The 72089-nt window shown below is 36.4% G+C and overlaps 1 long non-coding RNA gene across 1 annotated transcript; it reads right to left on the bottom strand.

The window, feature by feature from the left end:
- Positions 1-8950: 8950 nt before the first annotated feature.
- LOC309608229 lies at positions 8951-49302 on the bottom strand. The gene is made up of 4 exons (XR_014232753.1): positions 40481-49302; positions 38189-38371; positions 23833-29684; positions 8951-11940 (listed from the first exon to the last, which is right to left on the bottom strand). It is a non-coding gene; the product is annotated as an uncharacterized lncRNA (long non-coding RNA).
- Positions 49303-72089: the final 22787 nt, after the last annotated feature.

Genomic DNA, 72089 nt, shown 5'->3' on the forward strand with positions numbered 1-72089 from the left:
ATCTATTCTGCTCGATATATCAACTTATGTGTTACAATACCATCATGGAAGGATCCATTTCTGTCTGTTTTGCAGTAATCTTAGAAAGGAAGGGACATCTAACTTTCCTTTGTGTCTTCCTCCATATCAAACTCCATATGAGATTGTTTTCTGTCTTTTTCTCAGATACAAGTCTTTATTTTTTATTCTTAGACAGTTCTGCCCATCTTGAAACAGTATTTAGTGTAGATACTGAAAAGCAGGACATGGGTCCTTCCCAGATGTTTTAATATGGAGGTCCCTCCGATATGCCTTTGACATTGATGAACTGCTAGAACTCTATGAAGGAGGAGTAAAAAGTTTAGAAACTACCCCTTGGCAGGCGCTACTTCATCTTCTGCCATGAAGAAAGTATTGAAAGATTGAAAGAAACCTACTTTTCCCACTCAGCTTCCCCTGAGATCTTTCCCCAATGCCATTACGTATGTAATAAATTTTAAACAGAAATTAACTTTTAAATAGAAATTTCAATAGTGAAATTTTTACAAAGTGAAACAAACAAGGTTTGAGGCATTAATCACTTAGAAGAATGAATATGAGACACACAGAGAAAATGCATATTTCTCTAGAACATTGACCACTAGCTAGAATTTCCAAGAGCTCTGTTTTGAATCAAGTGAACCTGAATTGTTCTTCTTTAACAGCAAAGTGAGAGGATTGAAAGAACAAAAGGATGGCAGGAAGGAAGAAAGAAGGAAAGAGGCCTCTATGTGAAAATGCATCATGTTAATACAATCCCAGCAGACTCTTAATAGTTTTATAACTACAGCAATAGCTGCTGATAAAATATTTTAGCAAAATCTGAACATTTCTTTTTTTTTTAATTGAAGTACAGTTGATTTATAATGTGTTAGTTTCTGGTATACAGCAAAGTGATTCAGTTATATATATATATATTTTTTATTTTTCATAATCTTTTCTATTATAGTTTATTACAAGATATTGAATATAGTTCCATGTGCTATACAGTAGGACCTTGTTGTTTATCTATTTTATATATAGTAGTTTTTGTCTGCTAATCCCAAATTCCCAATCCATCCCTCCTCCACACCCCTCCCCCTTGGCAACCACAAGTCTGTTCTCTATGTCTGTGAGTCTGTTTCTGTTTCATGGATAAGTTCATTTATGTCATATTTTAGATTCCGCGTGTGAGTGATATTATATTTGTCTTTCTCTTTCTGATTACTTCACTTAGTATGGTAATGTCTAGGTCCATCCATGTTCCTGCAAATAGCGTGATTTCATTCTTTTTATGGCTGAGTTGTATTCCATTGTGTGTGTGTGTGTGTATATATACACCACATCTTCTTTATCCAGTCACCTGTCAATGGACATTTGGGTTGCTTCCATGCCTTGGCTATTGTAAATAGTGCTGCTATGAACATTGGGGTGCATGAATCTTTTCAAATTAGCGTTTTCTCCAGATGTATGCCCAGGAGTAGGATTGTAGGATCATGTGGTATCTCTATTTTTAGTTTTTTAAGGAAACTTCATACTGTTTTCCATAGTGGCTGTACCAGTTTATATTCCTACCAATAGTGTAGGAGGGTTCCCTTTTCTTCACACCCTCTCTAGCATTTATTATTATTTGTAGACTTTTTAATGATGGTCATTCTGACTACTGTGAGGTGATACCTCATTGTAGTTTTGATTTTCATTTCTCTAACAATTAGCGATGTTGAGCATCTTTTCCTATGCCTGTTGGCCATCTGTATGTCTTCTTTGGAGAAATGACTATTTAGGTCTTCAGCCCCTTTTTGATTGGGTTGTTTGTTTGTTTTTTTATTGAGTTGTATGAGCTATTTGTATATTTTGGAAATTAAGCCCTTGTCGGTTGCATCATTTGCAAATATTTTCTCCCAGTCCATAGGTTGCCTTTTCATTTAGTTGATGGTTTCCTTTGCTGTGCAAAAACTTACAAGTTTGATTAGGTCCCATTTATTTTTGCTTTTACTTCTATTGCTTTGGGAGACAGGGCTGAAAATCATTGGTGCGATTTATGTCAGAGAATTTTTTGCCTGTGTTTTCTTCTAGGAGTTTTATGGTGTCATGTCTTATATTTAAGTCTTTAAGCCATTTTGAGTTTATTTTTGTGTTTGGTGTGAGGGTGTGTTCTACCTTCATTAACTTACATGCGGCTGTCCAGCTTGGCCAACACCACTTGCTGAAGAGACTGTCTTTTCTCCGTTGTATATTCTTGCCTCCTTTGTTGAAGATTAATTGACTGTAGGTATGTGGGTTTATTTCTGGGCTCTGAACATTTCTTATACATCCACTTCTTCCCCTACAAACCACCCCAAAGTTTCTCAATATATTAAAATTAATAATTCTTAAGGGATCCAAATAAATAGCACCTCAACTTTAAATGTACGTTAAACTATTTAATGCAAAAGTCCGTCTTTTAAAAGGAAAGTGTCCAAAAGCTAGCCCCCAAACCAAGGCACCTTCCTCAATATCTTCAGTAGTTCTTGCCATCCTGCATCTTGGAAGTAGCACCTTTTTTTTTTTTTTTAAGTGAGAAAACGGCAACATAACTTGGGATCTCTTCTCTTTCTCTTTTTATTTCTTCTCTTCCCATTCCAGTATATGATCCCACTGTAACATTCATATTTTACCATTTGCCAACATTTACAAATGAATGTGGAAGGTAATTTGCTGAGATTATTTAAGATGACAAGAACTGCTTCTAAATTATGGATTCAAGAATAAGGTTCTTTGAACAGGTAGAAGGAAGAACTTTAGTCTTTCATATAGCAAAGTAAAGGAAGCTTTTATATAACTACATATAAAAAGAATAAATCTGTATGGATTTATTCATTCAACAAATATGTGTAAAACTTTATTATATACCAGGTGCTAGGGCATAATAGCACTCTTAATAAGCAATGAGTATAGAAGTAAACACTCAGCTATAGATTTTTTCAGGCTTTCAAAGGAAAAATGAGCAAGGTTCAGTGGCTCAGGGAAAGACCAAGAATTATCTTATGAACGACCACATCATATTCTTACATGCTACTTTTATGTACAATAATGCTGTATTTAAGCTACTTCTGGGAGGTGTATTAATCACAGTCAAAATTTATCACATGGCAATGCCATGCCAGATATCAGGGTAAATGCTTCCATTTACAGTATTTTACTTATCCAGACTACAACCAGTGAAATTGATAGTATTACCCCTGCTTATGGGCTGGTGTGATTGAAATTCAGGGAGTGACATCAGCTTGCTGAAGTTCACCTAGGTAATAAAGGATAAAGCTAAAATTCAAACCTAGACCTCTAGATCCAAATCACTGGACTTACCTAATTCTGCCCTTTTGTTGCTTCTTCAGCTAATGGATCATTTATTTCTCAGGCCAATTCCAGTCAATTAAAATAAACCAAAAAATGAACCATCAAACAAAAATCCAAGGCATCACTGAAAGGGGCTAACCAGTGCCAGGTGAGTGAGGCAAAGCTTTGCTTCCCTCTACAGCTGTCTGATTATTTTACCCCTGCTTAAAAATCATCTTGGGAGGATGTATCAGCAGAGCTTCACTCTGTTTCAGTTTACTCATTTGCTAAGTGAAACTAAATTCTCAACTGCTCTGTTGGTAGAAGCTGTGGTCTTTGTTTTTGTGACTTGACATTCACTCTTTGGAACCAAGATTAATCAACAGGAAGTTTCCTGGAAAGAAGAGTTACCTGGGAACCCAAAAATACACCTGAACACGTTGCAGGAAGTGGCAAAGGAGATGATCACGTTCAACGTTTTATAGGAGGAAGATAAAAGATATATTATTTTTTGAAATTTTAAAAAGCACAAATTTAAAAAACTAGCCAAGGACTCTGACTAATAGTCAAAAATAATAGTGCTTAATAGAGAGCACCCTGTTAATAATAGTCAAAAATAATAGTGCTTAATAGAGAGCCCTCTGTTAATGTGACATGGAGAGGCTCCTGGGCTGGGAGGAGGGAATTCAGAGCCAGCACAATAGTGATGAGCACATCATTCAACCTCTCTTTGCCTCATATTCTTTTCTTTCCATTTTTATGGAAATATAGTTCACTTACAATGTTAGTTTCAGGTGCACAGCAAAGTGATTCAGTTATACACATATATACAAATATATACATTCTTTTTTTGTATTCTCCTCCATTATCAGTTACTACAGATATTGAGTATAGTTCCCTGTACTATACAGTAGGTCCTTGTTGGTTATCTATTTTATAAATAGTTATTTTAATCCCAGACTCCTAATGCATCCTCCCCACTTTTGGTAAGCCTAAATTTCTTTTCTATGTCTGTGAGTCTATTTCTATTTTGTAAATAAGTTCATTTGTATCATTTTTTTTTAGATTTCACATGTAAGCCAAATCATATGATATTTGTCTTTCTCTGGCTTACTTCACTTAGTATGATAATCTCTAGGTCCATCTATGTTGCTTCAAATGACATTCTTTCATTCTTTTTATGGCTGAGTAGTATTCCATTGTATATATGTACCACATCTTCTTTCTCCATTGCTCTGTCTATGGACACTTAGGTTGCTTCCATGTCTTGGCTATTGTAAACAGTGCTGCTATGAACATTGGGGTGCATGTATCTTTTTGAATTATGTTTTTCTCCGAATATATGCCCAGGAGTGGGATTGCAGGATCATATGGTAGCTCTATTTTTACTTTTTTTAAGGAAACTTCATATTGTTCTCCATAGTGGCTGTACCAATTTACGTTCCCACCAACAGTGCAGGAGGGTTCCCTTTTCTCCACACCCTCTCCAGCATTTATTATTTGTAGACTTTTTGATGTTCGCCATTCTGACTGGTGTGAGGTGATACCTCACTGTAGTTTTGATTTATATTTCTTTAATAATTAGTGATGTTGAGCATCTTTCCATGTGCTTTTTGGCCATGTGTATGTCTTCTTTGGAGAAATGTCTTTTTAGATATTCTGCTCTGTTTTTGATTGGGTTGTTTGTTTTCTTGATTTTTTATGGGAACAAAATGATTGGTGTGGGGGAATGAGATCATCTCTAATTTCATTCAGTGCCAATATTCTCTCTGAAAGTATCAAGAAGAAAACCCCCCCACAAAAAAATAAAAATAAAAACAAACCAGCCCTTCAGTACAGTTAAGCTGCTATAATTTGGAAAACTCAAAGTGATTCCTGAAAGCTGTGTTACGCAGGATGTTCCATAAAAACCACATTGGATGCTGAAACAAACAAGCAAAAGAATGTGCAAATGGCCAAAACAGAAAGGTGAGAACACATTACATAATTGTGTAAAAATGCTTTTAAAAAAGATAAGGCAATTATGCATAAAGCAAGAAATTTTTTGAATTGCTCTGTGTTAGCTTAAATTGGAAAAGGAGGGAACTTTGCTTCTTGATAGAAAAGAAAACTGTTTCAAGGTTCAAGAAATGATCAGACCCAACAATTGTCTAGAGTAACTCTGGAGAGCAATAGAAAGATTGGAAGAGATATTTGAACAGATAGAACCATGATGACAGAGTTTACAGATAAAATATAAACATTTATATCAGTCTGCTACGCAGGGCATTTAGCCAATTGTTTGGGGTTTAAAAAAGCAAAAAAACATGGAGTTACGTACGTAGCAAAACATGACTGGGGTTGAAATCTACCTTTCAGAGGGATGAACAGGAAATACAAAGCATGGCCTCTAATCACATACTTTTCAGTTTACTAAAGAGTTTTATGGAAGAGCTTTATAAGAAACTAAGTAATAAATTAACAACTATTTAGAATAATAGATATGCTTAAAATATTAGGGAGCCTCTGATGAAGCTTTGTTAGGTGAAAAGGAGAAAACCAGGAAGTTATTTTTCAGACAAAGGTTCCCTTGTATCATCTTTGTTTCCATAGTGTCTATAACTGTGAATAAAGAAAACATACAATAATTTTTAATTTTGGATATATATTTATTTTGTATATTTGAAACAAATTAATATTGAATTAAATTTAATAAGGAGAGGTACAGCAGATAGTAGAAAATATATATACCTTTGAGTCAGGTTGACCTAGGTTCAAATTCTAATCCAGATATTTACCAGCTAAATGACCTTGTACAAGGAACAATCTCTCTGAGCCTCAGTTTCTTCTTCTGTAAAATGATGGAGATCATTGTTATTCGTACCTAAGGAAGCTTTGATGAAAATAGTGATCATCTTTACCAACAAGATAAAGAAAAATATTAGTCTTGTACCCAGGGGACTACAACATTTCTGATCATTTTCTAAGTCAATAGTTGCTTTGTCAATAATTTTTTGGGAATTTTTTTTTTTTAACTTTTACTAACCCTGTACTTTTCCAGCCAATGAACAACAGAGCCTGAGAAATAGTTTACTTTTTTGGGAAAAAAAAAGTTGTACAAAATGTATGTACTGTTATATGTGGCGTATTTTATAGTTCTCGTAACTCCTTAATTACCTTTTAGCTAGAGAATCACAGTGGAAAAAAGCTGAATTGAAATTAGACATTCATGACCCGTTTTATAATTTGAATGATAATGGCCTGTAGCTGGAGCAACACAACACTATTCATTGGCAGTTGGTAACAGCGAAACTTCGTAAGTGTGTCTCTGGCTTCAGTACTTGGAATTGTTAGACCGTTTTATGCATGACCATTTTATAAACAAAACAAATATTTTTCCTCCGTATTTAAAGTAATTTTTTTCCTAGGGTGTGTGATTCCACTGGTAGAATGAACTCAATGGCGATACTGAATGAGTTGGTTTTCCTTCAGTATATGAAGGCAACACTTCAGCACAGAGACTTATTTATAAGTACACAAACAAGGATTTTGTGTTACAGAAACATTTTATAGATTTCCGCATCAGAGGCCCTTGATGAGATGGAATAAACATTGGTAAAGTAGTTGGACAGCCTGGGATGCAGCCTTGAATCAGCCCCTGCTGGCCATGACACCCTACATTAGCCATGTAACCACTTTTGGCGTTAGACTCTTCTTTCCTGGCAAGGTCATGTGGACTCTGTGACCTCTAAGGGTTTCATCAGGCCTCATGTAATCTATGATTCATGATAGGCCCCCACTGGCTGGAAAGAGTTAGTTTTTCTCTTTAAACCCTGCCTCTAGTATTTCAATCACAAATGTCCATGCCTTAACCAGTTTGGTGGTTACATGAGTGTTTGTTTTGTAATTATTCACTACAACCTACATTTATGTTTAATGTACTTTCTGTGTATATATGTTATAAATCAATCTTTACATGTTTATAAAGGCAAAATAAGTGCAGGAATGTGACAATTAAAATACATATTTTTTCCTATAGGGTGATGCAAAATACATATTTTTTAAATTGTTTGTTTTTTAATCTGGTATCCCTTGGAAAGTCTTGTGATGTTCTTTATTGTTTTCCTAAACTATTCTCCCCAAACCTAATAACAAATGCATCATTGGTTTACTATAAACTATTTAGACACAGAGATTTGGAAAGAAGTTCCATCTTCTTGAAAATCATTGTTATCACCAATATATGTTGTCTAAAGGGCAGAATCTTACAGCTTATCAAGCTCTTCTGCTCATTCATACTTGTTGTGATTGAGATGTGTTTATTCTTATGCCTTTCCCTGTGCATAGCAACGCCCTTTCTCTTTGTGTTGGAAATAAGATGACCAAAAAGCCTTTTGTCATCCCCCTTAATGTAGGAGCAGTTTAGATTATTTTCGTCTGGGTGTCTTCTCTTTGGTTGTTCCTTTGTTCCATTTGGCTATGGTCACAAATCTATTTGGATGCATATAATATTGAACCAAATCTTCCGAACACTCGAAAATCACCCAAATGCTCGTGAACTTTGACCACTTTTGTCTTCACCACATGGTTTCCCAGCAAATGTAGGTGTAGCCTCAGTTACAGAGACTTTTGTCCTTATTGAGAAGACTGGAGGCCATTGGGGAAAAGTAGGGTCTAAGAAATTTTATGATTTGTGGAAAACAAGCAGAACTGGAAAGGGTTATGTGAGGTATCAAATAATGATATTTGAGGGTTTTTTTTACATTTTGCTAGCAAATTATATGCCTGTGACTTAGAAGTGGGGGATTTCTCTGTTCTTACTACCATTTCCCTTTCCTCTTCCACCTCCAACCTCCTTTCCTTATATCTTTTTTTTTTTTTTTTTTTCACTAAACATTAAGCTCATTGATTACCAGGATGGCACAAAGTGACCTAATGATGGGTCAGTCTTAATGAGAAAAGCAAGCGGCTGCCTGTGATGTGGCCTGGCTTGGCCACCCCCCACTGCGTCCCGGCATGTCAGACTTAGTCCTTTTTAAGAGAGGAGAGCATGGAAAATCAACAGAGACCCGCCCGGTGCCTCTTCACAGAATGGACATGGGCATGGCTATTTAGCCTGTAAAAGAGGGTGCATTTGCACAAATGGGAGTGAACATAAGGAGTCCTTCAGAAAAGAATGGGACCTTGGCAAATTTATAGACTCCCCTGAAAGAAAGTGATTGCAGATCATTATCCAATTGAGGCAGATTGATGGGCTGGGGTCAAAGTAATATTGCAGATCTCACCGAGGGGACAATGGCTGCTTGTCACAGTGAAAGAAAAAGAGAGGGCGAACAGCCACACAGAGAGGCGAGGCTTAAGCTTTACCAACTGCTATGAAAGGGCCTGGATGTATATGTCGTTACTTTTCTTGAGCACCATGTTTTATTTTATATTACAAAGGACATGCCATTGAGATCAAATTGGGCATTCAAACGTACCCCAATAAAGAACATACTCATGGCCTTAAATATAGACCGCAGCGCTCACTTTTTTTTTCTTCCAAAAGGCGATAAAGCAACATAGATGACGAAGAGGATGGACCACATAAAAAAGATTAGTTCCTTCTCTCTCTCTCTCTCTCTCTTTCTCTCCTAAATGGAACTATTTCATAAAATATGCAAAATGAAATAATAATAGACAGAAGGTCTTAATGTTTATTAGTGAAACACCCTTTAGCTGACAGCCAGGGGATGAACAGATCTGACTTTGAAACTCGGCAACATCTGGTCAAGCAAAACTTGGCAGCCCTGAAATGGAATAAAACAGGACTAAATGTGTTCCCACTGCTTCCTTTGTATTGATTCCTGAGTGTTTAAAAGTACTTTGCATTCATGCGTTTTACAAAATGCAATACAAAGGCAAAAGAATAGCAAGCACACTCATGTGCATTTGCCTTTCATTTTGCAATAGGTTTTTGGTATCTAGAGATTTAGAAGTATCAGGCAAACATTTATTCAGAGGAGATCCGATTTTTGTCTACTTTGTTGGGGTCCAGAGAGTATTAGCAAGTAAAAAAGAACAAATTTATATTCTGAACATATTTTACCAGGAAGAAGCATAGTCAATTTTTTTCCACATATAGACTATTCTTAAACAATAAAATTATTTGATTTCTCTAAGATATAACCAGCTAGAATTTAAGGATAGATAGATGATAGAGACATAGATAAAATTGGGGGAAAAGAAAAGAAGGAAAGAAACACTCATTTTGGGAATGTGGAATTTTTTAGCTTTTTCCTTCATGATAAAATTATAGTTACGAATTCTATCACCTATATCATCTTTTCTTATTAAGGCAAGAAGGCTAAGATATAACAAACGGGAATATTATTATCCTTTTGTGTTTTATAAGTATATAAATAGCTTACCGCCTTCACCATTAGATATCACAGATGTATTTCAAATTCTTGTGAAATACTGAGGACACTCATAAATGAAAATTTCCTTCTCAGCACTGCTCCTTTTTATTTTTTGTTTCCCCTGATCACAGGGTCTTCGCTGTTTCCTAATGAGCTCTTAATGAGCTGTCAATTGCTTATGCAAATAGAGAAGGAAACAGACACTGAGGGGTTGCTAGATCTTCCGTTAAAATCTGACACTGCCTAACCTCTCAAAGTTATTAGAAATGTAAACTGTTCCAACTTAATAACTAGCCTCGACTGCCCTTTTCTTTTACTCCTCTACTTTCTTTAAGTATGCCATTTGAAAGACTCAGAGATATCATCACTTTACTTCTAGACTACTAGCTTTATGTTTGAAAATACTGAGTGCATAGTTAAGGTTTCATGTTGAATGTTCTGTACAGATCTTAGGTTGAAAGAAAAAACAGTGAAAATTGTTTGATCTTATTTGTGACACGTTATGCTAAAAGACAAAGAGTATATATGCCAAATTGGTAACAGCAGTTATCTCTGGGGGGAGAGAAGTAGAAATAGAAGCTGTTAGCAGGGCTTTTTATTTTCAAATGTGTACATATTGCTTGGATAAATTAAAAGGAAATTAAAGATATAATTAAAAACATTTCCTTGTCCCTGAAAATGATTTTCTGAAAATATCTGGGATTCATGAACATTTACAAAGAAATTGAATTTTTAAGTTTATTTTTGTTGTATATTTTACTCCAGTTTTACTTCAAAGTCACCAATGTGTAAATCTATGTTATCTTTTTCCCTAAATGTGCTGCATTCATGCACATATTGAGACTCAAAGGGATTCTAAGTAACTCCTTAGGAACTAGAGATCCTCAGCGGAGATTGGAAGGGTCCGATGCAATGCTGATTACTGTACTGCAGATAGGACACTTCATAACTGATGTTTTGAGGCCTTCATGTCTGATACAGAACAAGTTAATTGAGGCCAGTGATTGAGCTGAACATCCTGAGTTAGAGAATTTTGGGGGAGTGTTTGACAGCCATTGTGCTAATTAACTTGCTATTGCTTTACACCTAGGTAAGGATTGGGCTGGCTTCATAGGTGTCCCAAATTCCTTTCTGCAATACTGGCTCTGGGCCTGAATTGGCAGGCCCAGAATTGGCAGTTGGGAATTATAGACCCAGAATGTGGCATCCTTTCCAGAATGTCCAGACAACTAGAGTTGTCAGGAGGCACTGATTTCATTAAGTATCTGAGGGGAGAAAGGTTCTGAGGAAATAAAGGGCTAGGAGAGATGGTAAGTGGAAGTTCACAAGTGTAAACGGATCCACTTTTCCATTTACCTGGGATGGATCCAGCCTTGGAACCAGGGACACATAATATGCTTGATGCCCCTTCACGAAAAAACATACACCTGACAATACGCAACTGTCAAGCATGTTCATTATGATTGTAACTCACATGGACCTGATTGCTCTTTTCCCTATATTATGAAATGGTAACTTAGAAAATAACTGAGCCAGTGTTGATGCCTGAAACCTGTTAGGGTTCTATGCTGTATCCAGTAGGAGGTAAGCGCACTTCAGGTATCTTGGCACAAAAAGACTGGCACATTTCTTTATAGCCTTGTATCATCTTGGCAAGATTACCTTCTTTCTGTAGGGGGCCTTTTATGCACTGTGAGGTTCTGTAATAAATGCAGAAATTATGAGACTTTCTGTGAAAGATAGGCTAAATTCAGACATGAGTACACGAGGTTTTCCTACATCTCTCTTCCCCAGTAATGTCCTTTCCTTGATGAATTTGCATCTGTGCATCAAAGAAAGTGAAGACAGAAAACCTCATTCTACTTTAGACATGCAAAAACTGTGTAAGTCCTTCATTCATGTCAGACAATGAACAAACAGGCATATGCCTAGGGCTTTGAATTTTCCAAATTGTGTATTGGTAAAGATATTTTCTAAATCCCCCAAATGCAATGTAAACATGGCAAGAATGATTTTAAAAAGCAGTCATTCAAAACTCAACATTATGAAAACAACCAACCTGATTGAAAAATGGGCCAAAGACATGCACAGATACCATATGCTTATATGATAAGGTGCTCCACATCAGTGTCATCAGGGAAACAAAGCAACAATCAGAAAACACTACACACTCTTAGAATGGCCAAAATCCAGAACGTTGATAATATCAAATTCTGGTGAGATGCGGAGCAGCAGGAAGTGTCATTCCCTGTTGGAGAGAATGCAAAATGGTACAGTCACTTTGGAAGACAGTTGGTGGTTTCTTACAAAACTAAACATAGTCTTACTATACAGTCCAGCAATCACACTCCTTGGTATTTACCCAAAGAGTTGAAAACTTACACTGACACAAATCCTGCATGCAGATGTCTATAGCAGCTTTATGCATAATTGCCAAAACCTGGAAGCAACCATATGGCCTTCAGAAGGTTACTGAATAACTAAGCGGTGGAGCATGCAATGGAATATTATACAGTGCTAGAAAGAAGTGAGCTATCGGAAACTTACGTGCATTTTACTAAGTGAAAGAAAATCTGAAAAGGCTACATACTATATGATTCCAACTGTATGACATTCTGGAAAACACAAGACCACGGAGACAGTAAAAAGATCATTAGTGAACAGGGCTTGGGCGGCAGGACGAGGGATGACTAGGCAGAGCACAGAGGTTTTTTAGGGCAGTGAAAATACTCTATAGGTCCTCAGTGTGGTAATGTAATGACGGGTGCATGGCACTATATATGTGTCCAAACTCATAGAATGTACAACTTCAAGGGTGAACCCTAAGGTAAACTACAGACTGGGTGACAATTATGATTCACTGTGGGCTCTTGCGTTGTAAGAGATGCACCACGCTTGTGGGGCTGTTGGTGGGGGAGGAGGCTGAGCATGTGTGGAGGTACAAGGCACACGGAAGATCTCTGCCTCCCTTTCATTGCTCTGTGAACACAAAACCGCTCTAAAAAAAAAAAATAACATCTTAAAAAAAAGCAGCCATTCAAGGTTAGGCGGAATTGAACATCTTGACCTTCTAGATCCTTCTAGGATCTAACCAAGGATCCTGCCCTACAGGGGAGGTACAAAAACAAGCATAATCAAAATGTAGATAAAATTACCGACTTGAATATCTTTTTACTTTACTTTTCTCTTGTAAAAGATACTTATTTAAAATAGATTGCTGTATGCAAATGTACACTATGACAGAGAATACTTACAGCTAACACGATGTTCTCTAGAAATAAGCTGTATGTGAGTAACAAAATATTTTGAGAAGATTGTAGCTAAATTCTTAGACGCAGATTTACATACTATGTGTGTGTTCAACTCAGTTAAGGCAAGGTTTTATACTGCTTTCTTTAGAAAGAGTACCTGTTTTGATAAAGCAAAAAATGTATTTATTTATATAGATATTCTGTAAAGACATCAGGAAAAACTTTTGGGAGGCTGTGATTGTTTGTGACAAAGTGGATAAAAAGTTATAATTATTATCAATCTGATGTATTCCTATAGCTAATCTGGGTCATGCCAGTCTGTAAAGGATATTTGGGACCTGATTGATTTACTTCATATTTCTTCAATTATCCACAATTGCCTAAAATACTGTTTAGAATACCTTAAAGAATTTTGGGAAAATAGAAGAAAGTGATGAATCCCTATATAATTAGATTTATTATTCTGAATTAGGATAAATAGCAAATTATTTTCATTTTATACTTTGTTTATATTATATTTTTTATCAAAATAGATTAAGAATAAAATAGATTGTCCCCCCTACTCAAAGTATTTTGGGAAAATCCCAGCCAGTTAAAATTAAATACCTCCCTAAACTGACACTTTCTTCAACTTTAGCTGACTCTTATAAATTTAGAGGATTATTATAGTATTGTGGTTAGTTATTACAAGTGTCCAAGAATCTTTATAATCATAACAGCTATATTTTAAAATGTTATAATTTTCAATGCTATTTTGATACATTTCATTTAATCCTTATAGAACATTATAGATAACTTTTAGGCTAAGCAATTTCTCAATGAAATACAGATTCTAAAGGGAAAATAAACATAATACTATACCACCTTACTCAAAGCCTACTTGAGTCTGCTGGATAATAACAAGCCACACACTCTTGAATAGAACTGGACACATTCATTTATGGGATGCCTTCTAGATTTCTAAATGTAAAGGTGTTTACAGGATCTCACAGTCGCCCACAATAGTCCTGTCATGTTGTAACCATTAGGCTTCCCAGTGGTCTCTAGGGTGAAAATGAAGGACAACAGTCCCACCTCTGGGCTCTTGTTTGCATAGTATTAGGTGAAATCAACATAGAAAATGTAATGGAGACAGAGAGCCAATCTGCATTTTTGGACTCAGAACTTATTAGCCCCTCCTAATAAGTACTAGGTAGATTTGTTCAGGCCAAATCTGACCTTGTTGAAGCCAATGGAAAGCTATTTAATGCATTATTATTAGTCTAATAAAGCATTTCTTGAATATTAACTGTGTATATAGCACTGGTAACAATTTTAACGAAACTTAACAACTATGCACACTCTTTGGTCTAAAAGAATTCAGGTAACTTCCAAGAAGTGAAAAACTTATTCCACAGAGGTAGTCTGGCACATTGAAAGATGTGGTTCACTAGTTAGTGATAGAACAAAGTAGAATTTCTCCGACTTTATCTGCACATAATATGGGGCAATTTTACCAATGTGTAATTCTGCCTAATTCTCCTCATCGTGAAATAACAGTATCTCTTCGCAGCTGTGGCATATTTATTTTTACATCTTCACCAGTGGATGTATCTTTTCCTAAAATTGGCCAAAACATTTTTCTTTCCCCCCAAAATTAATCTTCACAATAGAACATCAATTTTATTCATGCAGTACATTATATTTTTCAGCCATGAAAACTGTTTCAGTTCTTTCTGAAGTCTACGTTAAACCTCAAAGTATAACCACAAAATCTTTCCCAATTTTGCAACACTACCAAACTTAAATTTTCCCCCAGTTTTGCCAGAAAATAAAATTTGTTTTGTACCAGAATTGTTTTCTCTAAGAAAGAAGTCTCCCCAGAGGTTAAGAAAAAAAATAATAACGAACCAATTGTACTGTATAAAAGACAGCATAACACAAGCAATATGTTAAAAACTGCATGTATCAAAGACATGTCAATTTATTGTGAAAAATTGATTATGCCAGATGCCATCACAAGGTAGCAGATTGTTGTTTAAAAATGAACAAATTGACTCCACTTGGATCAGACAAAATGCATTAACCATCCTTTGCCAGAAAGGCTTTGCTATAAACCCGCCCTTAAGAGGCCATTCTCCTTGAGTTACTTCCCCTTAAAGATGGTGGGTTTGACCAAATCTAAATAGGATGGTCTGGGTCCACCTGTGATTCCAACAATAGTTTAAGGAAGGCACTATGAGTACAGTCTTGCAAAGGGAATACAGTGTAAAAACTGCTCTATTTCTCTCTTTAGTAGCCTAAATGGATAAAGATAGGATGAATAAAATACCCTTGGGGATAAATTTTTTTCCTAATTAATAAGTATCCATTTCAGCATAATTTTATCATTATCATGAATATCCATTTATATCACAATACAGTGCCTTCCTTTGTACAGTGGATGGTAACTTTCAAAGTACTTTCATGTAAATTCTCCCATTTGATATTCACTGCTAATCAATAAACTAAGGATTCAAATTTTTTATTCCAGATTATATAGCAGTAAATGAAAAACCCAATACTAGAGTTTAGGTATCTAAACTCTAAAGACATCCTCTTATTCTGTTGTGGTATGTGGGTATTTTTAAGATATTTTCCTAGATTTCAGTTGTCTGATATGCCTAATAATCACTCTATTTCATTAGGAAAAGCCCTCTCACTTTTGTCTATTAAAAACAGGATTTTCGTGCTTATGTTGTTAGAATTACGCAGAAAAAGATCTGCCCAAATTGAGCTGGAAAGACCAGTTTGAACACTCTGTTTGTTCTATGATTTTTGCTCATGGTGAACAGGACTGATATTTTAAATCCATTACTGAGGTAGCTTTAGTCTTCACATAGTAGCAAATGCATGAAGTAAATGGCTTTCCTAGGTATTGCTAAAGAATGACAGTTGGGAAAGATTTTGGACAAAATGGCAGAGCTTCCCAAATAACATTAAATTAACTAATAACACCTCATATTCATCACTGTTACTAACATAAGATAAAAAACAAGTGTTTCAATAAATACTATCAATAAAAGTGATTGTGTCATTCAGTGAAAGTTTTTGGCAAGCATGGGTACCTGGTGATGTAACAGTGATTTGTATCCAGGGCTCCATTCATCTGACAGGGAAGGTGACTTCCAGTGTAATAACCGCACCCTTGCACCCACCACCCTGATTCACTCTTCCCCATTGACTTCTGCAGAATAGATATGAAATTGAAAGAAACTATGATTTGTTATGATTCCAAAGCTTATAGTAACATAATAGAAGAATCGAAGAAATTCAGAGCACGAAGTGACATTAAACTTCATTTAGCCCAAACTCCACGTTGCAGGCGAAGAAATGACAATAGATATGACCTGTCTAAAAATCACAGAGTTAGTGGGCAGCAGAGTCATTCTTGAATCTGTCTCTTAAACAGAGTACTACATTCTTAAAATTTCATTGTGTTTACCTAAGAGGTCCTATTGATCCTAAAAACTGAAAGAGAAAGAGAGCGTAAGGGAGGACCTGCCGCAAACAGGACAGGGATGAAAGAAATTAGTCACTTACTCACTTTTGTTTTATTCTGAGCTTTCTCTAGATTAGTAGACTTTGTATGGTTTATCGAGCTTACTATTTACACAGTTCTCTGAAAACTGGTAGATAATAAGTACACTGTACTCAGCAAATCATATTATACAGGTAGTATAGAATAGGTAATCATTGAATCTCTCCCTCTAGGAAATGCTTTACCCCAAACTTAGGAATCGTAATAAGTCACGTATGAGTCAGTGTTTCAATAGGCCTGGTTGCTCCTTTGCTTGACTAAGGATGTAAGCCTCAACCTTCCAGAGAGACAGAGGGCCTCAGACTGTGATACCCTCACTTCTCTGCCTCTCTCTGTAGCCTTCAGGAATGCTGACATCGTGCATTTGGACCCTGACTAATTGGGCTGCATTTTCTGTGATGCTGAGAAGCCCTCTTTGCCCATTAGCACATCTTTGAGTTGTACCACCCCTGGTTAATAATTGTATCATATCCCTCAAACATATTTGTTTGCATCAGGAAGAATGCCAGGTTTCTTCATTTGACATTTGGTCACATCATTCACAGGGAGGTGGACTGAGTCACCTCTTAGGGGTACATAAGAGGTGAAAACTACTCTGCATTATAAGGTACAGTGTTATGGATCTGAAGAAAATGTTCCAAAAATCCACCTTTAGGTTTTGTTTGATTAGCAACTGGAAAACAAACAACAAAACAAGCTAAATTATTTAGCTCTTTTGCATAAAGACAATTTCTACGTAATGGACAGTTGATGCATTATGACCCTTCTATTGATGCTGGGCAGGTCATTCTTTAAGCTCTGAATTAATCTTCCTTGCTAGTGACTTCTGCTTTCTAATGCAAGTTCTTTAAGTGTTTTAGAGTAGACAAATGGCAGCTGATAACTGCCATTGGCACCATGAGTTAAAGAAAACCATTTGCTAATAATTATATTTGTACACGAGAAAAATAAAGCTGATTTTTTTCTTTTAAAATCTTGACATCAAGAATTATTTTTTTTAGTATAATAATGCTATCCAGACTTGAGATGCTTTCTTTTGCCTGAGCTTTGTGAGAGGAAAAAAGTTGGGAGGGTAAGGATATATCTTTAATATCCTAAAGGAAACGTAGTCTAAGTCACTCACCCAAATTCCACTGACCATAAAGACTTCACCGGGCCATTTCATTAGTTTATTAGGTAAAATTAAATAAGAAGGAACCTTAAATGAATTATAACCAGCTTGCGGAATAACAAATATATTGTGTATGAGAAAATGAGCTCCATGTGACATGCACGGCCACCATATGTAAAACGCCTATTATTTGTCCTGTCTCTTTGAAAATCATTTTATTGGAATGTATCAGCTAAACTAAAACACATGACCACCCTTCTTGGGACATGAAAGAAACCACTGGAGAAAAGTTCCTGCCCAGCCCCACTCCCGACATGTGAGCGCTCTGGGAAAGCAGCCTGAAGGAGGTCTTTTCTTCTCTTTTCTTCTCTTTTCTTTTTTTTTTAATCAGAGTCCACGTACCAGCAAGTGCATCACATGCACCCTCGGCCATTAGCTGCCTCTGTCTAAAAGAATTTGGTCAACATTTAGGAATTCACTTAATGAAAGGCTGGCCTATTAAAAGCTCTGTTGGCCAGAGGAGTGGATTGTGTTTTTCTTTCCAACTTCCTGGATCACTGTAAGTGATGCTCGGCAGGTCCTTCATGTGATACAGCCCAGGCCCTGGACGACAAGACAGCATTGTGATGTTAGAACCCGCACCTCTTGGCTGTGGATCCCAGGCTTGATTTCCAAGAGGCCCTTTATTTTGCACACTGCAGCAGTAGATGGCACGTTTTTTTTAACGCACGATGCGAAGTTGCTCCCGGAAAGTGCTCTCAAGTGGTCTTCTGCGAAAGGGGTGCCGCTGTGGTACAGCAAGGTGTCCAGGTCACCAACGAGAATCCTCAAACGAGGTAGCGGACCATGAATATTTGTCGAAGACTACCTCCTGCAGGCAAATGCTAAATGACTAGTGCCCAAACTTGTTTTTGAGGATTGGTTATACGGAAAGAGGAATCCAACATAAAAGAAGCCCTTTGACCAAAGAAGTAATGTCAAATTATGTTACTGAGTGTTTACATAGTATTGAGTGTGGCGTGAGAATTTGATATTATCAAGTTTTACACAGAAAATGCATTCAACAGATAATTGCTAACTCGTTGCTTATTAACATCAAAGATTGAAATGGTGGGCCCTGGACTGTAATTTAGAAGGCCAGAGAGGACATTTACTGAATATACTTCTCTGCAGTAATCACTGAGTGATTTTTTTTTAAACAAATATTCTCATTTATTTATAGTTAATAAAAAAGAATTAGGTTCTAATTGGTCTTCGTCATTAAAAATCTGTGTGATTGAGTAAGTAACATCACTTCCCTTGAATCTTTGATTTTCACCTAAAAAATGTGGAGACTGTTTTAGATCATCTTTAAGACCTCAGATTTCCATGGCAGACATTTCTCTCAACTCTATAACTTCTCTCATGGCCATTAAGAATTCCAGGACCTTTCATGTTTGTGTTTTGGGGGCCCTGATTTTAACTTTCATCAGCGTGAGCATTTTCCACAGTAAACATACATCTGTGTAAGTTCATGGAGACACTACTCTCCATCTGAGAAAGAATAGCAGCCACACTAGTCACTGTCACCACCACCATGGCTTCCTTTCCTCCAGGTCCTTCCCTGTGATCCTGGTCAGCAGGGTTTGGTTGTATTATTTAAGGAGATGTTGTTCACCTCATGTGCATTGAATCATCATGAAAGAAGCTTGTGCCTTGGTTTCTTTGGAAGCTGCGATAAAATTATATCTATTTCAAAAGTGTCATTGTCATATTTATCAGAATAATCAATGCTCTTTTACCAAGCCCTGTCATTCAGATAAAAGGTCTTTTTGGAGGTCCCATATAGGGAGGTGGTGTAGTGAATAGAAGTAAGAACTTTAAAAGTAGAGCATCCTCTGTGACTATGAACAATTTTTTTTTTTTTTTTTTTTATTTATGGCTGTGTTGGGTCTTCGTTTCTGTGTGAGGGCTTTCTCCAGTTGCGGCAAGCGGGGGCCACTCTTCATCGCGGTGCGCGGGCCTCTCACTATTGCGGCCTCTCCTGTTGGGGAGCACAGGCTCCAGACGCGCAGGCTCAGTAATTGTGGCTCACGGGCCCAGCTGCTCTGCGGCATGTGGGATCTTCCCAGACCAGGGCTCGAACCCGTGTCCCCTGCATTGGCAGGCAGATTCTCAACCACTGCGCCACCAGGGAAGCCCCATGAACAATTTTTTTAATGCCTCATTTTTCTTAACTGCAACATAAGATAACAATAGTATTTATCCCCTTGGCTTGTTGAGAGTATTAAATGAAATTATATGCATAAAATTCTTAGAATACTAGTTATAAGTAGACAAATTATAAGAAGCATACATTCAGGTTTGTTGTTATGATTTTAACTATTAGGTTCATTAATAAGAATATTATTCTTATTTATGTCACTTTCTACAATAATTTAGATGGTTTAAAAATAAAAGTACTTGCCAATGAAAATAGGGAATGCAATTAAAAATACAACATTCAGGAAAACCTCTCATTATTAAAGCCTGTTTAAAATAAGCAATTAATGCTAATTCTTTTATACAAATTTGTAAAATACAGAGCCTTTCTTTTTTTATTTTTATTTTTTAACATCTTTATTGGAGTATAATTGCTTTACAATGGTGTGTTAGTTTCTGCTTGATAACAAAGTGAATCAGCTTTACATATACATATATCCCCATATCTCCTCCCTCTTGTGTCTCCCTCCCACCCTCCCTATCCCACCCCTCTAGGTGGTCACAAAGCACAAACTGATCTCCCTGTGCTATGCAGCAGCTTCCCACTAGCTATCTATTTTACGTTTGGTAGTGTATATATGTCCATGCCACTCTCTTACTTCGTCCCAGCTTACCCTTCCCCCGCCCCGTGTCCGACCTAAATATACATTTCTCCAAAGAAGACGTACAGATTGCCAACAAACACATGAAAGGATGCTCAACATCACTACTCATTAGAGAAATGCAAATCAAAACTACAATGAGGTATCACCTCACACCGGTCAAAATGGCCATCATCCAAAAAATCTATAAACAATAAATGCTGGAGAGGGTGTGGAGAAAAGGGAACCCTCCTGCACTGTTGGTGGAAATGTACATTGATACAGCCATTATGGAGAACAGTATGGAGGTTCCTTAAAAAACTAAAAATAGAACTACCATACAACCCAGCAATCCCACTACTGGGCAGAGCCTTTCTTTTTGCTGAACTGAATTGCTCCTACTGGAACAGGAAAACCCTAAGTTAAAATTTCTCAGTGAATTAATATACATACATACAATTATTATTTGTAAAAATATCTTTATTGATGGGGTCAGTTTATCCATCTACAACGTATAGATTATCTAAACACTAGTAATTAACATGACTTGCTAAAACATGGCACATATTTCAGCAAAATTTTGATATTTTTCTTTTGTTACATGTAGCTGTCAAATCTGTTTTCAGGTTTTAGTAGTTTAATTTCTTTTAATGTTTCCATGGAAATAGCATTAACAAGATGATAGATTAGAGGCAATAACATGATACCCCTGACATGCAGTCGAATTTATCTTCATCACATATCTGATAATATCCTCTTATTGTGTAATGAACCCTGCTATTTGTATCTATCATACTTTTACTCATTCGTCTTCTTAGCTCCTAAAGATAGAACTTATCCAGTCTCTGTTACAGATGCAAATTCATACTCCTCTATGTGTCCTTCGTTATTTGTAGTCATCTCATAAATTGGCTCTTTATATTCCAGTTTGAGTGGCACGAGTTGGAATGCACAAGATAATATAGAAACATTTTAGATATCAGTAATCCCAGCTGCAGATGAAATTATTGTAATTAATCTTTTTGGCATGTCTGCAAGATGTCAAGAACTGCAAACACCTTTCTACTAAAAGCATGAACTAGGTAGAAACCTGAGAGAAGTGTGAGAATGGGATGAAAGCTCTGCTGTCTACTTTGATACATGGCAGGTTTCTGAGATAGGGATCCACATCAAAAGCTCTCCTTTCCCCTTTCTCTTTCCTTTTGTCTTTAATCATTCACTATATTTATTCTAGCCTTGCTCTTGGCTGGCAAAAATGGAGGAGAAAGCAGGAAGTAGATGTGCTTGCTTTCTGGAATTTAAGAGATAGGAATTATAATTCTAAATTTGTCCCTAGCTAACATAGGTTTATTGTCTATGTCCTTTACCCTCAGTGACACAGTGTTTCTCCATCTTTCACTGAAAGAATAGAACTAGATTCAGACATACATGCGGGACTTACTGTGCTACAAGAGATATGCAAGTCTCTTGGTATAAATTAATCAAAATACCTGACTCCCAGCCTTCATAGAGCCTACGTTCTGGATGGGGAACCAGATAGAGAAGTCATTTTTTACTCATCATTATCAGTTAAGTCAAATTGATTTCATACCAGTTCAACAAAGACCAACTGTTGACCTATGATGTGCCATCAAAGAGCTCACAGTATACCAGGGATAACTTAGAGTTAAGAAAATGATTGCATTAAGGTATATTAAGTACTGTAAACATTAGAACAGCTATCTCCTCTGATAAAGGAATGTCTAATAAGGAATAGCTAATTTTGTTGGTGTTGGTGGTGGATCAACAGGAGATTCCCAGAGGTATGAATATGTGTTTCATACTGAATAGCAGAATAGGGGAGTGAGAGAAAGGTAAAAGCATGTACAAAGAGTGGGAAGGTTAGAAAAGCTTTCAGAACAGGTGCAGGTACAGTGAGATAAAGGGCAGAAAGAAGACTGGACACGTTTTGTTGAGAAAATAGCCTAAACAAGTCCTCTACTTCAATATCCTAAGAATGAATCAGATTTCTATAGCTTATGCAGGTAGCAAATTGGTGATGGGATTACTAATAACATACTACAGAAAGGACCAGATTTGAGAAAAAAGATGATGACACATTGAGGTTAAAAAAATACTGCAGGAAATCCAAAGATTGGGTAGGAACAGAATGGCAGCTCGAGTCTAGATCTTCCCAATTTTTTTTTTTCCAAAAACCATATAAAGCAAAATAGAGAAAAAGAACAATAATAGCAAGTCATCCACTCAAAATAAAATCACGGTGAAGTAGAAAAAAAAAAAAATCTGCAAACTCTAAATTGTCTGCATATGTGGCTCGAAGTTCCCGAGATCAACAAAACCTGCACACACACACACAAAAGGAGAAAAGGGGATGGTACAGAGAAGAGGAGGATGTGTGCAGAGGGGGCACGGCAGGGTCAGATTCCACAAATCAAAGTAAAAATTCATACCCAGAAGGATCAGGCTCCCCTGACGGGGATTGCCATGAACTAGACTGAAATAGAACATGGAGCAATAACTAGGGGGGGAAAAACCCAAAAAAACAATGCTGCAAAAAGGTAGATTGATGGGGAATAGGTGGGAGGACAGAGTTGACCAAGGGTGGCAAAACCTTGGAAACACAGGCTGTATCATATCACTTCATGGAAATTAAATTGGAGCCATAGATGAAATGGATATTTTTTGAGGAAAATGCAATTTACCAAACTGACTTCAGAAGACTTAGAAAGTTTAAACAGGCCAATTTCCTTTAGAAGATAACAGAGAAAGTTTACAAACCTACCTCCTGCCCCCACCAAAAATCACAAGGACCAGCTTTTACTGTGATACAAGTTCATTCTAGTTATGAAAGGGTACTCAATTTTAGAGAATTTATTAATGTATCATATCAAAAGATCAAAGAATAATAATTATAATCAACTCCATAGATGCTGTAGGGCACTATGTCTGTGTTCTGCTCATATCCCTTCAGATTTCTTTTTACCATTTCTGAGCACCCTCCTCACCCCTAGGGGCGTTTTCGACAGCCAAGAAATGGTGTTGATCTTCACACTGCTGTCCTTGGGCTGCGAAGTCATTTTGAACAGATACACAGAAAACAAAGTCCTGTGAGTTCTTTTTACTCCCCTCTCCCAACCATGATCCCTGTGCCTATTCACCAGTGATTGTAAAGTTTGGGGTATGAAAGTCAGTTTCCTGCTCAGATTGGGATAACTCTGAGATGTAATTTACATTCCAGAGTTACCCTGCAAGAAACAGCTGAAGCCTACCCTCTGCAGGGCTCTTCCCTGCAATTACACTTGGTTTGCTTTGTCCCCTTTCTCTGCCCTGCTTTCCCCATTCCCTTACCAGTCTCTCCTGGGAGCATTTCCTTAATGAATGACTTGCTCATACATACCATCCTTAAGATCAGCTTCAGGAGAACTCCATCAAAGCAGATGCTGAAAGTGCATACAACATTCCCTGCTTGATTTTTTTTTTTAAGTCAATAAAATAGAAACAAAAGGAAAGTCTCTTATCTGTATAAAATATAACTATCTCAGTCAAAAGCCAGCATCATACTTAACAGGAAATAGCCATTTCTGCTAAAGGCAGGAGTTGAACAGTGATATTTATTATCACTGATATTACGTAATAAATAGTGTACTGAAAGTATTAGCCAACAGCATTATACAAGAGAACAGAATTAGTGATATATAAATTAGAAAGGAGAAGATAAAACAGCTGCTATTCACAGGTGATCTCTTTGATCTGAAAAACCCAACAGAATCAACTGAAAACTTACTGTACATAGCAAGAGAATTTCCAAAATTAAAAAAAGAACTACACAGAAATATTATATATAGATCAACAGCATTTTGTTATACAAACAGCTAGTTTAAATATACATGTATGTACACACACACATCCACAGAGAATGAGATAAAAAAAGAGGCAATGAAAGGGATGAAATATCTAGGAATAAACTTTATAAGAAATCTGTCAAATCTATGTAAAGAAAAACATTCAAACTCTACTGAAAGACCCATAAATAAATTGTACAAATAGAATGTTCTTAAACAGAAAGACTCAATATCATAAAGGTGTTAAGTCTCTTTAGACTAACTTAGAAAAGCAGTGTGTCTCCAATAAAGACCAAATGGAAAGGAAACAGGCAAGGCTAGCAGGAAAAATCCTGAAAATGAAGCACTTTGAGAATGGAGCAGCCTTACCAGGTGCTCAAGAACCAAGAATCCTCAACAATTGTGTGCTACTAATGCAGGAGTAGGCAGAGAAACCAGTTAGACTAAATAGAAACTGCAGGAATAGACCCTTGCACACAGATCAATGCAACGTTCAATAGAAGAAGGATCTCAGATTAGTGGGGTACAGATGAAAATTTAAATAATTGGTGTTGGGGGACTTCCCTGGTGGCTCAGTGGTTAAGAATCCACCTTTCAATGCAGGGGACACGGGTTCGAGCCCTGTTCTGGGGAGATCCCACATGCTGCAGAGCAACTAAGCCCATGTGCCACAGCTGCTGAGCCTGCGCTCTAGAGCACATGAGCCACAACTGCTGAGCCTGTGCTCCTAGAGCCTGTGCTCTGCAACAAGAGAAGCCACCGCATTGAGAAGCCTGCGCACCGCAACGAAGAGTAGCCCCCACTCGCCGCAACTAGAGAAAGCCCGCGTGCAGCAATGAAGACCCAATGCAGCCAAAAATAAATAAATAAAATTTTAAAATAAATAAATAAATAATTGGTGCTGGGAAAAGCAGGTAATCATTTGGGGAAGGCAAGATAAAATTAGAATCTTATCTCACTGCATGAACAGGATAATCTCCAAATGAATCAAAATTTAAAATGTAGAAAATGAAACAATACAGGTATTAGAGGAAGACATAAGTGAATTCTTTCATTACCTGAATGTACAAAAGGTCCAACTACATTTTTAAATGCTTTGACATGGTAAAGTAAAAAAGGAAGGTAAACTATAAATCATTTCAGAATTAAATGTAAGATGGGAAATATTTGCAAAAATATTGATGGAGTTCTAATCCTTCTAGTAAATAAAGAAAATTCTTGGAAATCTAGAACAAACAAACAAAAAACCCAACTCAATAGACCTGAAAAGAGAACTCACAAAAATAATAAATATTAAGGAGTCCTTAAACAGGTGGAAAGAAGGCCAAATTTACTAAAAATGAGATAAATACAAATTGACAGAACAATGGAGATCTTTGTGGTAATGAAATATTTCAATATCTTCATTGTGGTGGTAGTTATACAAATCTATGGAATAAAATGTCATAGAGCTATGTGCACATGTATGACCAGTGTCAACTTCCTGGTTTTGATATTGTACTTACATAACCTAACAAATTATGTAAGATATAACACTGGGCCATATGAAGATGACAGTTCTCAAATTGAGCTACAGATTCAATGCAGTCATCATCAAAATCACAGCTGACTTTTTTTGCAGAAATTGACAAGCTGATCCTAAAATTCATACGGAAATTCAGGGGACCCAAGAGGACCAAAAAATCTTGAAATAGAAAAAGAAAGTAGGTAAACTCATATTTCCCGATTTCAAAACTTCCTACAAAGTTACCCTAAGCAAGCCAGTGTAATACTTCCTTAAGAATAAACATATAGATGGATGGAATAGAATTGAGAGTCCAGAAATAAACTCTCATATTTATGACCAGTTGATTTGCAATGGAGTGCCAATGCAGTTCAGTGGAAGAAAAAACACTTTTTTCAACAAATCACTAAATCTTTATGACACATTGGATCGTGATTTCTTAGATATGATACCAAAAACACAAGTGACAAAAGAAAAAATAGATCAATGGTACTTCATCCAAATTAAAAACTTTTGTGCTTCAAATGACACTACCACAAAAGTAAAAAGATGACTCACACAATAAGAAAATGTATTTGTAAATCACGTAAATGACGAAGACTTTTGTCAAGAATATACTTAGAACTCTTACAACTCAATAATAATAAGATAAATAGCCCACGTAAGAAATGGACAAACAGCTGCAATAGATATTTCTCAAAAGAAGTTATAGAAATGCCCAAAAGATACATAAAAGGTGTTCAACATCAGTAATCATCAGGGAAATGCAAATCAAAACCACAATGAGATACCACTTCACACTCATTAACATGGTTGTAATAAAAACCCAGAAAAAAATAAGCGTTGGTGAGAGGATGTGGAGAAATTGGAACCTTCCTACATTGTTACTGGGAACCTAAAATGGTTCAGCCACTTTGGAAGTCAGTTTGGTAGTTCCTCAAAATAGGAAATGTTGAGTTTCCACATGAATCAGAAATTCTGCTCTTGGAATATACCCAAACAAAATGAAAACATATTTCCATGCAAAAACTTGTACAAAAATGCTCATAGCAGTATTATTCTTAATAGCCCAAAAGTAGAAACAACCTAAACATCAATCGATGAATGGATGAATAAATATGGTATATCTCTACAATAGAATAGTACTCAGCAATAAAAAAGAATGAAATAATGGTACGTGCTACAACATGGATGAATCTTGAAAACATTATGCTAGGTGAACAAAAGACCACATATATGTTTCCATGTACATGAAATACCAGAACAGGCAAATGTGTAGACACAGAAATTAGACTGGTGGTTGCCTGGAGTTGAGGCTGGAAATGGGTGGGAATGGAGAACGACTACAAATAAATCCAGGGTTTCTTTTTGGGGAGATGAGGATGTTCTAGGAAAGTTTTAATTAAAATTAATTGGAAAAAGATGATATATAGATAGATCCTTATACATTTATGCATCCCTATTGGCATAAAAATCACTGAATTTACTTTTTTGTTTTGTTGTTTTTTTTAACATCTTTATTTGAGTATAATTGCTTTACAATGGTGTGTTAGTTTCTGCTTAATTTACTTTTTTTCTTTAGAAGTTTATTTATTTATTTATTTATTTATTTATTTATATTTGGCTGTGTTGGGTCTTCGTTTCTGTGTGAGGGCTTTCTCTAGTTGCGGCAAGCGGGGCCCACTCTTCATCGCGGTGCGCGGGCCTCTCACTGTCGCGGCCTCTCTTGTTGCGGAGCACAGGCTCCAGATGCGCAGGCTCAGTAGTTGTGGCTCACGGTCCCAGTTCCTCCTCGGCATGTGGGATCTTCCCAGATCAGGGCTCAAACCCGTGTCCCCTGCATTGGCAGGCAGATTCTCAACCACTGCGCCACCAGGGAAGCCCCTGCTTAATTTACTTTTGAAGAGTACACTACTTGTCAAGTGAGGCATGATAATAGTAGGTATTTTTGCTTTCGTTTTCATTATGATAATTCATTGCCAAACAGAATTTTCTATACACTACAACATGTACTGATGTATCCCTTTCTCTCTGGTGGCTGTGTATGTGAAACTGTTTTTCAAGGTTTCCTGGGCTCGCAACCAGATCCTTAAGTATTCATCATCAGATCATTAGTGGAGTTCATTACTGCCCAAGTTTCCAGGTCCTATGTGTTCCTTACTACAGTTAATCCCAAGCTTGACCGTGTTCCTGACACTTATTAATTGTTCTGAAATTATTCCTTAGCAAGAGCAACTAACCCAATGGTACTGTGTAATGCTGAATTTGTCAATTTATGTTGTAAAAGATATTAACATATAGAGAATAGAAAAGGTTTTTTTTTTTTAATTGAAGTATAGTTGACTTACAATGTTGTGTTAGTTTCAGGTGTACAGAAACGTGATTCAGTTATATATATATACTTTTTCATATTTTTTTCCATTATAAGTTATTACAAGATATTGAATATAGCTCCCTGTGCTATACTGTAGGTTATATCTATCTTATATATGGTAGTGTATACCTGTTAATCCCAGACTCCTAATTTATCCCTCCACTCCGCTGCTTCCCTCTTTGGTAACCATAAGTTTGTTTTCTATGTCTGTGAGTCTATTTCTGTTTTGTAAATAAGTTCATTTGTATCATTTTTTTAGATTCCATGTATAAGTGATAGCGTATGATATTTGTCTTTTTCTGTCTGACTTACATCACTTAGTATGATATTCTCTAGGTCCATTCTTACTGCTGCAAATGACATTATTTCATTCTTTTGTGTGACTGAGTAATATTCCATTGTATTATATATATGTACCACATCTTTTTTATCCATTCATCTGCCGATGGACACTTAGGTTGCTTCCATGTCTTGGCTATTGTAAATAGTGCTGCTGTGGACATTAGGGTACATGTATTTTTTTCAAATCAGAGTTTTCATCTTTTTTTGATATATGTGCAACAGTAGGATTGTTGGATCTAGAAAAGGGTTTTTGTTCAAATAAATATATGACTCTTTCTTGGGCACCACCTTCTCCTTAGATGAGATTCTTAAAGCCTGACAAGAAAGTCCAACTCTCCTGGTGTTCATACTGACACTAAAAAGACTGGAAGAAGCTTATGGTTGGAGATTACTGAGAAATATGTTGCTACTAAAATACCTCTTAAGCAGTGTACATGTGACTTAACATACATAAAGTGATTGGAAGAACTAAAGTCATCATCCAAACAATGAAAGCTCTAAAGTTTACCTTTGAAGAAAAGATATATTTTAGGATTTTACTATTCATATTCTTAGTGTACAGTTTTTAAGTTGCCAACATACTGGATCTGCTTTCCATTTCCCTTTACTATACTATATAGTTAAAAGAATCTGCTGTTCTGGTTTTTATGAAATTGTAGAGAGCCTGAATCTCAAATCAAATAAATAAAGCCTTTTCTTTTTGCAGAAACTTTTTTTTTTTAAAGCAGACCACTTCCAAAATGGATCAAAAAGTCCAGGAATTGTAAAAGTATGTTTTTAGAAATTAGAAATAGTTGGTTGATAAGATTTAAAAAAAACACAATTGTTTGCGGTTGACTGTTTTCTTTATATAGATGACAAATCGGTGGGTGAAGAATTTACTGATTTTAGAAGTGAAACAGATTTAAAAATTGAATCATCTCTTTTTTTTTCCTTGAATATCAACTTACCAAGGAGCCACACCAGGGTTATGTTTTCTGTTGTGTCACCATCTAACCATCTCTGGAGAAATTAATGGCACCCCTCCATTGTGGTTGCCCCAGGACAACTTACTAAGGAAATCCCAAATGCAGCCAGAGCCGTAAGAGCCATTTCCAGAACTCAGGTATGAGAAGTATCTTCACTGAAGCCCAGCGGCCACCTCCCCGAGGGCTTTCACCTTTAGTCTGGGCACGTGACCTTCCTTACTACAGAAAAAAGGGAGCACCAGATAGTGAATCATAAACATTCATAATTTATTGAGGGAGAAACTATAGCTATAGAATGCATTTTTTTTTTTAAAGCAAAGCCTAAAGAAATCCAGCATCAGTGGCATGGAACCAGTTTTTGAATTGAGCCCTGAGAACTCATTGTATGTGTATTCATGTAAACACCTACATTTTTTTGTTAACTGAACTGATTTAACTGCTAATTAAAACTAGTCAGTAAGCACAATGCAAAATTAATTAAACCATTTAGTAGATAGATGCAAATTAGGCAAAGCAAAGTATTAGACACTATCAAAGTAAGTGCAACAGTTACTTGTCATCAGGCAATATAGTTCTTATGGTAAGTGCCTTCCTTAGGGAGCAATGTGAAGGAATAAAAATCATCCTGTTGATTGTATGATCTTCTATTAAGCAAGTGTGCTGGAAATCAGCTAATTTTTCAAATGGAAAAACTAGGGTTTCATAGTTGTTAAATAGTCACTAAGAAAATTTGTTAAATTTACAGTAAAATTTGTCATTTTTATGAAGGCAAAATGTTACGCTACATAATATAGGATTATTGCTTATTTCACCTAAAGAAAGAAGTCAATCAGATTTTTCAATCCTCCATCTTTCAACTCCAAACAGTCTTTTATCTAATAATAGTCTTCTATGAGGTGACCACTTTCTTTGTGAATAAATGTATCATTTTGGCACTCTGGGCATTCTTCATTTTCTTAACATCTTTTTTTCCTTTGACTTTGGATTATTTTCTTCTTTCAGTAGCTTCCCTCAAAGCATCTACATATCAGTCAAGGGCCTCAAAGCATCTAGATATCAGTCAAGGGGAAAAAGAACACTTAACCCTTAATGCTCAAAAATATGAAGGGAGAGAAATTTCATTTATCTTTCTTTTTATTTATGAATGCTGTTCCTATAGACATTCCTTGCATGTCACCTTCTGTCACCTCACATTCTTAGGGTAATTATACATCAGTGGTTTGGGAAGCCATCTGCTGCTGTGGGTATGATTTGTGTTCACAACTGAGATAATAATAAACTAGTTGAACTGCTGAACTGACATATATTACCCTACGTTCTTCAAAGGTAAAATACACACACACACACACACACACACACACACACACACACATGTGGTACTCTGTTTTGAGTACTATACCATCACTAACATATTTCATATGCTTCAAAACATTTTCTGATTGTTTTTCAAAAATAATACTGAATAGGATTTATCATAACCAAAACAAAATGACCCTTTTTTAGATAAGTTAATCTGGATTTAGGTTCAACAGTTTATGTTTTGTACACTTTTGATAGGATCTCTTGGATCAGTCAGAGAAGCTTCTAAATACACTTCCATAAAACTGGAGTTAAAATAGGCAGATCATAGGGAAACCATGGAAAAAAGAACCAGACTCACTGTAATCAACACAGTAAATGCTGAAAGAAGGAATTTTGAATCTATAACTAAAAAAAGTTTATCAAGAACCAACTCATTTCGTGAATATGAAACCTTGTATGTGGCTTCCCTTAGCCAGAGAGGAAAATACACTTTGATAAGTCACAGCTAAACCATTCGCAGATTTCCTCGCTGCGGATTTTGTCCTCTGCAAGTGGTTTCCTTTCAGACCATGAGATGGACGTTAAGCCTTCCAACTATCCAAAATAAACCTCGGCCCTGAAGTTTAATCTCTCATCTTCTACCATATAGCCAGGTGCCTTGGCTTTTAACATACCCAATTTATATCTTGAGAACAAGCCTAGAAATGTGGATTTATGGTAAGCCATAGGAACCTATAGTGACTTTTATTCCATGTACACAATAACTCCTAATTCTGGAAATTTGGTTGGAGTTGGGTATGGGGAAGTTGAGGTCTATTATATCCCTCCAAATATATATTTGGTGCTTCTATTACATCCCTCCAAATATATATCTAACACATCACTGAGGGCACAAGGGCAAAAGGCTGTAATCTCCTTAAATATGCTTTAAAAGTGCCATATATTGGAGAAATAAGCCTGATCTCTTTTCTAGTCTAAGAAAGCATTATGTTGATTGAAGTTAAGTTTTTCCACAATAATCCTAATGAGGACAGACCTAAAATAATAATCCTCAAAGAAAGTGGACAATTGATAAATTTTAAGTTCTTGAATTGTATAATTAAAGAAGCGCTCTACGGTGTCTGTGTAGACAGTCATCTCGGTGGCTCCATCCTAAATGTACTCTGTAAGTTATCAGCTTCCCTTTCCCTGTAGAACTATTTATCCATTCAAGGGCCGGGGTTCAGCATTGGAAGAAGTTAACTACTTCCATGAAGCATGTTCCTGACCTTACAGATTGTGGTTTGAAATTGACTTTCTTAATCCAGAATGGAATTTTTCTCAGAGTGATAATTCTTTTTCTTTTGCAAGTGGTAGAAGATTAACTCAAACTCTACCTCAAGAAAAAAGAAAAAGAAAAAAAAAAAAAAAAGAATGCATTGGTTTACTAACTAAAGAATACGGAAGCTTCCATGCTGGATCCAAGCTCAAATAGCATAGCCAGGTGTTTATTTCCTTCCTCCTCCTCCTCTTCTTCCCCTTCTCCTTCTCCTTCTCCTTCTTCTTCTTTTTCTCCTTCTTCTTTTGCTCCCTCTCCTTCCCCCCCCTTTTCTTCTCTCTCTCTCTGTCTCTCTTTCTCACTCCTTTCCTTACCTCTCTCTAGTTCTTTCAGCTCTCCTGTCCTCTTTTTCAATCAGGATCTCTTTTTTATAATTCCAAAGCTCACAAGCCCCTCAATGGCCATAATCTCCAAAAGAAGGACACCTGTCTCTCCAGCATCAGTGCCAATCCCCTCAAGAGTCTTTTAACCAAGAATCCTGGGTAATGTGCCCATCTGTGTGGTGAGGATGACAGTGGCCCTGGATTGACAGAACACCTCCTTGCCAGGTGGGGAGGAGAAATTCTCAAGCCTGGTGAAGAAGAAAGGAAGCCAGGTAAGAATAAAACAATAGATGTTCACTGCACAAGGATTTTGATAATCAAGGAATCAAAGCATTAAAGAAATGAAGAATCTGGAGTTAATTCAACGCAGAGAACATAAAATAAGAGAAAGAAAAGGACTTGGATTTAGATTTTGGTTTTGAGTTATTGCATTGTTAATTGTAACAACAAAATTGTTGTCCTCCCTGAGTCTTCGTTTCCTTAGGTGATAAATGGCAACTTTAGTAAATCCGATTCTCACTCTATGACAGTATGTCTGATGTGGGCAAAAAGATAGAGTTAGCACCTGCGTGCTGCTCTATTCATGCGGCCTGTTCATACTCTATTCAAACTCTTGCACTTTTTACAAACTGGTGTTCTTATAAGAAGAGATTAGGACACCAACACAAAAAGAAAGAAGACCATGTGAAGATACAGGGAGAAGACTGCTGTCTGCAAGCTAAGGAGAGAGGCCTCAAAAGAAACCAACCCTGCCAACATCTTAATCTCTGACTTCCAGCCTCCAGAACTGTGAGAAAATAAATTTCTGTTTTTTAAGCCACCAGTCTGTGGTAATCATTAGAGCAGCTCTGGCAAACCAACACAGGCAGTAACTTTAACAGTGAGAAATTATTTTTAAACTTAGAAAAATTTCTTGTAAGGCATGTCATGGAAAGTTGGGATAAAGTTCTGTTACAAAATAGGAAGCGCTTTGAATCACATGAGAAGAGTATATATGTGAAATGATCACCATAAACTATCACATCTCAAGCAACCATGAAGTAAACTTAGGAAGTCAATATTGACTACAAAAAGCTAGTTCCTCATTACTGATGTATTATGGGTATATTTGTGCATAGCTAATGGAATTCCATCTACATTAACTGGTATGAGTCATCCAAAGAAGGTGTTGGGCTGCATAAGTTCTCTGGATGAATCTGAAGCAAGTGGATGAACAAAGACATGCAAGTCCTAAATCCTTGCCTCACTGTGGGCTAGAGAATGAATATGAAAACAGCATTTTAACTTGAGTAATAGGTTCCTTTTCTCATCTTTTTCCTTTTCCCTGTCTATAGTCCTTTGCTCTTTTTGTATGTAAAATGTCAGATAATTTCACAGTTGCATGCAAAGTATCCTTTTTTTATAGATTAGTGAACAATGCATATATTTTACTATTCCCTCCCTTCTTCTAAGAGAATTTGATCTTCCTACTCTTTAATCTCAGAGAAATGTGTTTCTAGAACAAATTCACCCTGGTGATACTAAAAAATTAACATAGCACTACTACAGTTTTGGTCTACAGCCAATAGAGAAAAAGCAATGCAATATGGAATTGGAATATAAATGTTTCTGTTCTGGATATGACTGTGTTGTCAGTAGATTATTTTCCACACCCATGGCATTTTTTTATATAGGTGGGGAAACCAACTTGAAAGAGTTCAGATGCCTTATTAAAGTTCTCGTAATTAAAAGCATTCAAAAAAAAAAAAAGAGAGAGAGAGAGAGAGATGACGTTGGGAGAAGTTCCAAGTTCTAACAACTCAGAAAAAAACTGTGAAGTAGCTGAGCAGCACTAACCACACATACAGGTACATAGATGCAGAAATAGTTTGGTAAAGACTAGCCATGTTTCATTCCAGAAAGAGAGTGCTTAGGGAATTATTTGGAAAGGGTAGATTTTTTTTTTTTTTAATTAATTAATTAATTTATTTATTTTTGGCTGTGTTGGGTCTTCGTTTCTGTGCGAGGGCTTTCTCTAGTTGCGGCAAGCGGGGGCCACTCTTCATCGTGGTGCGCGGACCTCTCACTGTCGCGGCCTCTCTTGTTGCGGAGCACAGGCTCCAGACGCGCAGGCTCAGCAATTGTGGCTCACGGGCCTAGTTGCTCCGTGGCTTGTGGGATCTTCCCAGAGCAGGGCTCGAACCCGTGTCCCCTGCATTGGCAGGCAGACTCTCAACCACTGCGCCACCAGGGAAGCCCTGGAAAGGGTAGATTTTTAAAGACGGTATTTTAAAGTAATCATACAATTATGTTTATATAAGTGTATTTCCATGAGGAAAGTTTGAATCGTCTATGAAATAAGATATACAATGCTGAGGTATATGCTTAAAATGAGCATTGATCATGTAGACTATTGATTTGAAACTGGTAAGTCACGGAATGAAAACCACAGGGGGTGAAATGTAGGAATTTAAGCTGCTTCTGAGTGCGGGATACTGAGGTGACCAAGTGACAGTTTAAAAATCCAACTAAAAATTGTATTTACATTTTAAGTGTTCAAAGCAGAACTTTCATTTGGTTTGGTTGGTTTACTTTGGTTGGGTTAAATTTTGTTAGCAAAATTGACTGGTAAGTAGGCATAGTTTTACATAAACAGACTGCACATTCCGACCCACTAACTCTGGGGCTTCTGCCCTCAGAAGCCAAGACCCAAACGTCTTGGTCTTTGTTCCTCTGAAGAACAGTGGCACCTTCTCAGCCCTGAGCGTATGTGTAGCTCCTTAGGCAACCTTGGCTGTTACAGTGGGGGAGGGAGGAATCAGCCAGCCCGGCTCCCTGCCGGGTGCTCTCTGCTGGACAGACCTTTCAGAGACGAGCCCAGACTACGCCCTCCCCTGCCATGCACACAGAATAAGAACCCACCGAATGTACAACTTAAGGGATTTCCAGAAAGCCTTTATACTGCAAAATACCCCTCCCACGTTGACTGAAACCCATGGCTTCATCCACTTTCTGAAATCCTTCGTGGCTTGGCTACCAAACATGCAAGGGATGTAGTCTGAATTGTGGAAAGGCGGATATGGCCTAAGAACCCCAAATCCTGGTACTAGGAAAGGAAAAGTCTGATAAACTAAGTTTTGCCTCTGGGCTTCAGAACAAACAGACAACTGATCTAACTGAATTCCTAGGTTTGGATTGGTAGGGAAGAAAAAGTAATTTTCCTTTTACCCTGCTGAATTCTTAGCTGAGACCACTGTAATAAAAGACAGATTAACAAGAGAAAAAGAACCAGGAGTTTATTAACATGTGTACCTCATATATACATGGAAAATACCCAGGGAAGAATGAGTTACTCCTTGAGGTGGCTTAAAATTCAGGCTTAAATACCATCTTAATAGGGGATGTAGTCCTCTTAGTGGAGAGTGGATGATTTTTAGGAGAGATGAATGGGCCCTTAGAAGAGTAGGTGGGAGGTGTGACAGTTTGTGACAAAGTGGGTGTGGTGTGGATGTCTAGACTTCTCTCTTATGACAAAAGTCAATCTTCCCTGGTTGATGAAGCTTGTGGGGAAGGGATCTATGACAATTGAATTTTGGGGGGAGAATCTATCTTTAGCCAGATAAGGGGAGTTCAGAGAAAGCCTCTCCCTGCATTTGCTGTTTTTTTCAAGTGCCTACAGCTCAAAATATACCATAGTAGCATATTTTGGGGTGGAATATTCTGTTGCCCATTAGGGTCAAATGAATAAGGGAGGACCTGCAAGTTCCTTTTTATAGATATATTCATTTACTTTATTTTCTTAATTTTGATTTATCTTTTGGTTAATTGGAACATGTATTCAGATAATCTTTTCTGATGAAAGGCTACCTGACAATTGTACACTGTTGGTGATTTATGAACAATATTTACAGTGACTCTATATAAATAGGTGTAACCATTATTATACAGGTCCGTCTGTGACAGATCTGAAATTTTAGAGTCCAGAAATCTCTGGAAATCCAAAGTACTCTCTCTTATTATTCATTTGGTGGTAAAACTTGACCTAACCTGACATGAGACCATTTATGTTCCTTTTTATATCCCACTGAGTATTCATACATTTCACAGCAGAAATAATTAATGTGTGTGTTTTAAAAGGCATTTACACTGTCAGTTTAGCATTTAGCTCAGACATAACAGCTATTTCATGATGTAAATACACATACATACTAAGAAGTTCATGAACTCAACAAAAAGATCATTTTTTTTCTGTTACCCCAACTTAATGCATATAGGTTAGGACCCCAGACTCTGAGTCTTAGTAAAATATGCACTGTAGTAACCTAGGGTTATCCTGTTAAATGTTTTCAGGGTCATCCACATCTGGACTATAAGAGCAATAGCTTCCTAGTAGGTCTTCCTCTTTCTACTCCTGTCTCCCAAGCACAAGTCTGTTTTCCAACTAACAGTCATATGCTTTTAAAATCAAATAAGGCTCCTTACTTTTCTACTCTCAACTCTACACTTAACAATGAATCTAAAAGTCTTGTCTGTGGACTACCAGGCCCTTCGTGAGCTGCCCTGGTTTCCTCTCCTCTCTCTTCTCTCATCCCAGCTCCGTGGTTCATGTTGCTCTGGTCTCACTGCCCTTCTTGCTGCTGCTCACACCATCCCAGGCACATCCTCTTCCCGGGGCATCTTCACTTGCTGCTGCCTCTGTATGGGAAGTTCTTCCCCTGTATATTAAGGTGGCTTTCTCACTCTCTTTTTTGAATCACCACTGGAATTTCACCTCCTTAGGTAGCCTTCCCTAATCCACCTGAACTAGCCCAGCCTGCCTCCTCTTGGAGCCTTCATCCCCTGTATACTGCTTTCTTTATCACTTGTCACTACCCGCCATCATGTATATATGTATATACCAGTTTTTTTAGTGTTTCATTTCTTTAACTAGGACATTAACTTCATGAAGGCAGAAAATGTCTCTCTGTTCAACTCTGTACCCTTAGAGCCTATAATAGTGCCTGGAAAATACTAGGTATTACATAAATGAATGAATGAACCTAATTTGTAATATTTTGTTTTACTTTTTATGTTTATTTCTATGTGTTTAATATTTATTATTTTATTTATCAACACTAGCTATTGATTTTATTTGAACAGTAGAGTACAGAGTTTTTCCTAAGTCAAAATTAATTCCCTTCTCAAACTCTATTCAACCCTGTCACATTATCAAAACTGTCACAAAATTTAGGGAAATCAAAATTAAACAATACTACATTGTATCATTTTAATTCAAAGGTATAATGTTTTGGAAAGGGTTTAAAGAGCCAAAGCAAGAGCAAGCTCTCACTCAAAGCTATTTTCTGCAAAGAGAGTTAGTTACCAGGGTTAGCTTTATTCTTTGAGATTATTTTGTTAAGTTTTGTATAAATACTCCTAAAAAGTCTAACATCATGCAATCACTGTTCCTTAAATATGTTTAGCAAGCTATCATTTGCTGTGAATCTACAAATCTATAATAAATTATTATGTTCCTTGTAAGTGACCTTTGCCAATAGTGCTCAGCTGACCTTGTTACTGAGGCACAAGGCAACATAAAATCTCAAACTTAGGTGCATCCTATCTCACAGAAGTTTCTGTCTTACACCCATGGTAAAATTCCGGGCAACACAAACAATAACAAAGTTGATAACAGGTGCTATGCTTAAGAAAAAGGATAAACGCTTTGTAATAGATAAAACTTCTAGCTAAGCTATTTAAAATATCTTTTTTCCATTACATACTAAGCTAGATGGGGACACAAAGCTGGAGAAATAACTTACATGTGACAATTGCAGACACAGGTGACTCACTTCTTTCACAAGTGAGTATAAACGCATTGTAGGTCAAGGTTTAGCATGTGCGTGCATGTCAATAAAAACATCAAGTGTAGTTTCTTTGCTCCTTTGTTCAGAGACGCTTAGAGCTCTTTGCCAAAAAGAGGGTGGGGAGTTTTTCATGATTCCCTTAAAAAATACATAAAACTGGAAGTAAAACACAGATGACATGGCTGGGAGTCTACACAGATGAGAGAAGAGATACAATTAAACTGCTACTTCACTTGTGAAATCAATCACTGCCAAGTCTACAGGGATAGTTCAAAAATATTATTCTTTGACTTAGTTCTCCACTGAATATCCTAGCATGGGTAAAAACCTTTGTCAGTCCTCATCCTAAATTCCAAGTTGGGTCCTAAAGCAGTTGGACATTGGAGTATAAAGGAAGGCATTTAACTGTAGAGAAAGCCCTGAGGCTTAAGCCTTGAGGCTGTAAGACAAAACAAAATAAAGCAAAGCAAACATACCAATAAACCATAGGGATTCCCTGAATAGTTCAAATGCAGGAATCACTTCTTTGCTTCAGTGATGTAACAAGTGTATGGAGCATGTTGTGAATGTTAGAATTAGATCTAATAAGATTAAAGGGAGTGTATAAAAGGAAGAAAGAAGAATCTGGGGAAAAGCTTAAAGGGATTTACCATAGGGTCATTCACATGCCTTAAGAGCTTTACAGATACCTCTCCTGTTCCAGCAGCTCCATCTGGGATATTTTATCTTCATTTAGTTCACAGTGAACCAGAAAGGAGGTTATCAAAGACAAGGATGTCATAAAAGTCCATCAGGATTTCCTCTGTTTCTGAGAGCATGTTAGCATTGCCTTAAAAAAATTGAAGAAAGCGTGCCCTACAGTTTTAGGGGGAGGAAGCCACAATGCTTTATTTTTGCCCTTGTCTAAATTCTGAAACTCATAGCAAAATATCATCTTCATAGTTGAATGAGGTTTTAACTCTGTAATATCTAAAAACAAATAATAAAAATACAATTAAAATATAGCATGGCAAATCAGGGTTATGTTCAACAGTCTCTACCACTGGCCATTGACAGAAATTGTGGTTAATTTGGTGTTTCTACAAGGTAGAATGGAGAGAAAATTAAGTACAAGGAGCATCAGATAGTGTTCTGTATGTGTTTTCACTTTAATATTCGAACTGAATCAGTCCTAGACTTAAGGCTGCCCTGAACCACACTAGAAAAATCTCAGAAAAATCTAACTGATTCCAAGTAATTTAACTATATACAAGAACAAACTTCAACAGTATTTAAAGGACTACAACAAAATCAAGCTTGAAACCACATAATATTCATAACGCCTGGCATCCAATTAAAAACTCACCAGCATTCAAAGAAGCAGGAAAGTATGATTCCATAGCAGGAGAAAAATTAATAGAAATACACTTAGAAATGACAGATGTTTGAATGAGAAGAAAAAGACAATAACACAATTATAAATATGTGCCATAAAGCCAAGAAGGTCTGGAAAAACATGATTATATGAGGAGATAGAGAGAAGATATTTTTAAAACCCACATGAAAGTTCAGGATATTGAAAGATACTATCTGAAATTAAAAAATGCATTATATGAGACTAACAGCAGATTATACATTGCAGAAGAAAATATCAATGTAGTTAAAGACACTGTAATAGAAACCATCCAAAATGATGGGAATTCCCTGGTGGTCCAGTGGTTAGGACTCCTCACTTCCATTGCAGGGAGCACAGGTTCGATACCTGGTTGGGGAACTAAGATCCCGCAAGCCGCACGGTGTGGCCAAAAATATAAATACATTAAAAAAATAAAATCATGTCACTGAAGTCCTATTATGATGGAATGGAGAAGGGAGAGGACGAAGAAATAAAATTTTTCAAATTTTATAAAAGCTTTAAACCAATATATTAAAGAAGCTGAAGGAGCTATGAAAAGAAGAACCTAAAGAAAGCCACATGAAAAAATATCATAACCAAACTCTGAAAAGCAATGATTGATAAAGAGAAAAGGCCCATTATATAGAGGAACAAACATTAGAATGACATCAGACTTTCTCATCAGATACTATGCAAAGATAAAACAGTGGAGTGATATCTTTAAAGCACCAATAGTGGAAAAAACAAATCCATAACCACAACACTTGTTTACCCAGAAGTTTATACCCAGAGAAAATAACATTCAAAAATAAAGGTGAAATAAAGAATCATTGACACACATACAAAACTAAGAACATTAACCAGTAACATACCTATACTACAGTAAATGCTGAAGAAATTTCTTCCAAGAGAAAGAACATGATCAGGTGGAAATTTGGATCTAAAAAAATAAAGAGTGCAGAGAATGGTAAATATTTGAATAAATATGTTATATATTTCTCAATGTTTACTCTCTTTAAACAATAATTTACAACTGAAAGAATGATTAAAGTTTATAACATGTAGATTTAAATTCCACAGCAATAAAGCACAAAGAACAAAAGGCAAGAGGAGTAGAAGTCTACTGTTGTGTGTTCTTGTACTATATGGGAAGTGGTATAATGCTATTTAAAGATAGATTGTGATAAGTTGAAGATGCATATTGAAATATCAAAGCAAGCACACAGACGTAAGAAGTAGTGGTATTTATTCAATAATGGAGATAAAATGAATCATAAAACAATACTCAATTATTTGAAAATAAGACAGTAAAAACCTAACTGAGGAACAAAGAGCAGCTAGAACAACTCCAAAAAAAGAAGAAAAAAAAAAGAAAAGTAAATATTAGATTTAAACCTAAATCATATTGATGATTGAATTAAACATAAATGGCCTAAACATCCTTTTTAAAAGGCAAAGATTATCAGAATTAATAAAATGCACAACCCAACTCTAAGGAAGCTGCTTAACTAAAGGCAACACACTTTAAATATAAAGACACAGATTGGTTTAAAATGAAAGTATTGAAAAAATGTATATACTAAACAACACTAGCCAAAAAAGAAACTGCAGTTGCTATATTAAGATCCAATAAAGTAGTTTTACTTTGATTTAAAAAAATAGCTAAGAAAAACCTTTTAGAATGAAAACTTTTCACCAATCAGAAAATATTTTCTCATGTTTTTTAGAGAAATTTGCCAGAACATTTCCCTTCCTTAGTAGAAACATTCCATTTGATATTCCATACGTTTGGATTTATTCTCTCCATGGCCTCCATCACTTGATAGCTGTAATTTAGGCATTCAGACTCTAATGAGGGTACTTTTCACTCAGCACACTAGGGCACCACTGTTGATTGGTTGCCGTAAACTAGAGGCCTGAAATTGAGACTTACTACCAGGAAGTGATGAAGTCACTGGGGGGAATCTGGCCCAGGTTTCTATCAGCATAACACTTGGTCACAGAAATAGACATATAAAAAATTAATATTTATATAGAAAAAAACTGTCACTTCAAGACAATTATCTAAGATAATCATGTGGATATGCAAGCAATTTTTAAATAATTGTGTTTAAGAGATTGTGAAGTTGTTCAAACAAAACCCTCTGAAAAAGGCAAAGTTTAAAGCCTCCTTTTAACTTCAAAAACCTGAAACAAAATGAAAAGGAAAAAGGGAATTAAAAACCCCATCCTGCAGAGAGACAGATGCAGAAATGAGGTTATTATCTCAAGTACTGGGTGGTTTTTAGCCAACAACAGAAGCATTAGTATGGGATCTTACAGAACAGGCACACATGTCATCACCGTTAAGTAAAGTAATTACAGATTTGGCACCAGCAAAGGCTTTTTATTTGCCAAAATGTGGTGGTTCAAGTAGCAAATTATTACCACCACTTTGAGCAGGTCTGATCATCCATCAGTTATTAATTCCCTTGGCACACCATTGCATAACATGGCTGTTTCTGGACAAATGAGCCACCATGGCTCCAGTTAAATGAAACTCACTTCTGCAGTCTGATCTTTCCTCAAAATTGCAATTTGACTGTGAGATACAATGACTTATATGATCATTTTCATGACTGTCGTACTCAAATATGTTTCTGGGGAGAACGTTTCTGACTGTCTTCCATAATTGAAAGGGTTGGAATTATTTTCAGAAGTCATGTTATAGATATAAAGAAAATAATTACCCATGGCATTATAATTTCTTCTTTATTGGTGTTTGCCCTGTGATGATTTCAGTGCTCAGATACACCAAATTTCTTACATTATTTAAAACTTTCATGATGAATGTATTATACTAAATTCTTAAAATACATAATCACTAAGGTTTTGTCTTAGATGATGTTCTTTTGGCACTCTTCTTTGACTAAAATCAAACTGATACAACATTCATCATTGCCTAAACTATATGTTACACTAATCTGTTTATTTGCTTGTTTTTGTTTGCTTTTTTATTTCTTTGTCTCCCCCTATGGATTGTAATCTCCATGAGGACAGGGGCTTTATCTGTCTGTTCATCAGTGTATTACCAGTCCTGAGAATAGTGTCTGGATTATAGTAACTCTCACTAAATATATATCTAATGAATGAATAAAGCTTTCCAGATGCTTCCAGAAAACATGTAATAGTTGATGATTTTATTTTTTTTTCTGAAGATAAAGAAAAGCAGTTTATATACCTACCCCTGAATTTTTTTTTTAAAAAAGGTACCTTTCCTGTTTTATGATGATACATAAGTAAATATATCAATTAAAAAGCATACTGTTTATTTTTCAAAATTGCTTTGTTGACTCCATGGCTAATTCAGGCAGGTACTAAGAAGTCTACTATGATTTAAAATCTCAAGGAATGGTTTGCAAAAGTAAAACAAATGTTTACGTATTTATTTAATGGTATACGTTCTATAAAGAGATCCCATCTTATTACTATGGTAATAAATTGGAAGCCACCAATTACCTTTTTAAGGCTATGGTTATATACAGTTCACATATTGCTTAATGAAATTTCTCCATGTCAAAGAAAATAATGAATCCAAAAATTTTTCCTCGTTTCCTTATATGAAAATATCAAAGCATTAAAAAAAAAACAAACACCTAATTCTCAATAAGTTGTAGAAATGGACAGAAACATAATCCCGCTATTGTTTTAGAGTAAATGTCTCAGGCTGACATCACAGTCTAGGTATGTTTGATGTCATTACACACAATATTCTCCACATGCTTAATCTTAGCTCTCAAAGAAGCATATGAAGAACAACCAAGAAACAGGTGCATCACACTCTTCTAGCACACGCTTGTCAGTTTGGATGCAAATAATTTTATGGTGCAAGAATCTAATCTGCTAATAGACTGCTTATATTTATGTCATAATCAGTTTTCCAACTAATCTAAACAAATCTATTTTCACCCAAGGGCTTTTCCTAAGAGTTCACTTAAAGATTTATAAGAACTTAGGATTTGGGGGAAGAAAATACAAGGGAAATTGATTCCTTGCTCATTTTTGTAAAGGATAAATTCAGGGCTCCTGTTTGGAGTGGATGCCAAATTCTGCACTGCTTTCTTTTCACTCTCTTTTTCCTCTTTTTAAATTCACTCTCTGCCTTCCTTGTCTCTTCCTACAATCAAAAAGGATAAATTTAGAGAAGTTCATGTCAAGGCTGAATCATGAGAAAAGGGATAAAAGAAGCAGGACTATCACACTTCACCCATGAGTAGCAACAATAATTACCATCAGGAAACAATCTAGACACAGAATTTTCCCTATAAAAAGTATAATGTATTCAAATATTTATGGTCTAAAAGACTATGAAGAACTAGTAAGAGTTTTAATTTTCCATATTCCTAACACATTATACTTCAATATTTTCAAAGCATTATAACTAAACAATTCTTCAAATTTTAGTTAAGTTATGTAAAACAGGACAAAGTAATTATATGTATTTTAAATAATTTACATTTTTTCTAATGGCTGTTATAAAGATTAAACACATGTTGAAAATTCTAGCCTAGCACTAATTTTATGCACAATGGAATGAATGTATTAATATTAATATCAATATTAATATTTTATTAAATAAATATACTAAGTGGCTTTATCTTGGTTTCTATCTTTAAAATCAACAACTAATGATTAAGATTAGAGCCACATGTCCTAGGAAAGGTGATAAATCACATTCTAAGGTCAAAGTAATTTTACTCTTTGGAGTGAATAATTCTGTTTTTTTCTACTCTATATATTTTTAGGTGAGCAAATTTTGAATCCAGTTCAAATGGAAGTGTCCACTATGATAAAATCCTCCTGCATAGCCCTCATATTGAATTATAAGAAGGTTCAAATTGATGGCTTCTTTTGGTACACAAAGGAGGAGAGAAAGGGAGGAAATGGAAAAGGAAGGAGGAAAAGAGGGAGGGATAAAAGAGTGATAATGTGGTGGACATTGAGACTTGCCATCTGAATCCTTTGAAGGGAGATTTGTTGCCCCAGCTGTCTGGTCTTCCAGGATTTGCCTCCACTACAGAGAGCAAACTTGCCCAGGTCCCATACTTCCTAAGACTAAGACAGCCTACGTTCAATCATGGATCCAGGCAGAATTATGAAGGCCCAGCCCCTTAAGTCCAATATGGGTTAAGTTGGGTTCCATATATATATATATGCACACACACACACATAAAATTGGGTTGGCCAAAACGTTCGTTTGGGTTTTCCATAAAAACTTATGGAAAACATGAATGAACGTTTTGGCCAAAACCCAATATATTCCAGAGATCTCCAGGGGTTGGCTTAGGCTTTTTTTGGACCTGCATCTCTGTTCAGTTTCTCCCTTTTCCCAGTCCTGTTTCCCATCCCACTTCCTTCCACAGGCAATGATCTCTAGAGAGAACAAAGGAATAAAAGATGGATAAAGAGAAAATAAACTCACATTTGTTGACGACTGAATATATTAGTGGCCAGTCATTGAGCTAATAATCATTTTACAGAAACATTTAAATATTTAACCTTCATGGGAACATTTAATGAGGAAATTATACTTATCCTCATTCTATGCATATAGAAACTGAGACTCAAAGAGACTTAGCCTCTGTTTTGAAGTTGTGTAGGTACTGAATTGGACAGCTAAGACTCAAATGCAAGAGGTTTCAAATCCTTTCCACTACACCACAACTTTTTTTGTGCATCTGCTCTTTGTAACACCTATAATTTCCTTGAAATACATGATCTCAATTGAATCTCTACATTATATGCATTTTCAAATAGTGAAGCTGGTGTTACCATGATACCAAGTACTGACAAAAATATTACAAGATCCACATAAGCCAGTTTTATGATCATTGTTTTATATAGTCAACAGTCTCTTAAATTTATCACTATTTGTCCTCTGGTGTATTTTATTCCTTCTGCCATTTGCATGTGTTCATCTGAGATGATTCTCCCTCCATCTGTAGAACTCCCTTTATTATTTCATGAAGTGTGGTTTTTTCTGGTGACTAATAACCTCAGTTTTTACTTCTTTAAGCATTTATATTTCATTTTCATTTTTGAAGACTATTTTCAATATGGTAGAGCTCCCTGTTGGTACGTATTTTCCCCTTATCTTAAAGATGTTATTCCATTGTAATCTAACTTCCATTTTGTTGGTTGAAAATCATTCAGTCTTAGATTTTGCTCCTTTGAAATCACCAAGTAATGGCATTCTATAGGAAAAATTTTAGAGCCTCCAAATGGTATTTACCTCCTTCAGATGGGATTAACTTTTCTTGTAGAAAACAGTTACTGTGGGAGCAGGTCATCTGATCCAACGAAGAACTGAGATGAACTGAGTCAGGCTTTAGGTATCTTTGAGGGCTGGTCTGTTTGTGGTTTGCCTTTACTCTTAAACGGTAGTCCTTCAGGATTCCCAGCTAAAAATGTAAGGTTTTCCTTGGTAAACCCTGAATTTAATTTCTTAGCCTCTCAGTAGCTGCTTTATTCATGGAATTTGAGATGCTCAAAATTAGGAATCACCGAATGCCTTGAGGAGAACACTTGGCAGAGAATTTTGGGTTCACCTAATCACATTTTCCTTCCTTCTACGTCTTGACCTCTCAAGTCCTGTCTGCCTTCTTTGCTTTCCGTTGCCTTAAAGCTGCCAGCTTTTAAGTTGTTTTCTGTGGGATATTTGATCTAATACAAGCTACTCCATTGTAGCCAGAAGATAGCCTCCATTTGTTTTCTCATTAGATCTTGTTAGAACAATGTTTGGTTATTTTGATGCCGCTTTTTATTATATATAGCCATTTTGTATAGAGAGTTAATATTTTATGTCACTGGCTTTACCAATATTTTTTTCCTAGCTTATCTAGCTTTGGTTGATTACTCTACCTGTGTATATCTTTCCACATGAGTTCCTCTAATGTTTTCTCAAAACTACAATCTTTCTCTTACATTCTCTTTCCTTTTATTGCCTCTCTATTCTTTCAAGGAAACAGTCTCTAGTCCTAAAAATTTTATTCAAGAAATATTATGGCAAGGGTAGTTCGAGGTAGAGTAAAAGAAGGGCAAAAGTTCTTAGATTATTAATTATTTACAGTTGTAAATGTTTAGACATAAATGGAAATGCATTGTAAGCAAAAAGGACTAGTACTCCCCTAAATGGAGGCCAAATTATATGAGATTTTTCTCTCAAGCAAACGCACATGAGATAATACCTGGGTGTGCTGTAAGTTATAGTTAGAAGGTTCAGGCCATCATGTTCATCATGAAGAAACTATACTGTTGTAGAAAACTCTGTGTTGAAACCAACTGATCACATACATGAGACACAGCAATTTCGTACTTTTTCTTTCCAGGTGAGACCAACTCTTGTATATACATTTCCAGTTTATATTCAAGCTTTGACTTTCAGATGTTTACATGTTAAAAGTCCTATATACTATGTTTCTTCCCCTTAGAAAGTTTTTTCTTACTCCTACTTCCCTGAAAGTAACATAAATCACCAACTTGTTTGAATAATAAACAAATAAAATGGTATATAATTTATCATTCCCTTCCTGGAAACTTGAATCTTATTACTCTGAATGCAGAGATATAATCTAATATTATCAATACATACTGAGCAACCTCAGCTTTTTCAATCTGTTTGCATTTGTAATGTAATATTTCTTCGGAATTATTCCTTTAAATAGTCAAACTTATCTGTATCTCCATATGGTGACGTGTAGCTTGATATTTTAAAGAAAATGAAATGCTGGATGAGTCTCTGCTAGCATTCCTGAGCTCACTAATGCATTTATTTCTTCTACCTCTTTAAAGAGACTATGGCATGTCACAAACTAGTTTCTGCATTATTATATTTCTGTAAGTGATAGAAATTAAAGGTTAACATTTGAAAACAATCACATGGCCACCAATCCTAAGCATTTTAAGTCAACACTTTTCCTACAAAACAAGATCAGAAAAGGAATTCATAATTGACATTAAAAAGATGATGCAATGTATCCCTAGTTTGAATATAGCGATAATAGAATTACAGTCAACTGTCTCCACTTCTTCTGTCATTTTACTTAATGGTATCATGATTGACATATGAATAAGACCTCAGAATCATTAAGTGAAAATGTTCTGAATTTACATGTGAGAAAATGTGGTTAGATAATATTATACAGCTAGGTATATCTGAAAAGTAGACTTCTTGAAAGGAAGGTGGTGTTCCTGGCTGCTGAAAGACAGAGTGGAAAACCTAGGGCAAAAGAGAGCTCAGTTGGATTTAACAGACTTTGTAAGAGCACAGGGTCATATCCAAAAAATCATTGCTAGACCAATGTAAAGGAGCTTTTTCCCTATGTTTTCTCCTAGGAGTTTTATGATTTAAGGTATCACATTAAGTGTTTAACCCTTTTCAAGTTAATTTTTGTGTATGGTGTAAGATAAGGGTCCAGTTTCATTCTTTTGCATATGGATATCCAGTTTTTCCACCACCATTTATTAAAGAGACCATCCTTATCCCATTTTTTATTCTTGGTGACCTTATCAAGGATAAGTTGACTGCATATGTGTGAGTTTACTTCTGGGCTCTGTGTTCTCTTCCATTGGTCTATGTGTCTGTTTTTATGCCACTACCAGATTGTTTTGATTACTATAGCTTTTAGTATAGTTTGAAATAAAGACATTTGATGCCTTCAGATTTGTTCTTTCTCAAAATTACTTTGGCTATCTGGGGTCTTTCAAGCTACAGTACTAATTTTAGTATTTTTTTTTCTTTTTCTGTGAAAAGTGTGATTGAAGCTTTTATAAGGATTGTACTGAATATGTAGATTGCTTTGGGTAGTATGAACATTTTAACAATATTAATTTTTCCAACCCATGTACATGGGACATCTTTCTATTTATTTGTGTCTTCTTTAATACCTTTGATTAGTGTCCTGTAGTTTTCAGTGTACAGATCTAAAAGGACTTTTGAATTATTTCTGTTTGATTTTTATCTTTTTCAGTTATATTATTCATTTAATTTGATTTTAATAAATGTCCTTATTCTCTTTTTGTTAAGTTTTATTAGCTAATTGCATTTATGTATTGATTTATAATATTTATCTCTCTTGACCTAACTTTCAAATGTGGTAAGGAAAAAGAAAAATATGAAGACACACCTATGAATATTATTTATTTCTTTTGTAAGGGATATAGAAAGTGTTTCATCTCTGCCATTTATGATATCTGTTCCAGTCCTACCAACACGAATGTCAACTACAGATTCAAGGTGTCAGTGATGAACCAAAAGTCTTGCTCTGTTTTTTAGCTCCAAATTCATCCAGGACAGTAACGAGGCTGCCCTCATGTAATGCTGCAGAAATCTTTTAATGATCAAGGCTTTTCTGTTCCAAAAACCCCAATCTCTTTAGAAATAAATTTAAGATTAAAAATTCCTGGATCTAGCCAGAAGTCCCTAATATAGACCAAGCTGTGCTTACAAATGAAGGAAATAAGATAGAGGCGCCATAGAGGGAGGGGTTCTTTGTGTAATCACACAGATCGAGGCTTAGTAAACAGACAGGCGTTTCTGAATTTTGCACTACGATTTTTTTTTTAGAAAAAGGGTCCACAAGATTTTTTTTAATCTCTATAATATAATTAGCCCACCTCTTGTCTGTGAAAATTGTGTCATTTTCCATCAAGACAAACATGCAGAAGGGGTCTCCCTACACTGTTTCTCAATCCTGAGAATTCGGTGGAATTAGTAATGTAGTCAACAGGCATATTAGGATGGGAGTTACATTTTTGCTGACTTCTCTGTAAATAAAAAGGAAAAAAAAGCTCATTTTGATCAGCTAGGGTTTGACGTAGATTTCCCCAGGAAAAGCATCTGTCCTTACTCTTCATGTCTATTTTGTGGTGTGTGGCTACTATCCACAGGCGGCTGACTCCCCATAGAGTCCTTTTGCCACTCAGGTCGACACACGGCTGAGATGAGAAAACAGACTTGAGATTTTGAGTGGATAGCCGATGCATGACCACTAAACCACACTGCCACTCCACTCCCCAACCAGAAGCTTGCTCCACTGTTTTATTATTAAGGTTTGTTGTTGCAGTTGTTGTTGTCATATTTTATCACCATTTTATTTTAGTGTAAAAATCAGGAGATCTAATTTATATCCTAGATCTTGAAACTAACCACTTTAAGTCTTCTCATTTGTAACATATGGGTCTTAAAGTAGATAACACAAAAATAAAACAAAACAAAAAGCGGATGATAAAATATCCCTTCCAAATCTAAGCTTCTGTTATTGATGATGTGTTCACATCATTATCATCTTTGAATAACATACATGTTGGATGTCTCTTATGAACAAGAAAATATCTGATGTGCAAAAATATATAATGCATGGCCCCTGCCCTTTGGAGACTCAAAAACAACTATAGAAAACAAAACAAGTCATAAGCAAACCTGTATCTCTTAATATCAGTATGTGATTTTGAACACTGGTAAAAAAAAGATCTCTGGCTCAAGATATGAAATATAAATGATCAGTCACTTTGCAGAAGCAAGCAAATGACAACTTTTGGTTAACTCAAAATTGCACATCAATTGCAGTTGGAAAGTGTATGGTCTTTCAAGCCTTCTTCCTTTTCCTATTGGTGCTTCCTAGAGTAATAAGATGACTGGGTCTCAGAATGCGGGTTTGCTGCAGGCAGCATCATGCATCAGACATTTTATGGTCCACCTATTTCCTGATCAAAGGAGAAGTTCCAAACCCATTTTCACCAACATTTGCAGATGCTCTCCCCCTCCAAATGTCTTTTTAAGTATCCAGACACAGCAGTCTGGCTCTTTTTCTGGGTAGTGATCTCCTCTTCTGGCTACACGAATAGTTACATGCTCCAATAGATGAGATCTTCCAAACACTTTACATTTGAAAATAAAAATATCATTTTCTATTTGGATCCACATGACCTTGAAACGAAGATGATCATTTATGAGAGGTGCGACGAAGCCCTCCATTTTGTTCACAGAGACCAAAGGATGGAGAGGAGGGAGCCTTGGATGAGGTTTCTGGGACCGTTTCAGGAGAGGAGTGCCATTGGCAACTGGAGGAAATATCTTTGTCTCAGTCATCATGCTGCCAGGAGTGCTGGAAACTCAGCTGCACACAGTGGGAGACGGGAGCTCTCAGAAGAGGCAGATGGCACGGCACGAGGAAGCCAGGAAGCAGAAGCTTCAACTGTCCGTGGAACCATCCTCTCCCCTCCTTTGCCACACGGCTCATGAGATTCTGCGTTTGCTTGTTCTTTCCTGCAGTTGAAAGCATAGAGTGATTGCCAAGAGAGGAGCCCCAAGCCCTCCCCCAGACACCCTTCCAACCTTGTCCCTCAAGCTCCACAAGAGCAGGGTCAGAGAGAAGTGTCAGTGTGGTTTTTCTTTTTTTAAAGAAATTCACGTTCTTTTATTTATTTATTTATTTATTTATTTATTTATTTATTTATTTTTGGCTGTGTTGGGTCTTCGTTTCTGTGCGAGGGCTTTCTCTAGTTGCGGTAAGCAGGGGCCACTCTTCATCGCGGTGTGCGGGCCTCTCACTATCGCGGCCTCTCTTGTTGCGGAGCACAGGCTCCAGACGCGCAGGCTCAGCAGTTGTGGCTCACAGGCCCAGTTGCTCCGCGGCATGTGGGATCTTCGCAGACCAGGGCTCGAACCCGTGTCCCCTGCATTGGCAGGCAGACTCTCAACCACTGCGCCACCAGGGAAGCCCTCAGTGTGGTTTTTGAAGTCAGTGTCCAGCCAGTTAGCTGAGGGAGCTTCAACTTCGTTAAAGAAAACAAATATTTTCTTCTTTCTCCTGCGTATTTTCTGCTGGTTTAGAATCACACATGCATACACACACTGTTGCCAAGAATAAGGGGGAATTATATTTCCCACCATTTCTAATCTTCTTGAGTGGAACCAATTTATTTTGTGTTGAATGGGGGTGCTCATAAGCGAAAAGGTAGCCCTGGGACTGGATTGAGATATGAAGGGAAATTGAAGCACCGTAAAGCTCCATGCATGATAGTTTGCACCAGATCCATAATCACCACATAAGATGTTCTTATGTAGACAGGTGCAGGTAATTAAGCAACACATTGACAATTTTTCAGTCCCTTAGCCATTTCCAGGGGATCTGGGATAATGCCATGCTCTCCAGACAAACCTTTCGAGATGGCATCAGGAACGAAGAACTTCTACTCCACTGTCCAGTCTCATAAGAAACAATTCAAATTTAATTTTGTCCTTTTAACTGAGAGTAAAATTAATCTATTAATCTATTGGGCTGGCTACCTTCTGAAATACATTCTCTGTAACACATAATGTATCAAATTCAAATTAGAGTTACACAAATCATTAAGGATTCAAATTTTAAAACTTCTTGGGATGTGGAATTTGCAAATAAAAGTATGGTGCACTAATAAATTGACAAAATTAGATGTGAAAAATGATATTGAAAATATAATTGTACCCATCCATATATTGTGTACCTTAATTTCATTTAAGCCACCTAGTAATTCTTGAGGTAGGCACTCTCTCTATTTTATAGATGAGGAAGCTTAGAGAGATTAAGAACTCTTCTAAGGCCCCGAAGCTAGATGGGGTGATATTTGGGTCTAGGTATATCTCAATACTAGTTTTGGTTCTTAAGAATAGCTAAATTGCACATCAGTTGGGTAGCTTGTGTCTTTAGAAAACAGTTGGGAAGTCATAGCAAATCAATAATTGGATCTCAACCTACAACAGAATTTTTCCAGTTTTTCATTAACAATATTAGCCTGATATTGAAGTTATAAAATGATACTGTTACAAGCATATTGATTAATTAAGGTCCTAATAAAGTTTCTTCAGTAAAGAACAAAAATATATTATCTTAGAATCTTGGTTCCTTCTGCAGACTTCTAGTAGGAATTGCCTGAAGGGTATTTGTTATGGGCTGAATTGTGTCCCCCAGAATTGTTATGCTGAAGTCTTAACCCCAACCCCTTCAGAATATGACTGTATCTGGAGATAGGCCTTTTAAGAGGTTATTAACTTAAAATAAGGCTGTTCAGGTGGACTGTACTCTAATCTGACTTGTATACTTAGGAGAAGAGGAGGTTAGGTCAGAGACACACACTCAGGAAAGACCATGTGAGGGCAGCCTCACATGCAGAGAGAGGCCTCAGAACAAACCAGCCCTATCAACACTTTGATCTTGGACTTCTAGCCTCCAGAACTGTGAGAGAATCAATTTCTGTGGTTTAAGCTGCCTGCTCTTTGGTACTTTGTTATGGCAGCCCTTTCAAATTCATTCAGTATTTTATGCCCATATTTATGAAATTCAAAAGCACAAACTCTTACTGACAAACTAGCAAGGATATAATGTAATTTAGAGGATTTTAAATATAAAAATGACCCTAATTAATACATCTTCAAATATTTATTTCCCACTTATAAACATGAAAGCAAATTCAGCTTTGGCCAATTCCAATATAGATGGAACAACCAAGGACAGTGGATAATTGCTTTGGACACATGTGGTAATGAGGCCTTTGTTCATTATTCTGTCTTGTTTGGATCTCTAAAGCCATGTAGTGTAAAATAATAGCGCACAAAGCAGGAAATTAATTGGACAACCAGGGTTATATTTTGCCTGTGCCAGTATTTTGTTATATGTCATTTGAGAAATTCAGTTAACCTCTTTGGGCCTTGGTTTCTTTACCTCCAAAGTGAGGGGGTTGAACTAAATGAGTCTTGAGGTTCCTTCTCACATTAGTGTTTATATTTATGACTGAACAAAGCAGCAACTGTGAAAAAGGAATTTCTAAACTTAAAAAAATGGATATTTTTCCTGGATAATATAATATAATATAATATTATATACCTTACTCTAGATTCATTCTAGAGAAAATAAATGAAATTGCTATGAGGAGGATACTCTCATTTCATAAAAATGAAGAGTAAAAATGGCTTTCAGGGCTTCCCTGGTGGCACAGTGGTTGAGAATCTGCCTGCCAATGCAGGGGACATGGGTTCGAGCCCTGGTCTGGGAAGATCCCACATACCGGGGAGCAACTGGGCCCGTGAGCCACAACTACTGAGCCTGTGCGTCTGGAGCCTGTGCTCCGCAACAAGAGAGGCCCGCACACCGCGATGAAGAGTGACCCCCGCTTGCCGCAACTAGAGAAAGCCCTCGCACAGAAATGAAGACCCAACACAGCTAAAATAAATAAATAAATTTATTAAAAAAAAAAATGGCTTTCAATGAGGAAAAAAAAATCATTTGTAGGGGAAAACAAGACCTAATTTTGAAAGTGTTCAAATACTGAAATAGACTACAAAGCAACACTAAATGACTTTCTTCCTTGGATATCTTTTAAAGTAATTATTTATTCATTTGTTCTTTTAATAAACATATCAACTACTTACTATATGTCAGGCAGTTTGTTAGCTGCTAGGTATAAATTCGTGAGCAAAAATAGAAACAACCTCCTGCCATGACTGTTCTATAAAAGAGAAAATAGTAATCAAATTAACATAAACACAAAAGAAAAATTACTTGAAGCAAATGTATCTGGGACTGTGAGAACTTGTAACAGGGAACTTGGGATAGAAAGTCTGGGAAGGCTTCCCCGAGGAAGTGGCCTTTGAGCTACTTGAGCTGCTATCTGACAGAAGCACAAAGATACGACTAGTCTCCTTACCACATATAAGCTTCACTTTTTTCTTACCAACAGAATCCTGAATTTTTTTTTTTTCTTTTTACTGGCCATCAGTGTGCTCAGCTGAATGACTAACCTCTAGCCTCTGTTGCAGCTAGGGGTACCTATGTGACACAATTGCTTGTACATGAGAAATAATCAGAACACTGCTAATGATTTCTCTGAAAACTTTATGTTTCTAATAGAAGTGCTGCACTTGTATCTTTGCCACTTACTTTTTCTTCCTAACTGGAAGAGAGATGCAACATTTGGAGATACAACAGCCATCTTGTGACCATGAAGAACAAAGTCAGAGACAGGTTGTCTAGTAGGTCAAATCTGTAAAAGTGCTTCCACTGGCTGATTCATTGAAACTATCCACACCTTCTGCAATACATACAGCTGGATATTTTCAGTTGGACCACTCTATAGTATGGATGTACTTTTCTGCTCCCACAGGTGTGGTTATTCACTTATCAAGTGTCAGTTATATTTTCTCTTAAGCCTATTGTCAGATGTACTTGGTATTGTAGTTATTTAATTGCATACTATGTAAAACAATAAAACAAGAGTGTCAAAAGAAGTTTTATTTTTTGTTTTATAAAAAGTAAGTTAAATGTTTTTAAAATGCATGATTGAGAGTTACTAAAAATGGCACAGTGGGTTTGGGCAAAGCATTATTTAAAAATTAGGAAAAACATCATAAAATCCAAGAAAGGCTTTGCACTCAAATTGTTATACAATTACTATAAAAGAGTTTTCATGCTCTCCATTGCTCCAATTTAGACAAAAACTGGGAATTATGAAGGACACAACATGAGTGTGGTTTTTGGTCAGAAGGCCACAGGAAAATATGAGAAACTTTAATTAACCGACTGATACTCAGAGAAAGATCATATGGAAAGATGAGTGAAAACAAGATGTGTATGTATATGCTTTAGGTTCAACTGTGAAGCTTAATGTATGTATGTTTTCATTTTCCATGATTTCTTGTCTTAAGTGACTTTTTTCATTAACTAATCAGCTTCTGCTGATGTGATGGAACAAGATATCCAGTGATCTTCTATTAGACTATTTAAGCAGCATTTACCCCATTTTAAGCCTGAAAATTTTGACACAGATGATGACTAAATCAAATCAGGTCCTGTGGTTCAATACACTAGTTATTTATGAATGCAAAATATGATTTAAGGTGCTTCTCGCTTCATTTCCATTGTTCGATCCCTGACCATCATTTTGTGTAAGAAAACAGTGATACATCAATCACAATAGGAATTTTGTGAACATTAACTCACATTGGCTATATTCTCTCATTATGTAAGATATTCCCTGAATATAAATTAGGCCCATGAGGAAATGTGCCAAAAGGATATCATTTAGTGTCCTAAACGAATAATTTATACAGCCATACAAACACAGAGTTGCTCCCATGCACCGAATGTCACCCTAAAGGACTGGAAGAGCGAATTCGCTTCCAAAATGCCAAACTGATATAAACTAGTTTCCTTATTTGATACATACTTTCTACAGGAAGACAAAACGGCAACTTGCCAAACAAACGAACAAAGAAACAAAAGCCCCAAACCTGCCTGATCATACAGGTCCTTAACAGCTGAGTTTTGGCAATTTAGTGCAAGGGCTGTTGCCTCACAGCTGCAGAGCAATGCCATAGTCTATGAATTCAACTTCAGCTGCAGAATGGCTGCCACTCATGATGCCTGTGTAGAAGTCCTTCCCATCGTGGTTTACTGTGCTAATGTTGGGTCCAGGGACCATCAGATGATTCATTTGCCTACAGTTGCCCGAAAATTTTGCACCACTCCAGATACTCTCACGTAATCAGATGGAATATACCTGGCCAAGGCAGACTTCTGCCACGTTATGCTCACAACGTGCTGGTGGGATATATTCATCTTCGGAGTGCATCTGTGGAGGATGGTGACAGTGTTGTGTGTGTGCTTTTTAATCCAGATGTGACTGTGCTTCTCTGGGCAGCTCCAGTCCTCAAATAGCAGTAGCCAAATCTGTAAAAACTAAATGTCCACCGTGAAGTTCTAATGAGCAGTAGAGACTTGGGGTCTTGCTGTACGTAATGCTGAATGCTAGTGTGTGTCCACACATGGGCTTGTATTGGAAAGAATTTTCCACATTTTTGTCCCTTTTTCTAAACATGTGGCCATCCTCTGTGTATTGCCATGCCAACACACGAACTGATAATAATATGGGTCTTTAAAAGGAGAATTTTTTTTTAAACTTACATATTGTAAATTAACACTTGCAGACGGTGTAAATACAAATTGTAGTTCTAACTATGAGTGATGACATTTAGATTCCATGTGAAACTTTGTACAATGGTCACATAAAATTATGTGGAAAACTTTTAGTCAGTCTCCTTCCTGGAATTTATATGCTGAGAAACTTCATTTTCTCTTGAAGCTCACATAGAAAGTGGTCTAAACATAAGTGTCTTAAAATCTTTGAGGCTGAAGAATATGAATTAGTAAGATCTATTTCTTGCAGAAATAACTTTTTAAATGTAATTGTGGATTTATACACATCATACTTAACATTTATCCCTAACATTTTATTTTATTTTTTGACTGTAATGTTGTTTTTATTTTTAAATTTTTTATTGAGCTATAGTTAATTTACAGTTATGTCACTAACATTTTTAGACTCATAAATTGAATCAGTATCCCTGTAGTATATTTGTATAGACATCTTAGATATATAGATAAATAAATATGGATATAACAGTCCGATTACCTGAGTAGTACAAGTTTTTATTATGTCCCAAAGAATATAGACATTATCAAACACTGGTTGTGTCAGTGGAATTTGGTACAATATTTTTTTGGAGGAAATATGTATTAAAACCAGTATGAATGTACAAGTATAGTTTTCTCATGCCCAAGAACCACATATGAAAGAAGACAACATAAAAACCTTTGCAAAGAAAATAGTTCATACATCATGAAACAATTTTCAAAAACGTAGTGTCATTATAATGCTCTAACACAAAAAAATTACCAAGCAAATTTTTAAGATAACTTTTTAAGAGTGCAAACTTACAAATAGCAATTAGTATTTTCTTATTTGGATCAAATTTTCTCCCAATTTCGTTTGAACATATAAAAATGCCTTTCAATGGGAAGAATAGCTGGAGTACCTATCACACAATGTGTCTTATAGCCAGTCTTTCATACTTAACTGGTTTTCAACATTTTAATATCAATTATAATCATGGATTTGATGTTTCTGTACCATTCTCGGTATGTAGATATTTTTAGCCAAATTTCCTTTGACCATGTTCATGAAAAATTAAAAAAGAAATGTGAAGTCTGTTTAAATTTTACATCATAAAATGATGTAAAATAAATCATAAAATAATTAGTGAGGGTAAATGAGAGTTTCTTAAACCAAAAAAATCCATTCTCAACTGTCATTCAATTTTTTCATCCCTGTATAAACAAATGAACACATTCATATACAGCTCATTTTTCCATTACCTTTTTTTGAAAAAAACATCTTTATTGGAGTATAAGTGCTGTACAATGGTGTGTTAGTTTCTGCTGTGAACATTACCTTTTTAATAGTAGTTTCTTTTAAAAATTATTTAGCTGACATAGTCCTAATGAAATAGCTTTTTTCTTTTCCAACAACTAACATTTATTCATTTAACCAATTTATCATAAAGAGATACTGAGCTATATATAGTCCTATTAGTCACACAAAATATAAAAGAAGGAATCATGGTTCTATTATGAGGATCTTCAAATGGTTAAAAATGGAGAAGGTACTCAGAGACGCAACAAATGATTTCTTCACTTCTCCACCATCTATTGAGTCTCTTCACCATGACTCAAACACTGACTCCTGCAGTGCTATAAGCAGCATGTCCGCAATCCTAATCACAAACCTAACACCACTGTTAGCTTACGCATACGCACGTGTGTGCAAGCGTGCATATATGCATCGTGTGTTTAGATCACTTGTGCATATATGTACATTTATTGATAAATTACTCTGTGCTAGCTAGACGTTAAGTGCTGTCCTATACAGTATCCCCTTTAATCATTACACAACATATGAGAAAATTATAGCTCACAATAGCTAAGTATTTGGCAAACGCTGGATTTTGAACTTAGATCAAATTTCAAGACTATGGTTTGGTATCTATGCTACAGTAAATAATGGTCGATCACACACAATTTGCTTTATAAATAAGTATTCACATAAAAGAAAACATTCACTCGCAAGAAACAACTGTCATGTCTATGGAGGGGTAAGAAGAAGAAAGCTGCATTTAAATTATCTTTAGTAATGCTACGATTGAGAAACTTTATAACACTTAACAAGAGAGTAGGATTGGCCAGTTTTATAATTTTATCTCTATTGCCAACATATGAGATCTTGTATCCTACAAGCTCTGATGATGACAATTAAGGCTAGGTGGGAAAATATACATGATGGCTCTAAGTTTTCTTTTCCATCTGGCTCTAAAAATCTAAGAGCTCAAAGGCTGTTTTGGAGCTTCTGAGCAGCACAGTAAAGAAATTATTTGGAAAAGGCAGAAAAAACATAAGTATTTTATGCAAAATATTTTCTACTGTCTATAAAGTAAGAAACACCATGGAGATGTACAAGGCAGATTATACTCAAATAAACACACATAGCAGAACAGGAGGAATTGGTCATTCTCCTTAATACAATGGCAGAGTTGAGACATAGATACTCCCATCTTTTCTGACCCTTAAACCACCTTTACCCTTTAAAAGAACTTCTTAAACAGAACGTATTTTGTTTGGAAGCAAACCTCGAGGAGAAATGACTGGTTAGAAAGCCCTGATCTCCAGACGAAGCCTTGGGGTGGTTCCCCACAGGGAGTGGATTTACAGGCTATAGTGACAGACATTCACACTAAACTTTATATTCTTTCCACTACCACATACATCATGTCTACAGAGAATTACAAGTTCATTTTAACAAAAGAAAGGACTAATACTCTTTTAATCACATTAATATTGGCCTTTATTCATACTAGACTATGCCTCCCAGGAGAAGCTTTTGTATCTATCAGATCTTAAATGACCACCAGATGAGGAAAGAGGATTGAAAGTCAGAGTCAGTGGATCTCTTTTTATTAAGAATATCAGTAAATATTCAAAGCGAATGAGTTCACATTAGGCAGAAGGACTAATTCCAAGTGTTCATGTTCACCAAAGTCCCAAAGAAATATTTCCTCTCAAATTTTGGGAAGAATGTTTTAACAGACCATGACATTTCTGACTCTGGGTTTATATTTATGATCACCACGGTTTTCTTTTAACTGTACTCTTGTTCAAAAAATGTATAAGCATCAGGGCAAAAATCATCAAATGTCTTCAGAGTTATTTTGACTTATGATCAGACTCTTATGGGAAATTTTAATTTTTACCCAAATTAGTTTTCCTCCTACTAATGAGTTGGCTCGTTCTGCAGATCTTTTAAAGAATGGAACTGTTGTGTGGTTCATTAGAGGAATGTGTGGATACATAAAAAGCTTTTAGGGGGCAGTGTTATAATTGGAAGAGTATATATTCACATGGAAATTATTTCCTGGATTAAAATTTATAAAAGCTGGAAGATGGGCAATTCAAAAGTTTATCTCTTGGTTTCTTAGAAAAGGTCCTTTATTTTCAAATCCACAAGCCAACACAAGTAGAATGAATCTATTTATTGCCTGGATGGCACAATCAAAATAGCAGTGAACTCTGTTTTTGCCAATTGCATGTGGAAAAACAATTGATATTGTGTAAAATATTAAAATATTGAAAAGAAGCTTTAAATAGAGAAAATATGTGTTAGAATTGAGAAAGGACCAATCCCTAAAATGAGACTGATTGAAATTCTGAGTTTGTGAATTTTATCAGGAAGTCGTATTGAATCCATAATAGACTCTTCTTTAAATCCTTTGAATTCTTGCATGTCAGTGTCTTCAAATGTGTAATGTTAACCTATGCAAGACATAATAATGGCATTAATTTTTAATTGCATTAGGTACAAGCACATTAGCCCATTTGTTCTCCTCAAGTGTCCTTTGATGTACACAGGTTATAATAAAATTTTGAAAGTAAGGAAACTGAGAACCAGAAATGAAAAGGAATTTCCCAGTGAAGTATACAGAAAGTGGCAGAGCTAGGTGGAAACCAAGATAGCCTGACGCTGAAGTCCAGTGTCCTTCTAGTTAAATCATATTGCAGAACTGTTAAGATCTAATATTGCTTATTGAGTAATGAAACTATTATCCCATATTATAAGCCTAGTACCAGCTATCAGTTGTTATCTTTATCAGTTGTTATTGTGGGTAATTGGTTATCTCCTTTAGTTAGCAGTTGTTGTCCGTTATCTACTTTAATAAGAAAACATGAGAATACAGTTATTGAAAAAAATGCATAGATAAGTGTAAAAATACTAATATTTGTCAGTTGTTTCAATATTTTCCATCAAAATTATAATGTTAATTTAAATAGTCTTCCAAAGTTCAAGCATACTAAGAACTATTTGGAAAGTAGTAACAATGTAAATTTACCTTTTATTCTTTGTCTCAAATTATTCTCAGATAAAGTAAAGTATAACTCAGTGACCAAAAGGGATAAGCAGTAGCAGCAGCACAAGAGCAAAAGTTCGGAATTATACGTGGATTTAATCATCAAACTTGAATAATGAAAATCGGAAAATGCATAAGAATGTCTGTAATTCATAATTGCCACTCAATTCCTTCAAGAAGTAATTCTCATTAACACAGTAACTTTATTTTAGAGCATTTGAAGTAACATTGTAAAACTGTGTGTATGGAAGGAAGAAGGAATACGGATAATCAGAGGTCGGTATGGAAGAAGGCTTATATAAAATGATGGAATCCAAATAAAATAAACAAGCCATCAAAAACAAGAATCCAGCACCTCCCACCTGATAAAACACCATTGTTTTGTGTCTAGCATCATGCCAAGTTTTTGTACCACATTTAATGTTCCCGTAGAAACTCAGTACATTGAAGAATAAAGGAACTTTGAACAAGGGGATAAACAAGATTCTAAAATACTGACAGGGGCTTCCCTGGTGCTGCAGTGGTTGAGAATCCACCTGCCAATGCAGGGGACACAGGTTCGATCCCTGGTCCGAGAAGATCCCACATGCCACGAAGCAACTAAGCCCATGAGCCACAGCTACTGAGCCTGTGCTCTAGAGCCCGCGAGCCACAACTACTGAGCCTGCGAGCCACAACTACTGAAGCCTGTGCACCTAGAGCCCATGCTCCGCAGCAAGAGAAGCCACCGCAATGAGAAGCCCTCGCACCACAACAAAGAGTAGCCCCTGCTCGCCACAACTAGAGAAAGCCATTGCGCACAGCAATGAAGACCCAACACAGCCAAAAATAAATAAATAAAATAAATTTTAAAAATAAACAAATAAAATAAAATACTGACAAGGCCAGAATAAAGTCATATCTTGATATCTTACAAGTCCAGACTCAGTACTACGTATCAAAGTGATTTGGCATTTTTTAACTAATTAGTTTAGTTAGTTGATTGGCCATTTGGGGGAGAATTGTTTATTTCTGTTTTCTCATATATCATCTCATCTTCTCCTAAAACAGAGAATTTTCAGAATTCCACAACTGGCCATTAGCTGAAAACTTTTTATTTTGTTTTTGCTTATGGCAGTTCCACCACCACTTAGGAAACAGAGAGCCATACCTACATGTCATTCTCACTTACAGTGTCACTTGGCAAAAGCCATCAATCTCTTAGTAAGAGGCAAGAAACCTCTTGCTCAGCGTCCACTGATACAATAATACAGGAGGGAATGCTGAGAAAGCATCATTCTTGACGTTCAGGCACAAACGCATACCTACAACTTGGGCTTGTTTAGGAAAACTGAGAACCACCCCTGCCCCACCGTGAGGCTTTCACTGAGTAACAAATAACAGTAATTTACCATTTGTGGAGAGACAAGAGAACCCTTCTTAGGATTCTCTTAGGGAACGTACACTTAGGAATGTGTAGGGCCTACTGAAAGCTATATGTAGGGGAGGAATTTTTAGAAAAGCTCTTTGGCACTCCAGCTCTTACAGTAAGCACAAGGCAATGGCAGTGCTTCCCAGGAGGTATTTGAGCCTGTGGTGCACTGAAAGTAATAAGAACAGCATAACCCCAACTCAGCCCAACAGCTGACCCTATTGATTCCATCCTATACAATAATGGTCTTATGGGGGAAGAGTCATACCTATTTCCAGGCATAAATATGCTTTAGTCTCTGCGCTGCTCTTCTACCAAAATGTCTGGCATTCAATCAAAAATTACAAGGCACCAAAAAAACTGAGAATAAAAGAAAGACCCATTGACAAAAGATAAAAACATCAACCAAACTAGATTCAGAGGTGGGAACTATCATAAGGATTTTTAAGTGACTCTATTAATATGAAAAAGCATCCTGCAGAAAAGGTAAATAGCATTGTATTAGTCAGTGTTCTCCAGAGTAACAAACAATAGGAGATATCTATATCTATATTTATATCTATATCATCTATATCTATATCTGTACCTATATCATTATATTTATATCTGTACCTATATCTGTATCTATATCTATATCATCTATATTTGTATCTATATCTATATCATCTATATCTATATCTCCTAAGGACTGGCTCACACAGTTGCAGGACTGGCAAGTCCAAAATCTGCAGGGCAGGCTGGCGGGCTGACATTCTGGTAGGAGTTAATGTTGCAATCTTGAGTCCAAAGGCATCTGGAGACAGACTCTCTTCCTCTTCACGGGACCTCAGTCTTCTCTCGGAAGGCCTTCAACTAGTTGCATGTGACCCACCCATATTATGGAGGATGATCTACTTTCCTAAAAGTGTACTGATTTAAATGTTAGTCACATTTAAAAATTATATTCACAGCAACATTTACACTAGTGTTTGACCAAACTACTGGGTGTCTAGACAAATTGACACGTAAAATTAACCATCACAACTAGTAAACTTGATAATTTACTAGAGGATGAGTGTGGACGAGCATGAAAATGAAAAACTCCTGAGGCTGTAGTCACAGGGGGTCTCCATACTTTCCTGGGCTCTCACTTCAGGAACTCCACCAGTTTCTTACTCTGGTGATCATGAGTAAGATGATCATGGAGTAAGATCAGTTGCTTACTCTCATGGTCCTGGAAAGGGGAAGTAAAAAGTAGCCATTGTGAATCCCTGCCAGAACCTTCTGCATAATAAAATCTTACTCTCCATGAAACTAATTCACTGGATGGCAATGCCTAGTTCTTATCCCACCTGGAAGAAGAGAATTCCTCCCCACTCTAGCCCACAGCACCTTCCTATCTCATCTAAGGGGGGGAAATTTTTTTTTAATTAAAAAAAAAAAAACAAATCTAGTTAACAAGCAACTGAACTTCAAGGAAGTGGATTGGGACTGTTGCAGCCAAGGAAGGGAGTAGGGAGCAGAGGGAGGGGGAAAAAGCTATAACCCTAGAGGAGGGACAGAAACACTTGTGAAAGCCATACCCCTGAGACACAGTCCCACTGAAAGGCTAAAACTTAATCAGAAGATGAGGGAACTTTTTTCCTTTCCCACACGCTACCACCGCGCCAAGACTCCAGCATAATAACAACAGTGGATTACAGCTGACAGGGCTGCAAGACAGACTCTCTGTAAGGAACAGTTTAATAAGAAGTCCCAAAGCCAAGAAAAGAGACAAAAATGAGGATGCCAGAGGAGTTTGAAGCCACAGGTAATTACAATACAAACATTAAACACAGCCCAACTGCTAGCTAGATTAACATAAATACTCACACTGAGGGCTTCTGACCTCAGAACCTATCGTACAACATAAGTGACTTCCAACAAAATATTCCAAGGCATACAAGGGGCAAGGAAAAAGTGGTCTGAAGAGGCAGAGCAATCGTCAGAACTGCGCTCAAATATGACACAGATGTTGGAATTATCAGACAAAGAAGTTAAAATAACTATGGTCAACATATTAAGGGGTCTAATGGAACAAGTAGACCACATGAAAGACCAAATGGGTAATGTCAGCGGCAAGATGGACATTATTAAACAAAAAAAAAAAAAATTCAAAGGTAACACTAGAAATAAAAAGCATAGTAACAGGCATGAAGAAGGCCTTGGATGGCTCATTGGAGGATTTGACACAGCTAGGGGGAGGAAATCAGGGAAATTGAAAATGAGTCAAAAAAATTCCCAAACTTAAATGCAAAGAAGAGAAAGAAAGAAGAAAGAACAGAACACCTCAGAACTGTGGAATAATATCAAACAGTATAAAATACACATAATTAGAAAAATAGAAGGAGAAGAAAGAGTGAATGGGAGAGAAGAAATATTTGCAGCACTAATGACTGAAAAATACCCTTAATTAAGACAGACACCAAACCACAAATCCTGGAAGCCAAGACAACACCAAGATGTATTGTATTTAAATGAAAGAAAATCAAAGACAGAGAAAATTTTGAAGAAAACCAGAGGAGTGAAAAACCACCTTTACCTATAGAGAAACAAGAATAAGAATATAGCTGATTTCTCAAGAGAAACCATGTAAGCAAGAAGAGAGTGGATGGAATCTTCAAATTGTTCAAGAAAATAATTGCCAGTCTACAATTACACATATAATGAAGTTTAACCTTAAAAAATTAAAAAGAAATAAAGATTTTCTTAGACAAACCAAAATTGAAGAAATTCATTTCCAGCAGACTTGCATTACAAGGAATGTTAAGAAAAGCTCTTCAGTCATAGAAAAAATGGGATAGGTCAGAAACTTGTATTTATACAAAAAGAAGAAGCCAGAGAAGGACTAAACGGAAATAATAAGGTACCTGTACTATACCTAAAACAACATAGTTGTATTTGAAGGTAGATTCAGGTTATTTTAAAAGGTATACTGTAAATTTAAGGACAACAACTAAAAAATATTTTTTAAGATTTAACCAAATGCAATGAAAAAGAATGCATCACAGAACCAAAGAGCTTAGGGAAACACAGGAATGGTGAATACAAAGGAAAACACAGGTAGCTACACCTATTACACAAACTGCTGACAACCCAAGTTAAAAGCTTGAAGTCAGCCAGAGAGAGAGATTCATTATATGCTGAGAAAGAAAGATAAAAATGACACGAGACTTCTTGACAGAAACTGCAAACGAGAAGACCATGGAGAGACATCTATATAGTACTCGAAGAAATTTATCACCTAGAATTCTATACCCTTCAAAAATATCTTGCAAAAAATAATGTCTAGACTTTTTTGGACAAACCAAAGCTGAAAGAATTTATTATCAGTAGTCCTGCAGTACAAGAAAGATTAAAATATGTTGTTTCACTAGAAGGAAAATAATATCAAATAGAAAGCTGGATCTGCAGAAAGGAATGAAGATATCTAGAAATTGTAAAATTATGGGTAAATATAAAAGCCAATGTTTAGTTACTTTTACTCTTTTTAAAATATTATTGTCTAAAAAATATAGTAGCAAGAAAAATAGTAGTCTTGTACACTGAAGTTTAAAACATATTAGAAGTAAAATATATAATCATAACAAAAATGATGCCGGGGAAAATGAAAGGACACTGTTATAGGATTTTTAAACTATAACAGTGTTTGCTTTTATTAGTATTTGACAGCAGCCTCTCATAAGTTAAAATGTATATTTTAAACTCCAGAGCAATTGTGAAAAAATAAAATAAAGACCTATAGCAAGTAAACCACAGTGGAGATAAAAATAGAACCATAAAGATATTCTAATATTACAAAAGTAGAAAAGAAAGAAATAATACCAAAAAGTAAGTAGTAAGATGGTAAACTTAAGCCATGCATATATCAAAATTATGTTACATATATATGATCTAGGCATTCCAATTAAAAGCAAAAAATATCAGATTGTATAAAAGCAGGAGCCAACCATGAACTGTTATTTTAAACATATATTTTAAATTCATAGATATGATTTTAAAAAGATGGTAAAATAGCATTTACTAAGGATTATCATAGGTCTTCTCATTTATTTACTGGCAAAATTAAAATAAAATGGTTCTATTATCCATGTTTCTGATCAATAATCTGTGATGCTTTTGAAGTGATTAAATAAATAACATTTAACATTTAATCAAGTTATGGTTTTTAAAATCAAATAAGATTTGTTAAGTGTCCTTTACTTACATCATTAGTAGAAAAATATCTCTCTTCAGACTTTCAAGTAAGAGAACCCAAACAGGTTTTATTTAGTTCACACACATTGATAAATAAAAAATAAGTCCTTGAATTCCCAAAGACTTAGGGATATAAAACAGTAAACTGCACCCTAAGATAGGATGCACGTGAGCACAAAGGTTTTCATACGATAAGAAGCCATTATTTTCCTAATGTGAGAAAAATAGCAATAACAGTCATCAAGAGTACCTTATCTTTATTTGTATCTGATAATATTATCCTATTGTTCAGTGTCTTTCATCAGGGCTATTGATGTACCGTTAATTAAGCTATGCATTTAAACTTCAGGTTGGGAATCCGTAGGTGTATTCTTGGCAAAAATCTTGGGAACGTATGCCTGGCCATGACCTGAAGGGTTGCTAAGTAAGTGTCACAGTAGTTTAAAACTGCTAAGAAGAGTGATGTATAAACAAAGCCCAAGTTCCAGTCATTATTATTAATAATTATAATTGTCATCATATCTGCCTCGAAGGCCCATTAAATTCCATGTGAGCAAAACATCTTTCCTAGAACCCTTTCCTCTTCTGTGTTAGTGACAGCACTCTTTACCCTCCTCCCCACACTAGCAAACTTCCCAGTTCCTTTTCTTTCAGGTCCCTCATCTAATCTCTCATCAAGTTCTGTAGACCTGATTTTGTGTTTATGATATTAGTATTACCCTCTTCATTGCTACTACTATTTACCCCAGTATTTGTCACCAAAGTATTGCAACATTTTTCTAATAGGTTCTTTTTGCTGCTGTTGTTAACTCTGCCCTCTCCACAGCTGCCTGAATAAATGGTATTATATCACTCTTTTGCCTAAAATCCTTCCAAGTTTCCCCAGGATCTACAGGAGAAGCGCTAGCCAGTTACCTTGGTCCATGAGGTCCTGCATGATGTAACCCCTGTCTTTCTCTCCAGCTTCATCTCCAGCCACTCGCTGGCACAAACATATGTTTCAGAAACACTCACTACTTGTGTCCACACACACACACACACACACTTGCATCACCGTTTCTTGCCTTTGTGGCTTTGCATTCTGAGCCCCCTCCCTGGAATAAATAATCAACCAGCACTCATTGTTTAGAACTCAGTTCAAGGTTACTGCTTCCAGAAGGGACAAGCCATCTTCTCTCCCTGTCCCCTCTCTGTGCCGTCACAATGCACGTATTTATCAAGCATTGTAATTACCAGTTTACGCCTTTCTTTCTTATTAGAAGGCAAACACATTTAGGGCTGAAACTATGTCTTCATCTTTTTTACCCACAGCACTTATCTCAGTGCCTGACACATAGTAAACACTCAATAACTGTTAAATATTTGAATTTATGGGAAGTAAGATTTTCATTACTTAGGCAAGTGCATGGGATAACAGCCATATTGTTTTCATTATGTCAGTTTAAAAACATATCTGCAAATTCTTTGAAATTCCTTACAGAGAAATGTGGCCTCTGCCTCCACTTCGTGAAACTGGGCAGGGTTTTGTCACTGTTTCAATCAACAGAGTACAGCAGAAGTGATGCTCTGTGACTTGCAATGCTGAGGAACCAAGACACAACTTCCTGCTTCCTGGCATGTTTGTTCTTGAAGTCTTTACTGGCCAAGTAAGCAGTTTGACAGCCCTGAGGCTACCATGCTATTGGGGAAGCCAAATATAGCCCATGTGGAGACCATATGGATGGGTTCTGAGACTATGTAAAGAGACAGAAGGATGCTCAGACAGTCTCCAGCCATCCCAATCCCACCTCCATCACCTCTGTTCCGCCACAGCTGCCCTGGCTGGTCCCTTCTAACATCCCTTCTGAAACTTCTGACTTACAGAGATCGTGATAGATAAGAATGATTGTTGCTGTTTTAGGCCGGCCACTACATTTTTAGATGATTGGTTATACAGCAATAGAAAACTGGAACACTTTTTTTAAAGAGTAATTAAACATAATGGATTATAAAATTTAGAATTAATTCAATATTCTTTTTAAATGAAATACTATTTAAAAATCAAATGAAAATACAGGCATACCTCAGAGATATTGCCAGTTTGGTTTCAGACCACTGCAATAAAGTGGGTATCACAATAAAGCGAGTCACAAATATTTTGGTTCCTCAGTGCACATAAAAGTTATGTTTACACTATACTGTAGTCCATTAGGTGTTCAATACCATTATGTCTTAAAAAACAATGTACACACCTTAATTAATACTTTGTTGCTAAAAAGTGCTAACCATTTTCTGAGCCTTCAAAGAGTCATAGCAGTAACATTAAAGATCACTGATCACCATAAAGCAAATATAATAATAATGAAAAAGTTTGAAATATTGCACGAATTACCGAAAGGTGAAACAGATGCAAAGTGAGCAAATGCTTCTGGGAAACTGAGGCCAATAGACTTGCTCTGCCCAGGGTCGCCGCAAACCTTCAATCTGTAAAAAAACCCAGTATCTGCAAATCTCAATAAAGCAGAGGGCAGTAAAACAAGGTCTGCCTGTAATTCTACAAACTTTAGAAAGAGAATTGTAAGAACTACGTAGAAAGAATGTTGAGCCCAACAGAGATTAGACATTGAAAGAGTGTTTAAGTAGATCAGAAAAAATAGAGAGAGAAAAAGAATATATACATAGTTGCATTTACAGACATCTGGGGAAGCTCGCATTTAATTTAAAAAAAAGATTATTAACAAAACAAGAGCATTTATCAACGTTGGTTTTGAAGGAATAAAGAAACTGTATTTTCGTCCATGTTTTTCTCATTATAGTCCACTGGAATAGTCTACTTCTTAAGTAACTGGCCACACAGTCTTCTGACTTGATTTATTATTCTGTCAAGTAGAGTTCTGTGATTCTTGAAAGCACTGTAGAAATCGCTGGAGGTTTTAAAATTCATAAAAATAAATGAGTTAAGAACTAAGGATGAAGTGAAGTTCCTTTTGTACTTCACTTTCTGTATGATGATACCACTAGAAAAGCTATACAATTATATAATTATTTACATCCATGTGGTCCACTGTGTTGCATAAAGTGCTTTCATATATATTTGCTTTGTGTTTCTCGTTTAGCCTTGCAGAAGTGGGAATTATTTTTATAGTGCAAATGAGATAACTAAAGCTAAATGAATAATTACCCCATGCCTCTTCCCCCTACTTCTAGTGGAATTGAATGTGCTTTAAATCAGCAAATGTTGTTATTTATTACATATAAAACAGTGAGCTGCAGTATATGTAAAAGTGTATAAAACCCATTTTCTGGTTTCATGGAGTTTGCACTCTAACAGGGGGAGGGAGGGTGAAATAAATTGGCAAAAAATCTATATTAACCCAAACTGTCAGGATTTTGGAGTTGAGGAAAGTCTCGTGCATTTGAAAGGCTCATAAAAAGCTATACTTAAATTGGCCTTTAAAATAGGTCATCTTATTTTCCTTAATAAAAATAAAACAGGAAAGTACAAAGGGTAATGCCCTTTTGTCCAAGTGTATAAAATTTTGTCTCATGAGGAGACTCAAGGAAGTGGAGTGTATTAGTAATTCTTAGGTCAGAGACAAACACTGACCACTGGCCACATGGAAATCCTGGAATCTGATTCTTGGTTTGGTGCTCCAAGGATCAACAAGAGGGACGAGTCAGGCACGTAGAGAACCAGGAGGGCATCGGATTGCAGCTGGAAATCTTGCTATTCAGCCTGTCATCTTGTCATCTTCTCTCCCAGTTTGGTCAGTTGTACATATGCCTTGAGAATTAATGTAAATATTCTAGACTAGAATCTAGATTTACATTGATAATCTTTCTTCTGATTTTTAGTCTTCTTTGAAATACTGTGTTTTTCAGCTTCAGAAGACAAAGGAACTCCAGGGAGTGGCCTGCTGGCTGTGTCTGCATCTCTTGAAAATTGATTGACATCCAGAATCCAGGTGAGTTTCTTCCTTTGAATAAATCACCCTCTTTCCCATATATTATGACCACAACTGTCAGTGGTCTCCAAGTTCAGCTAGTTAGAAACAGGGCTTTTGAAGCCAAAGTCACAGGTTCACTTTTGTCAAGGACCAGTTAGCTCCGGCCCGCTTCATCCCCGACGTCTGAACCCACAATTGGGCTAGTCATTCCCCAGCCTCGAAGGGGAACTTGATACAACAGTGTGAATGGGCACATCCATCACACCTGTAGACAGATGCAGATAAGCTAGAAGTCATACCCACGTGACTCGGTAACAGTGCATCAATCACAGATTCATAGAGCAGGGTCTGAGCCCAACAGTTAATTGATTATGTAACCTTGGATGAATTCATTAAACTCTCTGAATCTTCAGAAGGAACAAATGTCAACTGGTTTCTGGTCATCTGCACCGACACTTCAACCTCACATTTGCAAAACCACAGTTATTTCCTTCCCAGCATCTCGATCTAATCCCATTCTCACACTTCCTAAATGAGTGTCCAGGACCCCTCTCAATTCTGTCACCCTAGTCAGGAATCTAAGGGTTTTCCTAGTTTCTTCCCCTTGCCTTTGTGTTTAATGAGTTTTAAAAAATGGTCTCCTAAAAATATTTTATGTATCCCCCCATCTCATCCCTATTCCCTCATCCTTGGTTCCATCCTTTCTATTTCTGGTTTGGATCACTGGAATAAACCCCTCGTTGTGTCCCTTCCTCTCGCCTCATCCCTCCTCTTCCTAATCCTGCCCTCAGCCTTCCCTTGTGTGGCCAGCAGAGCTCTGCCTCTGAGATGCATATCTGATAATGTAACCATGAGTCTCACTATTTTCCGTTATTCTGCCGGCAGCTCCGTGTTCCACATCAAGCTCTGCCCCTCACGGTGTTTTCTGTCCAATCTTTGCACTTGCTTTTTGCCATTGCCTCTGCTCTTCCCTCTGTGTGGAAAGCCCTCCTCCCTCCGGGCCACCTGGGAGACTGCTTCACCCCGGGTCTCAGTTTACATGTCCCCATGTGCAAGGCTTTCTACACTCACTGGGTGAACTAAGGGGTTTTGGGGTTGGTTGGGTTTTTTTCCCCAAGAAAACAAACCTTGTGAAAATTATTTATAATTTTGTAATTGTTTCTCCTGTTTTTCCCAACACATTCTAAAATCATTACGAAGACAGATTACCTCTTGATCACTATATTCCCCCGTATTTAGAATAGTGTCTGGCACAGAGTGACCACTAGGTAGGTAGGTCTAACAAACATGTGAAAGTGTGGATGCTAAACGGAAAAACATTTAGTCTAATGGCACCTGATGATTTGGCTGTACCTTTGGGCTGCAAAAGCCATAGAGGGTGGATGTTCAGCAAGGCCAATCCAGGAGGTATAGAGAAATGGAGGGTGGACATGAGTTAGAAAGTTACAGGGCACTGGGTGCTGAGTGGGAGAAGGGCCAAAATAGGAGCCCTCAGAATCAAGATGGGGAGTGGAGCTCAGAAAAAACACTTTGAGGTTGTTTCCTGTGGAGTTCTGTTCTGTGTGATCATCTGCTAATACTCCCCATAAATCCATAAATCAGGAATGTGTGGGCACTCGGGT

The sequence above is a fragment of the Balaenoptera borealis genome (genome assembly GCF_965194805.1).
Source record: "Balaenoptera borealis genome assembly, chromosome: 12".
NCBI lineage: Eukaryota > Metazoa > Chordata > Mammalia > Artiodactyla > Balaenopteridae > Balaenoptera > Balaenoptera borealis.